The 72,089-nt window shown below is 45.4% G+C and overlaps 1 protein-coding gene and 2 pseudogenes across 1 annotated transcript; all 3 read left to right on the forward strand.

The window, feature by feature from the left end:
* The first annotated feature begins 41,847 nt into the window (after positions 1–41,847).
* LOC122899982 lies at positions 41,848–42,216 on the forward strand (annotated as a pseudogene).
* Positions 42,217–42,886: 670 nt separating this feature from the next.
* LOC122906701 lies at positions 42,887–47,293 on the forward strand (annotated as a pseudogene).
* Positions 47,294–58,971: 11,678 nt separating this feature from the next.
* LOC122911891 (HLA class I histocompatibility antigen, alpha chain G-like) lies at positions 58,972–64,983 on the forward strand. The gene is made up of 7 exons (XM_044257008.1): positions 58,972–59,109; positions 59,374–59,643; positions 59,886–60,161; positions 60,808–61,083; positions 61,201–61,305; positions 64,319–64,552; positions 64,836–64,983. The coding sequence occupies exons 1-7, from the start codon at positions 59,046–59,048 to the stop codon at positions 64,898–64,900; spliced, it is 1,290 nt and encodes a 429-aa protein (XP_044112943.1). The 5' UTR covers positions 58,972–59,045; the 3' UTR covers positions 64,901–64,983.
* The last annotated feature ends 7,106 nt before the right edge of the window (positions 64,984–72,089 follow it).

Raw genomic sequence — 72,089 nt, forward strand, 5'->3', positions numbered from 1 at the left:
CTGAATATTGAATATATAAACACACTGAGCCTGTTTCATCTGCTCACAGCTGCACCCCCTTGCCTAGAGGATATCAGGCCCCAGATAGAGATCAGCAGGTCTCTATCTCAAGTTAATTAGCCTCATCAGAAAGGACTCTGGGAGAACCTCACATTTCAGGTGTTGGTGGGCTGGAGGAATCACATCAGCCTTCCTACTGAAAACAGTCATTTTGTGTTTGTTTTTATGCTGATGGGATACACCTTGCTCATGACAAGAGTTCAGATATTTGAAGGGTGCCATGTGAAGACTTGGACTTATTCTGTTTGACTCCAGGAGTCAGAAATGGGTCATTTCCCTAGAAGCTTCAGGGAGAAAATGAGGTATCATCATAGGGTTTTTTTTTTAATTTTTTATTTAAAACTCAATTTAATTAACATATAGTATATTATTAGTTTCAGGGGTAGAATTTAGTGATTTATCAGTTGTATGTAACACCCAGTGCTCATTCCATCACGTGCCCTCCTGAATGCCCATCACCTGGTTACCCCATCCCCCCACCCACCTCCCCTCCAGCACCTGAGTTTGTCTCTGAGAGTTAAGAATCTCTAAGGAGAGGAGGAGTCAAGATGGCGGAGAAGTAGCAGGCTGAGACTACTTCAGCTAGCAGGAGATCAGCTAGAGAGCTTATCTAAAGATTGCAAACACCTGCAAATCCATCAGCAGATCGAAGAGAAGAAGAACAGCAATTCTAGAAACAGAAAAACAACCACTTTCTGAAAGGTAGGACTGGTGGAGAAGTGAATCCAAAGTGACAAGAAGACAGACCACGGGGGGAGGGGCCGACTCCCGGCAAGCAGCGGAGCAACGGAGCACAAAATCAGGACTTTTAAAAGTCTGTTCCGCTGAGGGACATCGCTCCAGAGGCTAAACCAGGGCAAAGCCCATGCGGGGTCGGCGTGACCTCAGGTCTCGCAGGGTCACAGAAGGATCGGGGATGTCTGAGTGTTGCAGAGCTTGCAGGTATTGGAACAGGAAAGCCGTCTACAGAGACAGAACCGACAGTAAGCTCACAGCTCGGTGTTGCCTTGAACAGGCCGCAGGCTCGGTGAGCTCAGAGCACGGCCGAGGTTAGGCAGACGGGAGTTACTAGGAGCTTTTCGCTGAGGGCGCACTGGGGAGTGGGACCCCGGGCTCTCGGCTCCTCCGGGCCAGAGACCAGGAGGCCGCCATTTCTATTCCCATCCTCTGGAAATCTACGGAAAGCGCTCAGGGAACAAAAGCTCCTGAAAGCAAAGCCGAGCGGATCACTCAGCCTGGCCCCTGGTAAGGGTTGTGCAATTCCGCCTGGGGCAAAGACACTTGACAATCACTACAACAGGCCCCTCCCCCAGAAGATCAACAAGAAATCCAGCCAAGACCAAGTTCACCTACCAAGGAGTGCAGTTTCAATACCAAGGAGAGCAGCAGAATTCCAGAGGAGGAGAAAACAAACCACGGAACTCATGGCTTTCTCCCTGTGATTTTTTAGTCTTGCAGTTAATTTAATTTTTTTCTTTTTCATTTTTTTTCTCTTCTTCTGCTAAAATTTTTTTTAACTTTTACCCTTTTCTTTTTTAACGTTTTTTAACTAGTTTATCTAATATATATATATATTTTTTTTTCTTTTTTATACTTTTCTTTATTCATTTTTTCTTTTTTATAATTCTTTTTTTATTTTTTTTCTTTCTTTATTTTTGAACCTCTTTTTATCCCCAAATCAGAAGAGATCCCAATCTCTTCAATCTCTTTTTTTTAATTCTTGATTGAATTTTTAATTCAATCTCTTTTTTTAATTCCTTTTTTTTTCCTTTTTTTTTCTTTCGTTCTTTTGAACCTCTTTTTATCCCCAAATCAGAAGAGATCCCAATCAGAAGAGATTGGGAGATCCCAATCAGAGGAGATCCCAATCAGGGGAGATCCCTCACTCAATCGTGAGGGGGGAGAAATCCCCCCTCATGATTTGGGATCTCTTCTGATTTGGTTAAAGCATATTTTCCTGGGATTGTTGCCACCCTTTTAGTATTTTACTTGCTCCTTCATATACTCTTAGCTGGACAAAATGACAAGGCGGAAAAATTCACAACAAGAAAAAAGAACAAGAGGCAGTACCAAAGGCTAAGGACCTAATCAATACAGACATTGGTAATATGTCAGATCTAGAGTTCAAAATGACAATTTTCAAGGTTATAGCCGGGCTCGAAAAAGGCATGGAAGATATTAGAGAAACCCTCTCCAGAGATATAAAAGCCCTTTCTGGAGAAATAAAAGAACTAAAATCTAACCAAGTTGAAATCAAAAAAGCTATTAATGAAGTTCAATCAAAAAATGGAGGCTCTCACTGCTAGGATAAATGAGGCAGAAGAAAGAATTAGCGATATAGAAGACCAAATGACAGAGAATAAAGAAGCTGAGCAAAAGAGGGACAAACAGCTACTGGACCATGAGGGGAGAATTTGAGAGATAAGTGACACCATAAGACGAAACAACATTAGAATAATTGGGATTCCAGAAGAAGAAGAAAGAGAGAGGGGAGCAGAAGGTATACTGGAGAGAATTATTGGGGAGAATTTCCCCAATATGGCAAAGGGAACGAGCATCAAAATTCAGGAGGTTCAGAGAACGCCCCTCAAAATCAATAAGAATAGGCCCACACCCCGTCACCTAATAGTAAAATTTACAAGCCTTAGTGACAAAGAGAAAATCCTGAAAGCAGCCCGGGAAAAGAAGTCTGTAACATACAATGGTAAAAGTATTAGATTGGCAGCTGACTTATCCACAGAGACCTGGCAGGCCAGAAAGAGCTGGCATGACATTTTCAGAGCACTAAACGAGAAAAACATGCAGCCAAGAATACTATATCCAGCTAGGCTATCATTGAAAATAGAAGGAGAGATTAAAAGCTTCCAGGACAAACAAAAACTGAAAGAATTTGCAAACACCAAACCAGCTCTACAGGAAATACTGAAAGGGGTCCTCTAAGCAAAGAGAGAGCCTACAAGTGGTACATCAGAAAGGAACAGAGACAATATACAGTAACAGTCACCTTATAGGCAATACAATGGCACTAAAATTATCTCTCTCAATAGTTGCCCTGAATGTTAATGGGCTAAATGCCCCAATCAAAAGACACAGGGTATCAGAATGGATAAAAAAACAAAACCCACCTATATGTTGCCTCCAAGAAACTCATTTTAAGCCTGAAGACACCTCCAGATTTAAAGTGAGGGGGTAGAAAAGAATTTGCCATGCTAATGGACATCAGAAAAAAGCAGGAGTGGCAATCCTTATATCAGATCAATTAGATTTTAAGCCAAAGACTATAATAAGAGATGAGGAAGGACACTATATCATACGCAAAGGATCTGTCCAACAAGAAGATCTAACAATTTTAAATATCTATGCCCCCAACGTGGGAGCAGCCAACTATATAAACCAATTAATAACAAAATCAAAGAAACACATCAACAATAATACAATAATAGTAGGGGACTTTAACACTCCCCTCACTGAAATGGACAGATCATCCAAGCAAAAGATCAACAGGGAAATAAAGGCCTTAAATGATACACTGGATGAGATGGACATCACAGATATATTCAGAACATTTCATCCCAAAGCAACAGAATACACATTCTTCTCTAGTGCACATGGAACATTCTCCAGAATAGATCACATCCTCGGTCCTAAATCAGGACTCAACTGGTATCAAAAGATTGGGATCATTCCCTGCATATTTTCAGACCACAATGCTCTGAAGCTAGAACTCAACCACAAGAGGAAGTTTGGAAAGAACCCAAATACATGGAGACTAAACAGCATCCTTCTAAAGAATGAATGGGTCAACCGGGAAATTAAAGAAGAATTGAAAAAAATTATGGAAACAAATGATAATGAAAACTCAACAGTTCAAAATCTGTGGGACACAACAAAGGCAGTCCTGAGAGGAAAATATATAGCTGTACAAGCTTTTCTCAAGAAACAAAAAAGGTCTCAGGTACACAACCTAACCCTACACCTAAAGGAGCTGGAGAAAGAACAAGAAAGAAACCCTAAGCCCAGCAGGAGAAGAGAAATCATAAAGATCAGAGCAGAAATCAATGAAATAGAAACCAAAAAAAACAATAGAACAAATCAACGAAACCAGGAGCTGGTTCTTTGAAAGAATTAATAAAATTGATAAACCCCTGGCCAGACTTATCAAAAAGAAAAGAGAAAGGACCCAAATAAATAAAATCATGAATGAAAGAGGAGAGATCACAACTAACACCAAAGAAATACAAACTATTATAAGAACATACTATGAGCAACTCTACGCCAACAAATTTGACAATCTGGAAGAAATGGATGCATTCCTAGAAACATATAAACTACCAAAATTGAACCAGGAAGAAATAGAAAGCCTGAACAGACCCATAACCAGTAAGGAGATCGAAACAGTCATTAAAAATCTCCAAACAAACAAAAGCCCAGGGCCAGATGGCTTCCCGGGGGAATTCTACCAAACATTTAAAGAAGAACTAATTCCTATTCTCCTGAAACTGTTCCAAAAAATAGAAATGGAAGGAAAACTCCCAAACTCATTTTATGAGGCCAGCATCACCTTGATCCCAAAACCAGACAAGGATCCCATCAAAAAAGAGAGCTATAGACCAATATCCTTGATGAACACAGATGCAAAAATTCTCACCAAAATACTAGCCAATAGGATTCAACATTACATTAAAAGGATTATACACCATGACCAAGTGGGATTTATCCCTGGGCTGCAAGGTTGGTTCAACATCCGCAAATCAGTCAATGTGATACAACACATCAATAAAAGAAAGAACAAGAACCATATGATACTCTCAATAGATGCTGAAAAAGCATTTGACAAAGTACAGCATCCCTTCCTGATCAAAACCCTTCAAAGTGTAGGGATAGAGGGCACATACCTCAATATCATCAAAGCCATCTATGAAAAACCCACTGCAAATATCATTCTCAATGGAGAAAAACTGAAAGCTTTTCCACTAAGGTCAGGAACACGGCAGGGATGTCCATTATCACCACTGCTATTCAACATAGTACTAGAAGTCCTAGCCTCAGCAATCAGACAACAAAAGGAAATTAAAGGCATCCAAATCAGCCAAGAAGAAGTCAAATTATCACTCTTCGCAGATGATATGATACTCTATGTGGAAAACCCAAAAGACTCCACTCCAAACCTGCTAGAACTTATACAGGAATTCAGTAAAGTGTCAGGATATAAGATCAATGCACAGAAATCAGTTGCATTTCTCTACACCAACAACAAGACAGAAGAAAGAGAAATTAAGGAGTCAATCCCATTTACAATTGCACCCCAAACCATAAGATACCTAGGAATAAACCTAACCAAAGAGGCTAAGAATCTATACTCAGAAAACTATAAAGTACTCATGAAAGAAATTGAGGAAGACACAAAGAAATGGAAAAATGTTCCATGCTCCTGGATTGGAAGAATAAATATTGTGAAAATGTCTATGCTACCTAAAGCAATCTACACATTTAATGCAATTCCTATCAAAGTACCATCCATCTTTTTCAAAGAAATGGAACAAATAATTTTAAAATTTATATGGAACCAGAAAAGACCTCGAATAGCCAAAGGGATATTGAAAAACAAAGCCAAAGTTGGTGGCATCACAATTCCGGACTTCAAGCTTTATTATAAAGCTGTCATCATCAAGACAGCATGGTACTGGCACAAAAACAGACACATAGACCAATGGAACAGAATAGAGAGCCCAGAAATAGACCCTCAACTCTATGGTCAACTAATCTTCGACAAAGCAGGAAAGAATGTCCAATGGAAAAAAGACAGCCTCTTCAATAAATGGTGTTGGGAAAATTGGACAGCCACGTGCAGAAAAATGAAATTGGACCATTTCCTTACACCACACACAAAAATAGATTCAAAATGGATTAAGGACCTCAATGTGAGAAAGGAATCCATCAAAATCCTTGAGGAGAACACAGGCAGCAACCTCTTCGACCTCAGCCGCAGCAACATCTTCCTAGGAACATTGCCAAAGGCAAGGGAAGCAAGGGCAAAAATGAACTTTTGGGATTTCATCAAAATCAAAAGCTTTTGCACAGCAAAGGAAACAGTTAACAAAACCAAAAGACAACTGACAGAATGGGAGAAGATATTTGCAAATGACATATCAGATAAAGGACTAGTGTCCAAAATCTATAAAGAACTTAACAAACTCAACACCCAAAGAACAAATAATCCAATCAAGAAATGGGCAGAGGACATGAACAGACGTTTCTGCAAAGAAGACATCCAGATGGCCAACAGACACATGAAAAAGTGCTCCATATCACTCGGCATCAGGGAAATACAAATTAAAACCACAATGAGATATCACCTCACACCAGTCAGAATGGCTAAAATCAACAAGTCAGGAAATGACAGATGCTGGCGAGGATGCAGAGAAAGGGGAACCCTCCTACACTGTTGGTGGGAATGCAAGCTGGTGCAACCACTCTGGAAAACAGCATGGAGGTTCCTCAAAATGTTGAAAATAGAACTGCCCTATGACCCAGCAATTGCACTACTGGGAATTTACCCTAAGGATACAAACGTAGTGATCCAAAGGGGCACGTGCACCCGAATGTTTATAGCAGCAATGTCCACAATAGCCAAACTATGGAAAGAACCTAGATGTCCATCAACAGATGAATGGATCAAGAAGATGTGGTATATATACACAATGGAATACTATGCAGCCATCAAAAAAAAAACGAAATCTTGCCATTTGTGACAACATGGATGGAACTAGAGCGTATCATGCTTAGCGAAATAAGTCAAGCAGAGAAAGACAACTATCATATGATCTCCCTGATATGAGGGAGTGGTAATGCAACATGGGGGCTTAAGTGGGTAGGAGAAGAATCCATGAAACAAGATGGGATAGGGAGGGAGACAAACCATAAGTGACTCTTAATCTCACAAAACAAACTGTGGGTTGCTGGGGGGGGGGGGGGTTGGGAGAAGGGAGGTAGGGTTATGGACATTGGGGAGGGTATGTGCTTTTGGGTAAATTGGAAGGGGAGATGAACCATGAGAGACTATGGACTCTGAAAAACAATCTGAGGGGTTTGAAGTGGCGGGGGGGGTGGGAGGTTGGGGTACCAGGTGGTGGGTATTATAGAGGGCACAGCTTGCATGGAGCACTGGGTGTGGTGAAAAAATAATGAATACTGTTTTTCTGAAAATAAATAAATGGAAAAAAAAGAAAAATGCAAAAAAAAAATTAAAAAATTAAAAAAAATTAAAAAAAAGAAATTCATCAATGTGGCAGGATACAAAAATCAATGCGCAGAAATCAGTTCCATATCTATACACTAACAATGTGTCTGAAGAGAGAGAAATTAAGGAATCTATCACATTTACACTTACACCCAAAACCATAAGATACCTAGGAATAAACCTAACCAAAGAGGTAAAGGATCTGTTCTCTAGAAACTACAGAACACTTATAGAAGAAATGGAGGAAGACACAAAGAGATAGAAAAACATTCCATGCTCATGAATTGGAAAAATAAACATTGTGAATATGTCTCTGCCCAGAGCAATCTATATTTTCAATGGAATTCCTATCAAAATGCTATCAGCATTTTTCAGAGAGATGGAAAAACAATACTAAAATTTGTATGGAATGAGAAAAGACCCTAACTTGCCAGAGGATTGTTGAAAAAGAAAACCAAAATTGGGGGGAGGGAAAAAAATTGGGGCATCACAATGCTTGACTTCAAACTATGTTACAAAGCTGTGATGACAGCATGGTACTAGCACAAAGACAGACACATAGATCAATGGAACAGAATAGAGAGCCCATATAAGGACCCTCAACTGGTATGGTCAACTAATCTTTGACAAAACAGGAAAGAATAATCAATGAAAAAATACAGTCTCTTCAATAAATGGTGCTGGGAAACATGCAGAAGAATGAGACTGAATCATTCTCTTACACCATATTCAAAGATAAAATCAAAATGGATGAAAGACCTCAGCATGAGACAGGAATCCACCAAAATCCTAGAGAACACTGGCAGTAACCTCTTTGACCCCTGCCACATCAACTTCTTGCAAGACATATGTCTAGATGCAAAGGAAACAAAAAAAAATTACTTTATCAAGATAAAAGGCTTCTGCACAGCAAAGGAAACAGTCAGCAAAACTCAAAGGCAACCTACCAAATGGGAGAAGATATTTGCAAATGACATGTCAGATAAAGGGCTAGAAATCCAAAATCTGTAAAGAACTTATCAAACTCAACACCCAAAGAACAAATAACCCAATCAAGAAATGGACAGAAGACATGAACAGACATTTCTGCAAAGAGGACATTCAAATGACCAACAGCCAAATGAAAAAGTGCTCCACATCCCTTGTCATTAGGGAAATACAAATGAAAACCACAACGAGATATAACCACACACCTGCCAAAATGGCTAAAATTAATAAGTCAGGAAATGACAGGTGTTGGCAAGGATGGAGAGAAAGGGGAACCTTCCTACACTCTTGGTGAGAATGCAAATTGGTGCAGCCACTCTGGAAAACAGTATGGAGATTCCTCAAAAAGTTGAAAATAGAGCTACCCTACCACCCAGCAAATGCATGACTGGGTATTTACCCCAAAGATACAAATATAGTGATCCAAAGGGGTATGTACACCTGAATGTTTATAGCAGCAATGTCCACAATAGCCAAACTATGGAAAGAGCATGGATGTCCATCAATGAGTGAATGGATGAAGATGTGGGGTATACACACACACACACACACACACACACACACAGGAATACTATGCAGCCATTAAAAATGAAATCTTGCCATTTGTAATGACGTGAATGGAACTAGAGGGTATTATGCTTATCCTGAACAAAATAAGTCAATCAGATAAAGACAATTATCATAAGATCTCACTGATATGTAGAATTTGAGAAACAAGACAAAGGATTTTAGGGGAAGGGAGGGAAAAATGAAACAAGATATAACCAGAAAGGGAGACAAACCATAAGAGACTCTTGATCTCAGGAAACAAACTGATGGTTGCTGGAGTGGAGGGGAGAGATGGGGGTGGCTGCATGATGGGCATTGGGGAAGGTATGTGTTATGGAGACCACTGTGAATTGTGTAAGACTGATGAATCACAGAACTGTACCCCTGAAACAAATAATATATTATATGTTAATTAAAGAAAAAAGGGGGCACCTGGGTGGGTCAGTGGGTTGGACCTCTGCCTTCAGCTGCGGTCATGATCTCAGGGTCCTGAGATTGAAGCCCTCATCAGGCTCTCTGCTCGGCGGGGAGCCTGCTTCCCCCTCTCTCTCTACCTGCCTCTCTGCCTGCTTGTGATCTCTCTCTGTCAAATAAATAAATAGAATCTTAAAAAAAAAAAGAAAGAAAGAAAGAAAGAAAGAAAGAAAGAAAGAAAGAAAGAAAGAAAGAAAAAAGTGCTGGTATCCAAGATCTATTAAGAATTTCTCTCCATGAGTTCCGTGGTTTGTTTTCTCCTCCTCTGGAATTCTGCTGCTCTCCTTGGTATTGAAACTGCACTCCTTGGTAGGTGAACTTGGTCTTGCCTGTATTTCTTGTTGATCTTCTGGGGGAGGGGCCTGTTGTAGTGATTGTCAAGTGTCTTTGCCCCAGGCGGAATTGCACCACCCTTAGCAGGGGCCGGGCTGAATGATCCGCTTGGCTTTGCTTTCAGGAGCTTTTGTTCCCTGAGCGCTTTCCGTAGAGTTCCGGAGGACGGGAACACAAATGGCGGCCTCCTGGTCTCCGGCCCGGAGGAGCCGAAGGCCCGGGGCCCCACTCCCCAGTGCGCCCTCAGCGAACAGCTCCTAGTAACTCCCGTCTGCCCAACCTCCAGCCGCGCTCCGAGCTCACCGAGCCCACGACTGGCTCAAGGCAACACCGCTGCGAGCTTACTGTCGGCTCTGTCTCTGTAGCCGGCTTTCCCATTCCAATATCCGCAAGCTCTGCAACACTCAGACACTCCCGATCCTTCTGTGACCCTGCGAGACCCGAGGCCACGCTGACCCCGCGTGGGCTTCGCCCCGGTTTAGCCACAAGTCAGGAAATGACACATGCTGGCGAGGATGCAGAGAAAGGGGAACCCTCCTACACTGTTGGTGGGAATGCAAGCTGGTGCAACCACTCTGGAAAACAGCATGGAGGTTCCTCAAAATGTTGAAAATAGAACTGCCCTATGACCCAGCAATTGCACTACTGGGTATTTACCCTAAAGATACAAACGTAGTGATCCAAAGGGGCACGTGCACCCGAATGTTTATAGCAGCAATGTCCACAATAGCCAAACTATGGAAAGAACCTAGATGTCCATCAATAGGTGAATGGATAAAGAAGATGTGGTATATATACACAATGGAATACTATGCAGCCATCAAAAGAAACGAAATCTTGCCATTTGCGACAACATGGATGGAACTAGAGCGTATCATGCTTAGCGAAATAAGTCAAGCAGAAAAAGACAACTATCATGTGATCTCCCTGATATGAGGAAGTAGTGATGCAACATGGGGGCTGAAGTGGGTAGGAGAAGAATCCATGAAACAAGATGGGATAGGGAGGGAGACAAACCATAAGTGACTCTTAATCTCACAAAACAAACTGTGGGTTGCTGGGGAGAGGGGGTTTGGGAGAAGGGGATAGGGTTATGGACATTGGGGAGGATATGTGCTTTTGGGTAAATTGGAAGGGGTGGTGAACCATGAGAGACTATGGACTCTGAAAACCAATCTGAGGGGTTTGAAGTGGCGGAGGGGTGGGAGGTTGGGGTACCAGGTGGTGGGTATTATAGAGGGCACGGCTTGCATGGAGCACTGGGTGTGGTGAAAAAATAATGAATACTGTTTTTCTGATAATAAATAAATTGGGAAAAAAAAAAAGAATTTCTCATACTCGGGGCGCCTGAGTGGCTCAGTGGGTTAAAGCCTCTGCCTTCAGCTCAGGTTATGATCCCAGGATCCTGGGATGGAGCCCCGCATTGGGCTCTCTGCTCTGCAGGGAGCCTGCTAACTCCTCTCTCTCTCTCTCTGCCTGCCTCTCTGCCTACTTGTGATCTCTGTCTGTCAAATAAATAAATAAAAGCTTTAAAAAAAAAAAAGAATTTCTCATACTCAACACCCAAAAACCAAATAATCCAGTCAAGAAATGGGCAGAAGACGTGAACAGACACTTCTCCAAAGAAGACATACAAATGGCCACAGGCACATGAAAAAATGCTCCACACCACTTGTCATCAGGTAAATACAATTCAAAACCACAATGAGATACACCTTAGTCCAGTTATAATGGCTAAAATTAACAAGACAGAAACAACAAATGATGGATAATGTGGAGAAAGGGGAACCCTCCTCCACTGCTGATGGGTTTAAAATGAGTTTCTTGGAGGCAACATATAGATGGGTTTTGTTTTTTTATCCATTCTGATACCCTGTGTCTTTTGATTGGGGCATTTAGCCCATTAACATTCAGGGTAACTATTGAGAGAGATGATTTTAGTGCCATTGTATTGCCTGTAAGGTGACTGTTACTGTATATTGTCTCTGTTCCTTTCTGATGTACCACTTGTAGGCTCTCTCTTTGCTTAGAGGACCCCTTTCAGTATTTCCTGTAGAGCTGGTTTGGTGTTTGCAAATTCTTTCAGTTTTTGTTTGTCCTGGAAGCTTTTAATCTCTCCTTCTATTTTCAATGATAGCCTAGCTGGATATAGTATTCTTGGCTGCATGTTTTTCTCGTTTAGTGCTCTGAAAATGTCATGCCAGCTCTTTCTGGCCTGCCAGGTCTCTGTGGATAAGTCAGCTGCCAATCTAATACTTTTACCATTGTATGTTACAGACTTCTTTTCCCGGGCTGCTTTCAGGATTTTCTCTTTGTCACTAAGGCTTGTAAATTTTACTATTAGGTGACGGGGTGTGGGCCTATTCTTATTGATTTTGAGGGGCATTCTCTGAACCTCCTGAATTTTGATGCTCGTTCCCTTTGCCATATTGGGGAAATTCTCCCCAATAATTCTCTCCAGTATACCTTCTGCTCCCCTCTCTCTTTCTTCTTCTTCTGGAATCCCAATTATTCTAATGTTGTTTCGTCTTATGGTGTCACTTATCTCTCAAATTCTCCCCTCATGGTCCAGTAGCTGTTTGTCCCTCTTTTGCTCAGCTTCTTTATTCTCTGTCATTTGGTCTTCTATATCGCTAATTCTTTCTTCTGCCTCATTTATCCTAGCAGTGAGAGCCTCCATTTTTGATTGAACTTCATTAATAGCTTTTTTGATTTCAACTTGGTTAGATTTTAGTTCTTTTATTTCTCCAGAAAGGGCTTTTATATCTCTGGAGAGGGTTTCTCTAATATCTTCCATGCCTTTTTCGAGCCCGGCTATAACCTTGAAAATTGTCATTTTGAACTCTAGATCTGACATATTACCAATGTCTGTATTGATTAGGTCCTTAGCCTTTGGTACTGCCTCTTGTTCTTTTTTTTGTTGTGAATTTTTCCGCCTTGTCATTTTGTCCAGCTAAGAGTATATGAAGGAGCAAGTAAAATACTAAAAGGGTGGCAACAATCCCAGGAAAATATGCTTTAACCAAATCAGAAGAGATCCCAAATCGTGAGGGGGGATTTCTCCCCCCTCACGATTGGGTGAGGGATCTCCTCTGATTGGGATCTCCTTTGATTGGGATCTCCCAATCTCTTCTGATTGGGATCTCTTCTGATTTGGGGATAAAAAGAGGTTCAAAAAGAAAGAAAGAAAAAAAAGAAAAAAAGAATTAAAAAAAAGAGATTGAATTAAAAATTCAATCAAGAATTTAAAAAAGAATTAAGAAAAAAAAGATTGAAGAGATTAGGATCTCTTCTGATTTGGGGATAAAAAAAGGTTCAAAAAGAAAGAAAGAAAAAAAAAGAATTAAAAAAAAAGAAAATGAATAAACAAAAGTATAAAAAAGAAAAATATATATATTAGATAATCTAGTTAAAAAACGTTAAAAGAGAAAAGGGTAAAAGTTATAAAAAATTTTAGCAGAAGAAGAGAAAAAAAATGAAAAAGAAAAAAATTAAATTAACTGCAAGACTGAAAAATCACAGGCAGAAAGCCATGAGTTCCATGGTTTGTTTTCTCCTCCTCTGGAATTCTGCTGCTCTCTCCTTGGTATTGAAACTGCACTCCTTGGTAGATGAACTTGGTCTTGCCTGGATTTCTTATTGATCTTCTGGGGGAGGGGCCTGGTGTAGTGATTCTCAAGTGTCTTTGCCCCAGGCGGAATTACACCGCCCTTACCAGGGGCCAGGCTGAGTGATCTGCTCGGCTTTGCTTTCAGGAGCTTTTGTTCCCTGAGCGCTTTCCGTAGAGTTCCGGAGGATGGGAATACAAATGGCGGCCTCCTGGTCTCTGGCCCGGAGGAGCCGAGAGCCCGGGGCCCCGCTCCCCTGTGCGCCCTCAGCAAACAGCTCCCAGTAACTCGCGTCTGCCCAACCTCCGGCCGCGCTCCGAGCTCACCGAGCTTGCGGCCGGTTCAAGGCAACTCCGAGCCGCGAGCTCACTGTCGGCTCTGTCTCTGCAGCCGGCTTTCCCGTTCCAATATCCGCAAGCTCTGCGACACTCGGACACCCCCGATCCTTCTGTGACCCCGCGGGACCTGAGGTCACGCCGACCCTGTGTGGGCTTCGCCCCGGTTTAGCCTCCGGAGCGATGTCCCTCAGCGGAACAGACTTTTAAAAGTCCTGATTTTGTGCTCCGTTGCTCCGCCGCTTGCCGGGAGCCGGCCCCTCCCCCCGGGGTCTATCTTCCCGTCGCTTTGGATTCACTTCTCCGCCAGTCCTACCTTTCAGAAAGTGGTTGTTTTTCTGTTTCTAGAATTGCTGTTCTTCTTCTCCTCGATCTGCCGATGGATTTGCAGGTGTTTGCAATCTTTAGATAAGCTCTCTAGCTGATCTCCTGCTAGCTGAGGTAGTCTCAGCCTGCTACTTCTCCGCCATCTTGACTCCTCCCCCCTCCACTGCTGATGGGAATGGAAACTGGTACAGCCACTCTGAAAAACAGTGGAGTTTCCTCAACACATTAAAAATGGAGCTACTCTACAACCCGGCAACTGCACTACTGGGTGTTTACTCCAAAAATACAAAGATAGTGAAAAGAAGGGGCACATGCACCCCAATGTTCATAGCAGCAATGTCTACAATAGTCTAACTGTGGAAGGTGCCGAGATGTCCTTCCATAGATGAACAGATAAAGAAGATGTGGTTCATATATACAATGGAATATTACTCAGCCATCAGAAAGGATGAATACCTACCATTTGCATTAACACGGACAGAACTGGAAGATGTTATGATAAGTGAAATAAGTAAATCAGAGAAAGACAATTATCATATAGTTTTACTTATATGTAGAACATGGGGAATAACACAGAGGATCATAGGGGAAGGGAGAGAAAACTGAATGGGAAGAAATCAAGAGAGGGAGACACACCTTGAGAGACACTTGATTCTGGGAATCAAACTGAGGGTTGTGGAAGGGAGCTAGGTGAGAGGATGGCTTAATTGGGTGATGGGCATTGCAGAGAGCATGTGATATGATGAGCACTGTGTATTGTATGCAACTAATGAACCACTGAACACTGTATCAAAAACTAATAATGTACTATATGTTGGCTTAATGGTATTTTTTTATTTTTTATTTATTTTTAAGATTTTATTTATTTATTTGACAGATGGAGATCACAAGTAGGCAGACAAGCAGGCAGAGAGAGAGAGGAGGAAGCAAGCTCCCTGCCGAGCAGAGAGCCCAATGCGGGGCTCCATCCCAGGACCCTGAGACCATGACCTGAGCTGAAGGCAGAGGCTTTAACCCACTGAGCCACAGGCGTCCCGGTATTTTTTTTTTAATAAATATAATGTCATTGGCAGCTAGATACAGAGTACAGGGTAGGAGAAATATCTTGTTTTGAGAAACAAATTTGAGAGGTGACACCATATAAATGATGTTTAGAGCCTTCAGCAGAAATGAGGTCACCAAGGGTCGAGGGCCATAGAAGAGAAAGGAACAGGACCAAATCCTGGACTCCTCTGGACTAAGCAGGCTGACCAGAGCACACACCCAGAATGCACTGCACAGTCTGGTTCTGCATCTAGAAAGCACAGAGACCAGGGAGGCCCAGCCTTCAGTGTGTACAGGAATTTCCTGGACTATGAAGATCTAGACAGTCTAGGGTAGAGCATGAGATGCTGGGTTGATAACAAGGTTGGTGCTGCTGCTGCTGGTCTTCAGATCCCACACTGAGTAGCGAGCACATGAAGCAGGATCCCCCATGGCTGTGCATCAGCCACTCCTGTAGTGGCTTATCACGTGAGTGATTCCTGGGCCCACGCCCAACATTCTAAGGTGGTGGGTCTAGGGAGAGGCCTGAGTATTTGGTAGCAGAGCCACAAACAATCCTGGGGCTCTGCAGATAAGGAAGCACTGAAGTTCTTGATGAGAGCCTTCACGGTGGGAAGTGTCTCATATACACATTTAAGTGGTTTTTGTAGGAAGAGAAATACAAGATATACTGAAAGATACATATTTTCTCTCCCATGGGGCAGAGCCAGGTGGTAAACTGAGGAAATTGCTATCAGGTCAACATAAAATCTCTGTGTTACTCAAAGTGTAGCTCTTAAATGTTTGCATCGCACAAAAGGAAATGGTAACTATGTGATATGATGGAGGTGTTAGCTAATGCTATGATGAAATCCTTTGCAGTTGAAATGTGTCAAATCAACAGATTGTACCCCTAAACTTACACAATGGTGAATGTCAATTATGTGTCAATAAAGCTGGAAAAAAACTTCTGAAATCTTTCTCTCTGGAACTCTTCCCTATATGGATTCATGACTCTTCGTGACATGCATATGCAGTTACAGAGAGACTCGGGGAAGAGAGAGAATATATGGGACCTTGTTTTATTTCCAGAAAAGCCACAATACAAGCTTGAGGCTACACAGCCAGGAGCAGAATCCACACTGGACCCTGGATGGAGGCCCACAGACAGACAGCGCCTGCTACTGGTATCGATGCCACTTACTCCCCTGAGGGAGGCCACTGGCCCCTGCAGCTGGGACTGCTATTGCTGCTGCCCCTGACAGCTGCATGACACGACTGTGCCACTGCTCAGACCCCCTATGCCCAATGCATGGATGCTGTCCCAGTGTGTCTGTCACATGTTCTGAGTCAGTCTGGCAGGTGGCCATGTGACTGTTGAAGCTTCATGTCATGTCCACCTGCAGGACTGGCAAAGTGGTCTCTCCTCTCTGTGGATGGAGGCATCTCTGCCCCCAACAAGATTGTTGACATGTGGCATTCCGGTATATAGAAGAGAGGTACTTTTCTGGGAATGAACATTGGGGTTCAGGAATGAAAAAGAATGACAAATTTCCACATTTGGAGCTGTGATGTGAAACTAGAACTTGATCTGGACACTGTAGGCACTCATCTGCTTGGATGAGGAGTGACTCATAAATAAACTCATCTTTCAACTTACTCCCTTGATGGTTTTTATGGCCCAGGTTTGTCCACTCCAGTCCCTACTCACAGATAAGTGGAGTAGCATTGTTGGGTCATGAAGTGATGGCTCAACATGTCTTCTCCCGACCTTTGTCTCCTCTTGGTATTAAAAACCCAGATCTGTGTCACTTCAGATGATCCTCATATACATGCTGACATTTTATGTTTCTTTCTATATGTACATATTTCTGGAGAGAGTACCCCTAATTTCATCAGGTTTTATGTGGCCTCTACAAAAGTCTGAAAACCCATTCCAGTGTAGACACTGACTATTTCATCTCTGGTCCATGAACAGCTAATGATCACAGTGTTTTAGCAGATCCAATGACATGATATTCATGCTCAGTTTTGCTTGGCAATGACCAGTCTCAGACAGGAGAAGGTAGAGCTTATTGGTTCACACTCACTTCCAGTTTCTGTATGTATCTTTCTGTGGGCTGAGGAACAGTTCCCAGACCAGGGCTGGCTCACAGAAGACACAGATCAGCATTGGTTTAGGTGACTTACACTCTAGCACGTACACTAGTGCCTAATAAATAATAGAAATGAAAAATACTTACTGAGGATTCCATTTCCAGTAACTCAGTAGACTAAGGTTTAAGGCTGCCTCTTCTCCTAAAACAACTAAAAATGATAGAAAAAAAAACACAAATCATCCAAAAAGTGCAGTAGAACAATCAAGGCCAAAATTTATAAATGGACCGTAAGCCAGAGAGAACAGTTATGATCCTTGGGGAATTTTTCAAATCTAGAAAATCTTGGCTCAGTTTCTCAGGCTCGTGAACTTCACAGAGAGGAGATAATGCCCAGAGCTGCTTCATGTGAGGAGCAGGAGAAACATCCCCTCCCTGAAAATCTGGGAACCTAAGATTTACATCCTCAGAACAGGGTGACACAAATCAAATCTGTTCTATCTTCAAGTGCAAGAACATTCTAAGGAAATTTGCCTTTGAGTTGGCAAAAAGTGAACAAACAACTATTTCAAAAATTTGCAGACACGGACTAAGCTATCTGTGATTTGTAGTCCAAGTTTGCTTTCCCATTGGTTATTGGGTCAAAATAACTTCATGTCATTAGTTTAGTTTATAATTGTCCTGGATTGGTGATGACCCAAAAATTGTAAGGAAAAAACAAATTTCTCTAAGAAAATCTCTATTTAGCCTAAACGTGTCAAAAAAATAACAGATAATTACACAGAAAAAAAAAAAAAAAGCAACTCGTAGCAAGAAATGTGAAATTCAATGGAGAAAATGACTGTGATTGGGTAACTTTAGGAAGAATCAGTACTAAAAAGTTCATTAAACTTCAATATTGGAATCATATGGCACACAATATAACATGACTAGGATATGCTATAAATATATAAACATGTTATTTGAATATATATTACAGATGTAACATTTAAAAATCACAAAATTGAATATGTAGAAAAATGGCAAAAGCAAAAGAACCTCTTAAGAAAATAACTACAAAATAGAATGATTAATAATTAAATAATGGAAATATTACAGTCTATTCACTAAATAATAATTTATCAGTAAAAGAGGAATGAGTGGAGGGGCACCTGGGTGGCTCAGCTGCTTGAGCACCTGTCTTCTGCTCAGGTCATGACCCCAGGACCCTGGGGTTCCATATTGAGCTCCCTCCTCAGCGGGGAGCCGCCTTCTCCCTCTCACTCTGCCACTCCCTCTGCTTCTGTGCGCGCTCTCTCTCTCTGATAAGTAAATAAAATCCTTTAAAGAGAGAGAGAGAGAGAAATGAGTGGAGGCATAAAAACAAAAAGTAAAATGGTGCCATAAATACAACAGTATCAATATTAAGATTACATGTAAGTGGTAAATAATTCAAAGTGCAGATTGTTGGGATGCCTGGGTGGCTCAGTGGGTTAAGCCTCTGCCTTCGGCTCAGATCATGATCTCAGGGTCCTGGGATCCAGCCCCACATGGGACTATCTGCTCAGCAGGGAGCCTGCTTCCCCTATCTCTCTCTGGCTGCCTCTCTGTCTACTTGTGATCTCTCTGTCAAATAAGTAAATAAAATCTTTTTAAAAAAATAAATACATAAGAATTCCTGACAATATTACAGGAGAAAATCTAAATACAGTTGTTACAGTGAGGGAAGATCTAGGACCATGAACAACATAGTTGACATTCTATATGTTGTTACATAAAAGACAATTTAATCGGGAGCCCACTGAATACTTTTTATGGGCCTCCCTTGTGAAACCAGGACTCACAGGGGCCTATCACTTTACTAATGACAACTCTGTAAAAAAGGGTCACTCCAGGGTGCCTGGGTGGCTCAATGGGTTAAGCTTCTGCCTTCGGCTCAGGTCATGATCTCAGGGTCCTGGGATGGAGCACCACATCAGGCTCTCTGCCGCTCCCCACCCTCCCCACCCCGCCCGTGTGCCTCTGCCTGCCTCTGCCTACTTGTGATCTCTGTCAAATAAATAAATAAAATCTTGGGTGCCTGGGTGGTTCAGTGGGTTGAGCTGCTGCCTTTGGCTCAGGTCTTGATCTCAGGGTCCTGGGATCGAGTCCTGCATGGGGCTCTCTGCTCAGCAGGGAGCCTGCTTCCTCCTCTCTCTTCCTGCCTCTCTGCCTACTTGTGATCTCTCTCTGTCAAATAAATAAGTGAAATCTTTTTTAAAAATAAATAAATAAAAATAAAATCTTAAAAGAAAAAAAAAAATCACTCCAAAATAGTTTAGAATCTCAACAACTGAGACCTTTTTATAATGCTTTAAGAAATAAAATATACTACAACTTCTATCATCCAGAAGCAGTTTTATAACACACAGTTTAGTTAGAACCTACAAAGGCTGTAACTCAAATCTTTTCCTATACATGGTATTATTGTACTGATGGTCATGTTTTTAATAACACCTTGTCTGACGTGGAGCTCGCCCGCGGGAATCATTGGCTGACGGGATGTCTGACATGACAGGTACATGGAGAGGACCTTGGGGACACCCCGGACGGTTCAGAGTCAAGTGTTCAGGGAGCTTCAGAGTGTGCAGGGCTGACGGTGTGTCAGCGGAGACGTCTAGAACCAGAGCGAACACGCAGGCGCAGGAACCCAGTTGCAGCCCTGCTGGGGCTTCTCCTGCCCCTGCGTGGGAACCTGAGGACTCAGGCACCAGGGCATCTTCACGTGATCACTGGAGCCCGAGCGCAGCAGAGCTGGGCTTCTCCGTCTGTTCACTAGTGAATTAGTGGCCTCGGTGGCCACCGCTCTCTCTGCTGCGCGGCTGTGCCCCTGTGGACAGAGGTCATGAACACCTCAATCCCCAGCAGCTCCCAGTGGAGGGAAGGGCTGGTGGGGGTTTCCTGCTCAGGGCCTGACTCGGGAGGATGACCAGGACTGGCCAGCACTAGTTAGGAAGGGAATCACTTCCTGAGTGTCTGGAAACGTTCATCTTCGAGGAAGGGTCTGGATGGGCTCCACCCTGGGAAAGGAAAGTGAAGGCAGATTGGTTCCCAAGGAGGGCGGACAGGGGCACCCTCCACTCCCCCAGTCCAGATCCCACAGTCCTTGCAGGAGCCCACCCCCCCCCATCAGCTCTTCCCCCCTGTGGGCCCCACCCTGATGGGAAGAGGTGAGGAGCAGGGCAGTGGCAGGAGTACAGTGTGTCTGAGCTGAGCTGCTCCCAGGGTTCAGCATGAACACAGGGCCACACCTGTCACTGCGGTGAAGCTCTGTCCAAGGCTCTGGGAAGGGAGGGGAGAGGGAGCAGCGTGTACTTCTGTGCCCAGAGGAGACTTTAAGGTGAGGCGGGAAGAGGCATGTGTGCTTTCCCTGTTAGGGCTTCTCCCATCTCTCCCAGGCTAAGGGCTCCTGCTGCAGCAGGGGGAGGGTCACAGGCAAAACCCAGGCTTGTCCTCCCAACTCCTCCCTTCCATCCCCACCCTGTGCCTGTTCAGGATGAACTCTCCTGGTATCCATGTTTGCAGGGAGAAGTGCAGACAGAACTGGCCTGGAATCCAGCACATACCACCACGTAGCAGCAGAGCAGAGGGGAGGCAACAATTGCTACTGATCAGTGGGCTTGAGAAAGGAGTAGAAACCTGTGTATTCATCGTCTCCCACCCCAGCACACCTGCACTTCAAGTTCCCCTGCAGCCCTCCAGAGCACCAGCACGTTAATGTTCTAGCACATGGAGCTGGGGTGGGGTGAGGGCTCAGGGGCAGGGGGACCTTTGGGCACTGTTTGTTTTTATTTTTTTTTTTTTTGGTTTTTGCTTTTTTGTTTTTAAGATTTTACTTATTTGACAGGGAGAGAGAGAGAGAGCACAAGCAGTGCAAGCAGGAGATGGAGAAGCAGACTCCCCACCGATCAAGCCCAATGTGGGGCTCCATCCCAGGACTTCAGGATCATGACCTGAGCCAAAGGCAGACACTTAAATGACTGAGCCCCTCGGGTGGCCCTGTGCACTGTTCCCTCGATGGTCCCAGTTAGAGCCAGAGCCAGCCTTCCAGCCCCGTTCACACCAGAATGCAGCAGAGAAAGTGCTACTATCCTGGTAGGTAGACAGATTGCATGGAAGGATTTGGTATCTTTTCCCATTTCAAAAGTTATTTCCTCTGTTGCTACACAGTGTAGCAATCAGAAATGGGAAATGATAGAAAGAAAGAGTTGACTTGGAATCTTAGAAGGCAAAAAGACATAAAAACAAAATAAGAAACAAATAAGAATTCACATGTGTGGAGTTTCTTTTTTTATTTATTTTATTTTTTTCATTATGTTATGTTAGTCACCATACAATACATTATTAGTTTTTGGTGTAGTGTTCCATGATTCATTGTTTGTGTATGTTGGGCTGGCAGAAAGGGCTACTTAAGATGGAGAAAGTTCCCGCCACAAAACCTGAGCTCGGACAGGAGAACAAAGGCCCAAGCAGGAATCTAAGACCCCCGCCCTGGGATCCAGTGGACCAATGGGACCCCGATGAGTGGGCGAGATATCCGAATAAGGGAAACTTGCCAAAAGACCCCTGAGCTCCCCACGAGACCCCTTAAAAGCCCCCTCCTCCCTGCCTTGGGTGCAACTTCTGCCACTGCTTTCCAGAGTCCAGAAACCTCGCCCGAGGGTGCCCACCTTTTCCCGGTGCAACTTTCCTGGCTCCCCTTCTCCTGAGCCCTGAAACTTCACCAGAGAGTGTTTTTAATAAATCTTGCCTTGCACCCACTTTGCCTGGTGTTGTGTTTATCTCGCCAGAAAAACTTTACAGTGTATAACACCGAGTCCTCCACAAAATAAGTGCCCTCCTTAATACCTTAATACCCATCACCAGGGTAACCCATCCCCCCGTCGTCCCACCCTCCAAAACACCCTCAGTTTGATTTCTGGAGTCCACAGTCTTTCATGGTTCCTCTCCCCTTTTGATTTCTCCCCTTCAGTTTTTTCTTCTTTCCCCTAATGTCCTCCATGCTATTCCTCACGTTCCACAAGTAAGTGAAACCATATGATAATTCACTTTCTCTGCTTGATTTATTTCACTCCGCATAATCTCCTCTGGTCCCATCCATGTTGATGCAAAAGTTGGGTATTCATCTTTTCTGATGACTAAGTAATATTCCATTGTATATATATGGACCACATCTTCTTTATCCATTTGTCTATTGAGAGGCGTCGTGGCTCTTTCCACAGTTTGGCTGTTGTGGACATTGCTACTAGGAACATTGGGGTGCATATGGCCCTTCTTTCCACTACATCTGTTTCTTTGGGGTAATTACAGCCAGTAGTGCAATTGCTGGGTCATAGGGTACCTCTGTTTTTAATTTTTTGAGGAACCTCCACACTGTTTTCCAAAGTGACTGCACACCCCCCAAAAGTGTAAGAGGTTTCCCCTTTCTCCACAGCTTCTCCAACATTTATTGTTTCTTACCATCAGCGTTTTTCAAAGTGCTGGAACAAACAATCTTAAAATGTGTACGACAGGGTTTAAATCATGTTTAACTCTGTGATGAGTCAAATGCTTGTGATGAGTTAAACCACCTTTCTTTTCACAACATAACTATCCCATGTGAGGAATGCAACCAGAAGTGCCCAATGACAGAACTCGTGGAGCCCAAGCCTGTGACCCCCACCCCACGGCCCCATCTTCTGTGGCAACTGCAAGGAGGAAGGGGGGTTGGAGGATACATGGTGAGTCGCTCTTGACACCACAGTTCCCTGTGCAGCACCAACCCCACAGAGTGGAATCCTCTCAGTGATGGAGGACTCACCACCTGCGAAGGAAGTCTTAAGTGTTAAGTCTAATTTGCAAAAAAAAAGAAAAAAAAACAAAAACAAACAAACATTACAGATTCTTCACTCTAGGAAACAAACTGAGGGTTGCTGGAGGGGAGGTGGGTAGGGGGATGGGGTAATCGGGGGATGGGCATTCAGGGGAGCATGTGACGGAATGAGCACTGGGTGTTACAAATGATAAATCACTAAATTCTACCCCTGAAACTAATAATACACTATATGTTAATTAAGTTGATTTTTAAATACAAATTTTTTTTAAAAAAACCTTATGATGATGCCCCATTCTCTCCCTGAAATTTCTAGGGTAATGATCCATTTCTGACCCCTGGAGTCAAACAGAGTAAGTCCAAGTCTTCACACAGCGCCCTTCAAATATCTGAACTCTTGTCCTGAGCAAGGTGTATCCCATCAGCATAAAAACAAACACAAAATGACTGTTTGCAGTAGGAAGGCTGATGTGATTCCTCCAGCCCACTATCTAGCCTGAAATGTGAGGTTCTCCTGGAGTCCTTTCTGATGAGGCTAATTAATTTACAGACCTGATGATCTCTTTCTGGGTCCTAATATCCCCCAGGCAGGGGGATACAGCTGGAAGCAGGTGAAAGAGGCTCAGTGTGTTTGTATATTCAATATGCAGCCTGAGGAGACAGGCAGCTGGAACTTAGAACAAGGACCCCATCCTGGGAGCAGATCAGGACCTCCTCCCTGAGTGGGGACATGTGACCTGAGCCCCCAGATGGACAGGAGCTGACAGAGGAGGGATGGTGGATCGAGGTCAGCAGCTGGGGAGAAGTCCTGGCTACTGGACAGCAGGGCCTGTTCTCAGGACGGACCGAGCACAGGAAAGTGGTCAGCAGTGGCAGCATGGAGCTAAAGCGGGCAGCTCTGGACCTGGACCACTTGAATTCCAGAATGTTCCCCACCGCCTGCTGAGCTGCAGGACCCGAACACATTCGTTACCATGGACACCTCAGCCTCCTCCCTGTCCTGTGGCTGATGCTGTAAGGATCAGCTGTGATGTGCTCGGAATCATGCCTGGCGTGTGGCTGCGGCCAGACCACTGCCTGCTCTCATAGCTGGAGGGAGACCAGGTGGGCAGGAGGGGAGCAGAGGCCAGAGGCCAGCCAGAAAAGCCCTCTTGGCCTGGCGTGGGAAACAGAGAGTTAGTGGGGAGTCTATGTGGAGGAGGCTGTGTGGAGAAGAGATGGGGCAGGAGGAGAGTATTTGCGGGGACATGTCAGGAGGCCACGGCTGGGGCTCTGCACTTGTGACCTATGTCCACCCTCTCCCTTCTGAATAACCCCTCTGCTGTCTCTAGTTCTTTTCACACTCCTCACCACATCGTCCTCCCATCACAGGTCCACATGAGGTGAGAAGAATTACTGAGCACACCTTGGGCAGCAGTGATGGCGCCTGGGCCAGCTAAATGGAACCTTCTAGAAGATGTGACCTGCTGTGTCTGCCTGGAGCACAGGAAGGACCCTGGGAGCATCTTCTGTGGCCACAGCATCTCCAGGCCTACATGACCAAGGACTGTGTCATTCCCAGAGCCACCGAGGGACCCATGGGCTGTCCATCATGAATGAAGCCATTTTACAACAGGACATCAGGCCCAATGGGACTCTGGCCAGGGTGGTGTCCAGTCTCCTACCATGGGAGCCCAGGAGGGAGAGTCCAGCACTGGACATAGACAACTTCAGAAGGGGCAAAATAGCCCCGTCACGAGGTTTTTCTTTGAACAAGGGTAAGGTGCTCTGGGCATGCTCTGAGAGCAGGTATAAACCAGATGGGATCCTGGGCTCCTTATCCCCACGAGGAATGCAAGACCTGCTTGTTCACAGGCTGGAACCTATCAGTGGACCTTGAGCCCAGGCTTTTGCAGGGACAGCTGGTGGATGTGTGAGTGGAGTCTGCAAAGAAACACTTGTTCCCTGGGGAGAAACAGTTCTCTGAAAACCCAGCTTCACATTGTCTCCTAGTTTCCACTCAGGATCGCTCTGGGGCACGTTTCAGTGCACTTCTGTGAGAAGCACAAGGAAAGGGCCTTTCACTATTGTTGGGAGGACCCGCATTCCTGTGTGTGGTCTGTAGTATCTCATAGAGCAAAATGCCACTGGGTGCTGCAGAGGGAGGAAGACGCCAGGTCTTAGGAGGCGGGAGCCCTATGCTGTCTTGTCTAAATTTGGACAAATCTGTGGTGGTTTGCATCTTATTGACTTTAGAACTTATAAAGGAAATTTTCAACTTTTAATAGTCATGGGCCCAGCTTCGGGGGTCCGAAGGAAGTTATCCTTTAACGTTTACCAAGGTCAGAATAACTTAACCAAACTTCAAAGCAGGGGCTCTATTTCTGCCTGAGCCTGCATTGTGCCTCTGATGCATTAGCAAATAACCTAAAAGAAACATATCAAACTACAGATAAGAGTAAAATCTCTATAACTTTGGTTCCCATGCCTCTGAAGTCCACATCTTGCACATAGTGAAAGCATAGTTGAAATTTATAACTTTCTGGAATGTCTTCCATCCTGAAGGTTTGTAACTCCTTAGGTACACAGATCTATAACCCTGCCCCAAGTGTTCCTTCCCTCCTCGGCACTCTTCTTTGTTAGAATTGTGTGTCCTGGGCAGCTGCCTACACATGGGCTCCAGGGAAATGCTCTACTTCTGTTTTAGAAATTCAGTAGATTTGTTCATTTTGGGTGGACAGAACCATTATAGAAAAGTAATCTGCTGTATTCTACACATAACAATGGAACAAAAAGCTTCCCTTTCAATCCTGGGTTCTACTGTTAAAAATCACTTGTGAATGCATAGGACTTCACTTCTAGAATTCTCAAGCACCAGAAGGCATTACAATATGTCTGTCTTCCTGTCAAATGAGAAACCTTTGGTGTTGCTCTAAGATTTCACATACCCTTCACATCTTGAGATTTCTGAGTTTGAAGGAAGCCTCACTGGACATGAAATTGTAAAGAAAAAAGCTATAGATAAATAGGGCTTTTATTTGAGGTGGGCTGTACTGTTTGGACAAATGAAAACCTGTGCTATTTCTAGAGAAGCAAAATTTTTATATGTTCAATAAGTATGTTTTGGCTGAAAGTGACAGAAATCTCAGAATGGAGGTTTGGTGTCTTAGTGAACAAATAAAACTAGCAAGGATAAGGGGTGCCTGGGTGGCTCAGTGGGTTAAAACCTCTCTGCCTTGGGATCAGGTCATGATCTCAGGGTCCTGGGATCTAGCCCCACATCGGGCTCTCTGCTCAGCAGAGATCCTGCTTCCCCCTCTCTCTCTCTGCCTGCCTCTCTGCCTACTTGTGATCTCTATCAAATAAATAAATAAAATATTAAAAAAAAAAAACTAGCAAGGATGTTACTGTCCTTGGTGTGACTGGAACCAGGGTCTGGAGTGCAGCTAGAAGCTCCCCATCTCTTATTTCTTCTTTTCTCTGTACTGGATCATTTTCTCAGACCAATCACTTGTACAGACTATTCTTAGCCCTTTCAAGGTTTGTCCCTCTCAGTCTGCCAACAAAGAATGACAGAGTTCCTCTCTGCTTCTCAAGAGGAATTTCCAGAACAGAATTTTGAATCAGTCACCTGAATCCTGGCTTTTCTTTGTGTCATATATACTATTTGGGCAAATAAAAACACTATGTTGTTTCTAGAAAAAGTGCAACCTTCATACATTCACCAGATATTTTTTGGCTGAAAATAACAAAATGTAACTCAAGCTCTTTGTCTTAGCAGACAGCTAAGGAAAAGCAGGGAAGGAGTGAGGCTCTGGCCTTGGGGCCTCCCTGCTGGAAGAGGAGCAGTAACCTGTCCGGGAAGGGCTGTCCTGGGCCTGCGCTCTCACCATGGAATGGGAGGTGACTGAGTCTGGGTTTCTGTGTGAAGGAGCCGTGTGGCTTTTGCACTAAGCTACGCCCTTCAACTTCCATGCTACCAGGGCTAAAAGGGTCACTGTGTTATGCCTGAGTTTTCGTTTCTGAGAGACCACCAAGGAGCCAAGCACCGATGCAATTACACAAGGGTTTATTTGACAAGCTTAAGCTTGGCCCAAGTATACCCGACACAGCGGAGTAGGGACCTGAACCCCGAACCAGACTACAGTCAGAGTTTTTAAAGGCAGAGCAGGGGTGTCAGTAAGTGATTGGGCCATGACTACTAGCCCTATGTTCCTATTTTTTTCCTTTTTCTTTCTAACATGATCTATTACAACATCAAACCATGTTGTTCCTGTTTTTTCCTTTTTCTTTCTGACATGATCTGTTTTAACGCCAAGCCATGTTATTCCTGACATGTGTTATTACAACAATAAGCCATCCTATTCCTGATTAATCATTGTGTTTGCTTCGGTCAGTCTTCCTGGAACTGTCCTATTCATTGTGTTTGCTCTGGTCAGTTTTCCCGGTGCCAGGGGTCATTTACCAGTTTTGGAGACCTAAGATGGCTGCCAGGGCCAAGATGGCTGTACTTATGTCAAGGCTAGACTTGGGGTGGGTACAGCCTGTTTTTCTTGGCCTCCACAACTGGACCTTCTGGCTACTTTGTTCTGGTTTCTCTACTTGTCAGCACGGAGAGAGGCCTTTTATCTAAGGCCCCTCACAGACAACAACACTGCTGGTCTCTCAGGCTGGTGCATCCTCTCACTCTGAGAAAAGTCTCGGGGTCATGGGACCACTGTCCTGTCCTTCCCTCAGGTAGAAATGGACACAGCCCCAACAGCTGGGTCCTTAGCCCTTGAAAAGGGACTTCCTGAAATCACGGATATGCTCCCCAGAAGCAGGTGGGAGCTCAGAAGGGTATTTGATGTAGACGCTTGTTCTCCCTTCTATCTGATGAGAGTACGGAGTTTATAATGAAGTGTGAGATGCTGGGTCATTGCCCTTTAGGGGAAGGAAAACAGCATGTTCTGTACTGGGGATCAAACTCACAGATACGTCATTTATGATCAATAAATCAGTGGGGAAATTATAAGAAACTTATGGAACAACTTTTCTACTCACATCACTTATGATCCTCTTTTACTCATGATAAACTGAGCCTAGAGAAATTCTAAAATCCCTTCAAGGCTGCACAATTCAGAGGCAGAAACAGGATTCAACCCCAGTGTTCCTTCACTTGAAAGGTGCTCTTTGCAGCCGCACACTCGACAACTGTTCACAGTGACCCCATACACACCACACACATCAGTCAACTCCGCAAGCCTCGGAGGAAGGAGGGGCCTGAAGGAGTTCAGCTCCTGGCAGAGAAGCTCAAGGCAACATTTTCTGAACCATCTCCCTCTTCTCACTGAACTCTGGCTCCACGGTGATCAGTCCTTCATTTCATCTTCCAGGGCCCATGTCAGTTGACTTGGAGCAACACCTGGGAAATCTGGGAACCATCAGAGCACCAGGAAGAAGCTTCCAGAACAGCCAAAGTGAAACCCGTTGTGGCACTAAGGAGAGTGAGTTTGCACCTGGTATCATGAATGAGGAGGTGCTTTTTCCTTCCCACTCTGTGTAGAGAGACTGGGCAGCTCTTGGCCTCCTCCTCTTCCTGCTTCGTGGAATTTTCTTGACACTTGCACTGTCCACAGTCCTGGGACAGAGGAGCTTCCCTGAGGTCCTAAGGATTTCTGAGAATCAGGGTCCAGTGAGAGAGACTCATAGCTCTTGCACCAAAAGGCATCTTCTTTACTTCTATGGATTTTGATTCACTGCTTTTCTGAAAACTTTCTGAGAGATTAGAGAATTGGAAGTCTGTCATATCACTGAGAATCTGTCTGCACATAACACCTTCTCCAAGATTTTCCAACCACAAGATCAGGGGCTCCAACCTGACAGACTAACAAAAAACACCTGGGACAATCAGATCCAGGGACATTTCTAAGTCTAATAACATGGCCAAGGTCAAATTAGAAGGAGAATCAATAAAAGAAGAACTGCACAGAGAGAATGTAGAGGTTTGGGGGAAATCATAGTTTCTGAACTACAGTGGTCCCTTTCTTCTGCAGGAAATAGGTTCCAAGACTCCCAGGGGCTGCTTGGAATGGTGGAGAGGACAGGACACTAAATGTACTATGAGGTCTTCTCTACATACACACCTATGATCAAGTTTAATTTATAGATAAGGTACTGTAATAAATCCATGCAATAAATAGTAATAAAATAGAACAAATAAAACAATAAATAGGACAATAAAATATTTGCATTGCCTCTCTCAAATACTCTGACTGCGCTGCACTCATCCTTCTTCTTGTGCAGATGTGAGATGATAAAAGGCCTACAGGAGGAGAGGAGGGAGGAGAGTGAGGTTGGCCTTGGGAGGTAGCTTTAGACTACTATTGACCTTTGGACCTTAGGTCAGAAGGAGAATCACATGCTTCCAGAGCCCAGCTGACCGTGGGAAACAGAAAACTCGAACAGCCACACCAGAGACAGGGAAGGACAGCTAGAGTGACTCTCCATGTGGCCACGTGAGAGTGACAAGAATGTGCTGGGCTGCTTCTGAGACCAGGTCCTTCCTGTGCTTTTGGAGTGTTGCTCCAGGTGCTTGGAGATCAGAGCCAAAGGAACATATTCCTGAAGTGTGCTTTTGAAGTTCTAGCATATAAACAAATTAAGTGAAAATCTTGCTTAAAATGCAGCTCCCCGGGACGCCTGGGTGGCTCAGTGGGTTAAGCCGCTGCCTTTGGCTCAGGTCATGGTCTCACAGACCTGGGATCGAGCCCCACATAGGACCCTCTGCTCGGCAGGGGGCCTGCTTCCCTTCATCTCTCTCTCTCTGCCTGCCTCTCTGCCTACTTGTGATCTCTGTCTGTCAAATAAATAAATAAATAATTTTTTTAAAAAAATGCAGCTTCTGATCCTGTGAGTGTTTTGCTGTTCCTGAAGTCCATTCTCCAGGGCATGAGCATGGAAAATAATGATGAAATGTTAGTCTCATTTTCCCAACCTTCTCTATAACGGGTTTCACCAGGTGACGTGCCCTTCAGAATGCAGTATCCAAGCCAAATGGCCTGACAGTGGAGCAGTTCCATTCATGAAAGCTCAGGAATCTCTGTGCTTCAGTCCCATTTGCTCTGTGTGTCCTCTGGGTATCAGTGTCACCATAGCTATGGGCTGTGAACAGGTTCCCACCCACGGTGCAGGGCTATGAGGCTTCCTTGCACTTCCCCCGCGTCACCGGGAGTCTAGTCCCATCCTGACTGCGACCTAATGAGCAGCCTCGGCTGGAGCCGCCCAGCTCCCCTGTCCTCACGCGTGGGAGCCTCGGGAATTTATTGCCATGATGATCTCACTTGGAGCTGCTGAATCGTGTTACACTTGGTTCCTCCGCAACAGAAACTCTCACAGACGCCGGAGCCCGGACACTGGGTGCTGGCAGCACACGCACCGTGCACGAGGCAGGTGCTCTGGAGCGGGGGCAGGGGTGCAGTCGGGAGGACTTCAAGGTCACAGTTTAGGAGAAACAGATCAGCAGGACTGCTGAACGTTTTCTAGGAAAGGCGCAGAGACAGTAGGAAAGGAAAAGAGGCCTCGAGAGCCCTACAGTTCTCCTGGGGAGAAGCAGCTGAAGATTTAGTCACTGCAAATACAGTTCCATGTCCCGGAAAGATGCGTCAGCGCCTGCGCAGAGAGGCTAAGAAATACGCCGACCAGGTGCTCTATACACCACGTGCGCTTTCATTATGGAGACACAGGGTGGACCGTGACCTGATGGAACAGCGGTGCCAGGCAAACTGTCATGTGAGGAGGCTGAGCAGCTCTATTAACATCAGGAGGAAAAGAGATTTGAGAATAGGATGCATTGTTGGAGATGAAGAGATCCCCTTCATGATCAGTCTAACAGAATGAGCATGTCACAAGTACAGATGGGAAGGAGACCAGCGGTGGCCCAAGGCTGGGGACGGGGGAGAGGACCCAATGCAAAGGGTCAGCAGGACCAGGGACCCGTTCTGCATACTCGTCGTCTGACTAATTCCGTGAGTCTTAACAATGATTGACGTTCATTGAACTGTACAATTAGAGTTGGGAAAATTTTCTCATATGAAAACCATAGCAATAAGACAAAAGTAGGGAGGAAAATGGCAAAATAAAGATAAATATAAACTAGGTAAATATAAATGAGCAGAAAATTTTTAAGTAAATATAATATAGATAAATATAAACTAGGAGAATTCATTGTGAGCTCTCCTGAACTAATTTTAAAGGAAGTCCTGCAGACAAAGGGAAGTGACACTGGATGGTCTCATGTACAGAATAATGAACAGCAGAAATGGTACCCTGCTGTTTTTGTACATTTTCTTCTTAATTTCTTTAAAAGACATATGACTTCAAAACACTAAGTAGCTCATGATATTCTCTGACTTACACTGTGTTTTGGTGACATGCATGCCCATAACAGCACAGGGAGGCTAAATGGAACTCTGTTGTTACACGTTTCCTCTCTTTACTGGATGGAGTTCAGTGTTTCCTTAAGTAGACTATGAAAAGTTAAAGATACAGGTTTCTTTTTCTTCTTCTTTTCTTCTTCTTCCGAGAGAGAGAGAGAGAGAGGGAGCATGTGCACATGATTTGAGGGGAAATGCAGAGGGAGACAGAGATTCTTAGGCAGGCTCCTTGTTCAGCATGGAAACCAAAGAAGGGCTCGATATCAGGACTCAGAGACCATGACCTGAGCCAAAAATCAAGATTTGGACACTTAAACCAACTGAGCCACCCAGGCACCCCCAGAGATGCAAGTTTCAATTCCTACAACATCAGTAAAAAATAATGGAAATAAATACAGCTAAAAAGCCACTAGAAGAATCAAATCAGGAAAAAAAAATTGGCTTGAAACCTAGAAGATATGAAAGAAAGCAAAAGAATGGAAAAGAGAAGGAACAGTTCAAAAACAAATAGCAAAATGACAGAACCAAATCCCACCATATCAGGAATCATAAAAAATATAAACCAAGATTCCAAACAAAAGGTGAAGATTGCCAGACTGCATAAATATCAAGATAGACCATATGCTATGCAGAGTAGAAACACTTGCAATATAAAACCAAAAGTAGGTTAAAGAGTTAAATAATATCCCATGGGAATAAAAAGCATAAGAAATCAGGAATGTTGCATTTTTATGAAGCAAAATAGGCTCTCACATCAGGAGCATCACTAGAGACAAAGAGGACTTTCTGTGAGAACAACAGATCAGCATCACAGTAAGACAAAATTAATGAATGAGAAAAACCTAATTACGGAGTCATGGCATAAATGACACATAAAGGGGCAGAACTGTAAAGAAATAGACAAATTAACTATTACACTTAGAGATCAACACTCCTCTCTCATTAATAGAACAAATAAGGGGGCGCCTGGGTGGCTCAGGGGGTTAAGCCGCTGCCTTCGGCTCAGGTCATGATCTCAGGGTCCTGGGATCGAGTCCCGCATCAGGCTCTCTGCTCAGCAGGGAGCCTGCTTCCCTCTCTCTCTCTCTGCCTGCCTCTCCATCTACTTATGGTTTCTCTCTGTCAAATAAATACATAAAATATTTTTTTAAAAAATAGAACAAATAAGGATTAGAGGACCTCAACCATACCATGAGCCAAAACAGATCACAGATTGACCCTAAAATAAGTCTCACAAATGTAAAAACAGTAAGGTTATAGACTATATTCTGTGACTGCAAATAGAAACCCATAACATGAAGATCTCTGGAAAATACCAAATATTTGGAAATTAGTAACACACTTCAAAAGCACGTATCATCATGGCTAAGAGAAGCTATCATGAAGGACGTCAGAATTCTCTTCACCTGAGTGACCATGTACAGAAATGAGAATGTGGGATCTGCAGATGCAACGAGAGCAGAGTTTGTCATTTTCCAGTTTGCAGGGCCAGGAAGCCAGGCCTGAAGGATTCAGACAGCAGGTCCCTGGTTTTCAGGGGCACCAAGGGGTAGAAGAGACAACACACCAGGGTCCTGGGTCCTCCAGGCTGGGGGGAAGAGGGCCACCCTCCAGGTTCCAAAAGGTGGGGTCTGACCCTGCACAGGAGCCTCCCCCCTTGGCCATCTTGGGGATGGTGTTCAGACGCCTGGGTCCTGCAGGCCTAGGGAGAGAGGAGGGGACACATCTGGGTCCTGGGGAAAATGTGAGGCAGGAGCCTGGGCCCTGAGTCCTGGCTGATCTCCTTGTGCCACGGCTGTGTCCAGCCTCCATCCTATGTGCTGCCCCCAAGCTTCAGGATCGCATCTCCCTGGCTCCAGCTGCTGGACCCCTCCCGGTCTGAGGCCCAGGGGCTGCTCTTCCTGGAGCAGGGCGTCCAGTGTCCTCACAAGCAGAGGCTGTGAAACAAGGGTGGATGGCAGGCAATGGTGAAACCATAGCCCAGGGAGTGGGAATCTGGAAACTCCAGAATCAGAAACCAGGGCTGGCCCTTCATGGTACACAGGCCTGGCTCCACCTCCTCTGAGTTCCTTGATGCCCCCAGAGCCCCAGCCGGAAGCCCCTGTGCCTCTTCCAGACAGAACCCATCCTTCCCCCACAAAGGTCCCCTAAGATGACCCCTTCCCCTGACCCTCTCATCCCTGGTTCTACCACCTTCCCTCTTGTTGGCCCCCACCCTCTAATGTGACTACGTCCTCCCTCTGCTCACTCCTCCAGGAGCATCCCAAGGTCCCAGACCATCACGCAGGGGAGCTGATCTCCCTCCTTCTCCCTCCCTTCCACCTGACCTTAGAAACTGAGACTCCAGACTTGGTTCCCTGGAGGAAGACCTGTTAGCCCTGAAACAACAGCAGGAACAAGTTACAGGGACTCCAAGGTCAAGTTCCCAGCAGGAGACTGAGGGCACTCAGTATGTGTGTGGCGTCCACTGGGGACCTGGGAACCAGCTGTTATGGCCTAAAGACTGGTTCCTCCCTGAGGCCAGAGTCCATGGTCATTCAATGGGGAGAAAGCACCCGTGTCAGTGTGTATTTGGAGAAACAATTCAGACTGGACACCTAACAATAGATGGGAGCTTCTCCTGTGTGCACAGCCCTGTGCCCCTGCTGGGAGTCCAAGGAGACTATGGGGAGGTCCCTAGGGAGAAGCCCAAAGACCCCTCAGGTCCCCTGCCCTCAGCCTGTGGCCACACGGGAGCGCTGCTACGCGCGGGTCCTGCACCGCCAGGGGGCGCACTGGGCTGAGCTGAGTCAGGTCCAGATGGCTGACCTGCCTGCTGGGCGTCCTGTGGGTACGGAGGAGGGAGCTTTCTGAGCAGCCCTGGGGGCAGGTGCAGCGATGGAGCTGGGATCAGAGGAGGGTAGCACTCTGGAGCCCTGTCCCGCGTCTGAGTTGCCATCTGTCCTCCGCACAAACCCCTCTCTCCAGCCCCTGGGTCACAAGTCCAGGAAAACTGAAAAGTAGATCCGTGTTCTTCCTGGAACTATTTTCTCTCTGAGGGCTTGTTTACAAAAGAAACTCTTTTTATCTTAAAACAGTGGGAGAGTACAGAGAAGTGACAAGATTAGTGCAGAGTCCCTGAGCACCGCACACTCAGTTGCCCTGTCGTTAACCCCAATCTCACCGTCATGCATTTGTCACAGCTAATGACACAATATTCACACATTTCTACTGATCTCCACGCCAGATTTGCTGTCACGGTTTTGTTTTCTCTCCCAAGATCCCATCCAAGTTGCCTCATTGAGTCCCATCATGGCTCCTTCGGGCTCCTCTGGCTGTGACCATGTCTCAGACTGTCCTTGTTTTTCATGACCCTGAAATGTCATGAAAATGTCATGGAGGAGATGGTTGGGTACTTTATAGACTGTCTATCATTGTGAATCAGGCTGACGGATGCTGTGGGGTTTAGGAACACACACCCGGGCAGGCCGTTCACCACACAACATAGCAAAAACATACAGTGATTGCTCGCTCATCACGAATCAAGTTCACCTTCAGAACCCCTGGCTAAGGCCGTCTAACTCAGATACTCCCGGTGAAGTTCCTTCTTTGGCTTTGTCCCCTTCCATAAAGTAGTCTTTGGAAGGAAGTCCGGATGTGTAGCCCACAGGTGAGGACTGTTCCACTGGGACAATTTGCATGCAGGTTGTTGTGCAGACATGAATTCTCAAATGACTTGGGTAAGTAACTTACAGGGGGATCCGCAGCTTGGATACCTAGTCTGTGCCTGACTTTATAAGAACCTGCTGACAGTCTCCCAGAGCGGCTGTGCTGTTTTGTCTTCCCACCGTTAGTGACTGAGGCTTTCTGTGGCTCCCTGTCCTGATCAGCAGGTGACATTATCAGTGTTTGGATTCCCATCATCTAACAGGTGTGTGAAGGCAGATCACTGTTGATGTCACTTACATTTCCCTGATGACACCTGCTGCTGAACATCTTTTCATGTGCTTATTACCCATGAGTACATCTTCTTGGTGAGGTGTCTGCTCAGAGTTTTGCTCATTTTTTTAATGAGTTGTTTTCTCATTGTTCCTATTTAAGGATTTTATGAATATTCTAAAAGAACTTTTTTTTCTTTTATCAGTTATGTGATTTGCAAATATTTTCTGCCAGTCTGTGGCCACAGCTTGTTTTCTGATAACAGTAGACATTGGGGCACAGGTGTATTTTCCAAGATATGGTAAATGGCTGACTATGACAGATTTTGGGTCGAGAACTTGGGTGACTAGGGGATGAGGGGTTACCATGTGACTATTTTTGTACATTTTTTAGTATCTATTGAATTATTTTATATGTGCATGAATAAGGTTTTCAAAAATAAATTATTTTAATATCACTACACCTGACAGATCAACCTCAGACCCTGAATGAAGACTCAGGTTCTGATCTTCCACTTTATGACCAATCATCTTTTCACCAAACTATTTTGCCTTTATATTTCAATTTCTGAAGCAGGCGGTGTAGATTGTATGGAGGAATTCTCACACTAAAATACCTTCAAACGCCATGTAACATAGAAAACCCATGTCTTAAAACCATTAAAATTGACAAGATAGTAATAAATGAAACTATGAGCACACCCTAAAAAGAAGGGAAAGACTCTGCTTGGCCCCCAGAGAGCAGGGTCCTGAGACATGGAGCAAAGGCTCTGCAACCCCTGTCCAGAGCACAGACAGGCAGGCCCAGCCTTTCCAGCTCTGTGCCCTGAGCTGCTGACTTTCCTACCTTCTCCTTCCCTTTTAAAGTATAAATAAACCCTTAACATTCTGATTCTGATGTTTATGTATGACCTACATTATATATGATGTCATGTCTCTTCACTGAAGAAAAATTATAAATGGTAAAAGTTATAAAAGTATAAAGATGTAATTCTCACCCCTGAGGTGTTTTGTTGCACTTGCTTCTAGTCTGTTATCTATCCTCCTTTTGCTGGAAGTCTCTCTAAGGTGATGAGCACAGAGCTGAGGAGCCCCAGCCCCACCCTCTCCAGATGCCATTTTCCCAGTCAGCTTCCTGTCACCCTCCTAAGAGGGTTGCCTCTCACTTCCTCCTCCCTGCTCAGCCTCCTTCATACCCTCCCAGTTCCCCCTCTGAGGTGACGAGCTCATTTGCTCCTCACTCATAAAAGAAGGATTTGGGAGAACTGCACACCCTCATCATTGTCCTCCCACATCTGCACCTGTGTCCTCAACTTCTAAGCAATGACGAGGGAGGGACCCCTCCTGCCTCAGGCTGCCCCTCCACGAGGGGACACATGACCCCTCACTCCCCTGCATCATGCACTTCCCCCTCCCTCCTGGCTCTGCTGTTCCTCCCACAAACATGCAGGGATGACTCGCATTCAATAACATGAAACAAAACTAAATAAATCAAAACAAAATCATCCCATAAAAACCCAACGGTTGATACCATGATTCCTCCAGCTCCTGCCCCATCTCTATGGCCTCCGTGCAGAACTCGTCCTGACGCATCATCTCACCCCCCATGTCGTCTTTGTAGCAAATGGATAGAGGGACAGCGTCCAAAAAAGTCAAATATGTCTGCAGTACTTGATATTAAGACGGATATCCTCAGGGGCACATGGCCGGCTCAGTCAGAGCAGCACGTGACTCTCAATCTCAGGTTTATAAATTCCAATCCCTTGTTGCATGTAGAGATTACTTAAAATTAAAATCTTTAAAAAAAAAAAAAAGACAGACATCCCCAAGCTTCCATCCCCATCCCCCCACTTCCTGAATCTCAGAGACCACCTGCTTTAGTTCTTCTGGCTGATTCTCTGATTATTGCTTCTGTGCCTCTAAGTAGCCTGCTTCTCAGACCCCTTCTCTGGTCTTCAGGTTTATGCATCATCTTGAGTGAATTGGCTCCTCTTTCACACTCTCCCATCTGCCCCATATAATTATTTGATAATTTCGATGAGCTCAGTGTGCAATCTTTGCATGATTATGACCATGAAATGCTAATAGCAACTGAGCATTTAGTAGACTATGATTATGATTGCTTCCCTGAATTTACTTTTTATTTTCACTAGAGTGTATAAATATCTTATCCCCTCATTTCCTTAGTTTCTGTTGTGCTCTTTTAAATCCTTCCCCCACCCCCTTACCCCATGAAGGGCAAACCTTCAGGAACAGACCCGAGCCCATCCACTCCTCTCCTGTCTTCCATCTTCATGTCTGTGCAGCTGCCTGGCCCGCAGCCCTCAGTCCTGCCCCACGGGATGTCTGAACCCCTGGGGCAGGGCTGACACCTGGACCCCCTGAAGCTCCTCCTGGGGGCCCTTGGCCTCTCTCCTGCTAGATCCGTGTGGCCAGGATTCCATGTGCTCCCCCTGTTTGGTTTTCTCCACCATTTGTCCCACTTCACTTACCAGTGCCCTGTGGAAGGTGGGGGGTGGAAAGTAGAACAGAAACTCTCATATCTGAGGAGACTTTGGGCCACCCTTGTCCTGAGTCACATGGTGATGTGACAGAGACTCTGTACTGGACAGAGTTGTCTTCAGGATTTGAAGGCCTTGCATCATATTTTCTAGCCCCCAGGCCTGTGTTGTTGCCTCTTGGAGTTTTCAGGGTATCTGCCCTTCCACCCTCTTTCTGGGGCACCTGGGTGGCTCAGTTAGTTAGGCAGTCTTTGGTTCAGGTCATGATCTCAGGGTCCTGGGATTGAGCCCTGTGTAGGACTCCCTGCTCAGTGGGGAGCCTGCTTCTCCTGCTCCCTCTGCCACTCCCCCGGCTTGTGCTCTCTTTCTCTCAAATAAATTAATTAAATCTTAAAAAGAAAAGAAATGAAAAGGTCTTCTCTCCTGCTGCCATCACCCTCCTTTCTCCCTATTATACAACTTTGGGGAAGGACAACTATAATTATCCAATGTATCCCTTCAACTATTCATTTCTATGGTCATATTGTTATTTCCCCACAGCTCTTTCCTGTTCTATGATTGTACAGCACTGTGTGGAGTTGTGTTTTTGTTTCACTTCCATATGCCTGTTGCATCCTGTAGATGTGACTGTGACTGATCCCAGTGGTAGGGGCCCTGCTAGGTCTCCTGATCCCTGCTTTTGTGATATCATGACTTTTTCCACACAGCACTCATCTCAGGAGTGACTTACTTTTCCCTCTGTCATTTCTGCTCCATGCTCATCTCCCACATGACCCTGCCAGTGCCCTGTCACCAGGGTGTCACCCTTGCTCTGTGCTATAGCTCCAGAGGCCAGCTGATCCTGAGTCCCTGGAGGCCTCAAGATGTCCACTGGATGATGGACTTTAGTGTGATTTGAGCAGCTGAGTCGCATTGCTCCTTAATGTCCTCCTAGGCTCTGAGCTCAGCAGCCTCCCATCACAGAACATTCTGGAACATTGCAACAGATCACTTGCATGGAGTGCCCAGTCATACCCACCTCCTGATGGACAGGGAACAATGATACATTAGACAACAAGCCTTCTGAGAACAAACCTTCTCCCATACCCTGTTTGCACAAAGGGATCCTCTATGGGGTGCCTCCTGGGTTTGCTTTCATGAAGAACTGTGGCCCTCTCTTTAAATCACTTGGTGATTATCCCAGAGACATGTTACTCTTCTACTATTTGCACTTACCACCATCATACTGTTTATAGCGCTTACATAATTTCCATTCTTTTCTCTATAAACCATAGGTCAAGAAACATCTTTGAAAATACAGTTTTGAGAATATATTTTATTATCTCTTCATGAAAATCCTCAAAGAAAATATCTGTGTCACAGTATAGGCACATTTCATTTGTAAAGACAATTCAAAGCCCCCTTTCAAAATTGTATCCCAGTGTTCACTCCCATCAACCTTTATGACAGTGTTTTCCCAACCTTCTGATGGACACTCTCATTCCATATGTTCCTGTTTGCAAAGTTCATAGATCCTAAGTTTTATTCCCATTACTTATTCTATATTCTCACATCTGCTTTTGCTTATTACAAATACAATTTGTTTTTGTAAATTTGTTTACAAACTTGTTTGTACAAATTTGTTTGACATTTCATTTCCTCCTCTCCAAAATGTTTTCTAATATTTTTAATTCTTTTTTACTTTTTTTATTATTTGAGTGCATTTGACATACAATGTTACCCCCCCTAGGGTGTACAACATAGTGAGTCCCCATATAATCCAACAATTCCACACTTGGGTATTTCCCAAAGAAAATGGAAACACCAATTCTATTATATTTTGAATGGGGTGCCGTTATTTTAATATACAAAGTTTAAAACTGAGGGTTTTGAAGGGGAGGGAGATAGGAGGTTGGGTGAGCTTGGTGGTAGGTATTATGGAGGGCACGTATTGCATGGAGCACTGGGTGTGGTGCATAAGCAGTGAATCTCGGAACACTGAAAAAATTAAATTAAATTTTAAAAAAAGAAAAAATATACAAAGTTTAACAGGAAAGAAACAGCACCCCCCCCCAACATCGGGAGCTGGTCCAAAACTGAGAGCTGGACTCTGTGGTCAGAAGCTGGTGAATGTCCACCACTTGGCCATATTCTTCTCCTGTGGGATATGAATCAGTCACCTCACAGAACATCAGCATCAGACAAGGACGCTCTGAAACCATGACATCACCCTGTGTCATTACAGACGAAACAAGGCACTGTACAACCCACAGAATAACACACATTTCCCTGTGTCAGCCAATGTGAGCAATCGCTGCTTCTCCACCATGACTGCTCTCTCCTCGCTCTGGTCTGGCTGCTGAAGAGCAGACTCACTGAGATGGTCAACCATGGGATTGCCCACACGTCCTGACAACACACAGTCGGGAGTGGGCCCCACTTCCAGGAATCCTCTCCAAAACTCCCATCCAAAGCCCTTGTCCCATAGGGCTTTGCCCCATGGCTCCCGAAGGGGTGCGTTCTCTCTCACTGCAACAGGTAATAGATCCAACTTGAATGCTCACAGGTGCTCCTGGTGGTCTTGGCAGAAGAACATTGAAGCATGTTACCTTTCTATCTGTGAAAATTATTTTTGTGTCTTTTAGTTTGATCGTAATATGTATTTGTATCTTGTGAGTGTGTGGTTGAAATGACAAATTTTTGTGTTTTTCTTTATGGGTTTTCATCATTGGGCCGTGCTTAGAGAACTCTTCATCCCACAGTTGTAAACATTTCATGTATACTTTCACCTTTGTAAAAATGAAGAACAGAGGGTTTCAAGGGTGAAGGGAAACAGAGAATTTTTCTCTGTTTTTGAATTTGAAAATCTGTATTTGAATTGGGGCAAAAGTATGGGGAGGAGCAAGAGGTAGAAGAGTCTAAGAGAGGAAACTAAGATGTCCATCTTCTGCTTTATGATGTTTGCAAGTAAGCCTACAAGGTACATGTTATAGCCAATATACCCTCTCACCTGGGCTCAGTAAAGATTTATGAGCTTCCTTATGTTTACCAGGTGAACACAACCAACACCAAGACACCCAAAGCAATAGAGACAACAGTGAGCTCCAGAGATGGACATCTTGGACACGTAAGACCTAGATGTGATACATCATGTTTTGGTTCCTGTCTGTACACTTCAGCTGTCTCAGTGCATGGTAATTACACTTTCATGCTGTATTTTAAGCATGTGTTTCAGATCCACATAGACAAATCTATAACTTCCATTTAAAGGTAAATTTAATACACATGTAACTATGAGTCACACAGTGACTAGAGTGTTCTAGATATGTACTGTCTGAATAGTAGTAATCCACTTATAGCTACTTAAATTCCATTCATTTAAAACAATTAAAAATGCAACTGCTCAGCACATTTCAAGTGCCACCTGCATCTCAAGAGCCACATGCATCTCGTGGCACCATACTGGACAGTGCAGATACAGAGCAATTCCTTCCGCACAGACTGTTGCATTGGAAGGTGCTGTGCTTCATGCTTTGTGGGTCTTGAGTCAGATGCATGAGACACAGGTAAAGTGAAAAGACAAATATTATTTCTCTTACAGACGACATCAGATTTCTGTCTAGGATGTGAATACACATGAAGCTGGTGGATCACAAAATCAAAGTCGGTTATGCCTGGGTCTGGTGTCTTTAGGTACAAACTGTCCCCAGTTACAAAAGGGAAATCCCTGTCCCTCCACTTCCCTTCCCAGACTGGGGGCCCTCTCTGCCATCACATTTCCAGGAGGTGAGGTCTCCTCTAGATGCACTCAGGGGCTCAAGTCAGAGGTGGGTTTTCAGAGGCAAGAAGTGCAGCTCAGGGAAAAGGATTCTGCTGAGTGAGGAGGAGGCCAGGGCAGGACTAGCAGGAGACTCTCTCAGGGTTATTCAGAGCAGCTTTTCTCAAAGTGTGGTCTGAGGAGCACTGACATCACTGAGGCCCTTTCACAGAATCCATGAGGTTAAACTATTTTCACAACATCACTTAGATACTATTTGCCTTTTCACCACGTTGACATTAGCACTGAGGTAAAACTTAGCAAGAATGGAGAATATAGGTGCAAATAGTAATAATTGATATTCTTCACCACTACTTACATTCACAAAAAAACAAAAACACTCTTTTGGCCATCTTTCTGATCCACCTTAACAGTCACATGAATATCTTTGCAGATGCTCTCAAGATCATTAGCAGTGCCTAGAAGAGAGGCAAAGGTGTGTTTTATTAGGCCATACTCCACAGTCAACATCCCATTTCTAACTATGATAACGAAGCAGGAATTTGAAATCACTGCTGATCACCAAGCTGAGAACATTGTTGTGAATCTCACAGGCAGGTTAAACCTGTGTGGAGTTATCAACCCCAGATTTAGTGTACAACTCAAAGATCTAGAAAAATGGCAGAATAACCTGCTCCCATCCTACCAGTTTGGTTTCATGTCCTGATGACCTCAGCTGGCTTCATGAACTGTGAAGAAGCAAGATGAAAACACTCAGGAGGGAAAATCCTGAGATCCCTTTTCTAGGGACGTAATACCTACGTGCAAATAAAATGCCTCAAAAACAAAAACACAACCAAACAAAACTAGTATCACACTAAAATATCCTGGTTAAAGCATTAAAAATTATTATCTTCATTAATTATTCTCAAATCCCCATTTTAAAACTTGTCATACATGGGATATACAGCACTTTCGTTACATGCATAAGCCCCAAAGAAAATAATTTGTATGAACTTAACTGGTCTCCTTTTTCTTCTTTTTGAAGAATGCCATTTTTACCTGAAAGAATGAATGACACAGATTCTTGGATTATTTACACTAGGTTATTTGACCGACAGTTTCTGAAAAATAAACACGAACGCATCCTGTCATGAAAACTCACATATGACAGCTGACAGTACTTGTTGCCTTGATAAAAGGTAAACTCTCAAGAGAAATTCAGAATTTTGGAAAACTTGTGATCCACCAATAAATTTTACAGCTTCTTAGTACTGAGGAACTTTTCTGTTGGGATCTGTGGTAATATTAAAACAAATATGACTTTTTGATAATTCACTTCCAGTCTAATCAACAGTGGAAAACCTATGCAACTTAGTGAACAAACACACTTCTTTTAAAAATAAAGCATTAGAACAAGATCCATTCAGTGTGTGAGATGAGCCTGTAGATTTTAATGCAACAGAGGACAGAGTCGATGATGCTGTTTCAGGTGCCACTTTGCCAGTAACCTTAGAAAAAGAATACCTTGTGTCGTTTTAATATAGTATCTAAGATGCATATACATAATTATCTGAAGAGGTCATGAAGCATACTCTTCTCCCATTAATATGCAAGGTTGTAAATTTTTTTCATAGACTTCAACCAAAACCACAAATTACATGCAGAAGCAAATCTGAACATCCACTGGTCCTCTAAGGAGACAGACAAGAAATGTGAAATGCAGTATTGCCCTTCTCACTATGCTGTTTATTTGCATAGTTATTTTTCATAAAACAATATTTCTATTTTCATGCCATGGATTATTAGTATGATGCTAAATGAATTAATGAGTTTTTAAACCTGTTTTATTCCTACTACGGTAAATACTGATAGAGATAACCCACAGACACAAAATGATCCTTGGGATCTTCAGTCGTCTGTGAGACTGTGCAGATACCCTGTGAACAGAATGTTTGAGAATCACTGACTCAGGTCCTGGACCACTGCTCTGGGGGCAGTGTGACAAAGAGCGCTTTCTGCAGTAGGTGAGGGGTCGCGGCAAAGTCCGAGGTCCCTGGGTCAGCTTCTCAGGCCCCAGGGCCTTGTCTGGAGTGGCGGTGCCTCCTTCCCCTGCCCTCCCCGCCGCCTTCATCTGGGCCCCGCGCCGGGAGGAGGGTCGGGCGGGTCTCAGCCCCTCCGCGCCCGCAGGCTCCCACTCCCTGAGGTATTTCTACACCAGCGTGTCCCGGCCCGGCCGCGGGAAGCCCCGCTTCATAGACTTGGGCTACGTGGACGACACGCAGTTCGTGCGGTTCGACAGCGACTCTGCCAGTCTGAGGCTGGAGCCGCGGGCGCGGTGGGTGGAGCAAGAGGGGCCGGAATATTGGGACCGGCAGGCCCGGAACCTCAAGGACGCCGCACAGACTTACCGACTGAGCCTGAACAACCTGCCGGGCTACTACAACCAGAGCGAGGCCGGTGAGCGACAGGGTCCGGGTCCAGGTCACAACTCTGATCCTCACAGGGTAGCCTGAGTGTCCGGGTCTGAGCGTCACCCCGAGTATGAGGGACCCTTCCCGCATGACCACCCCTGTCCCCCCATCTTTAAGCCCGAAGAACCCGCGGGAACTTCTAGGCAGTTTTACTTTCTGTGTGGACTTAACCCCCTGCCTGTAGGGTGGGACCAGGGTCTCACACCATCCAGATCATACATGGCTGTGATGTGGGGCGCGACGGGCATCTTCTCTGCAGGTACAGTCAGGACGCCTACAACGGCGCGGATTACCTCGCCCTGAATGAGGACCTGCGCTCCTGGACCGCGGAGGACAGGGCGGCACAGGTCACCCGCCGCAAGTGGGAGGCGGCCTGTGAGGCAGATCATGAAAGGAACTACCTGGAGGTCACGTGCGTGGAGTGGCTCCCCAGGTACATGGAGATAGGGAAGGAGACGCTGCTGCGTGCAAGTACCAAGGCCAACAGGGCCTCCCTGATCTCCCCTCCCTGGGACTGGCTTCCCACCAGGAAGGGAAAATGGGCTCAGTGGCAGAACACCGCTCCTCAACGGGTGGGGAGATCGGTGGGATCTCCTGTGGGAGATCCAAGGGTGGGGAGACCGAGCCCTCCGCCTGGGTGTTCAGGTTCCTACTAAAGAGTGACTCACCCAAAGGCCAATTTTCTCTAAAGGACAATTGAGGAATCCAATCTCACCCAGGAGGCAGGTGGAGACCATTCCTGAAATAATCCATCAGCGGTTCCCTTTGACCCTGACAGCCACCTTGGAAACCCTGACTTTCCCTCTCAAGGCCTTTTTCTCCAGTAAGAACATCTTTGAGTTCTGACTCGAGGTTTTCTGACTCATTCACTCTCCATTGCAGTCAGGATCATTAGTGTGCTCTCTCACTTAGACCTACAGATTCCTCCTACCCTGGGCTCTGTCCCTGCTTCTAGGACCTCTGAATTAGGAGATCACCAAGGCTAGGTTGGTCAAGCCACGCTGGAAGACAGTATGAAGAGTCCTCAAAAAGTTGAAAATAGGGGTACCTGGGTGGATCAGTGGGTTAAAGCCTCTGCCTTCTGCTCAGGTCATGGTGTCAGGGTCCTGGGATCCAGCCCCCCATCGGGCTCTCTGCTCGGCGGGGAGCCTGCTTCCCTTTCTCTCTGCCTGCCTTTCTGCCTGCTTGTGATCTCTGTCTGTCAAATGAATAAATAAATTCTTTAAAGAAAAAAAGTTGAAAATAGAGCTACCCTATGACCCAGCAATCCCACTACTGGGTATTTACCCTAAAGATACAAATGTAGTGATCCGAAGGGGCACCCGTGCACCCAAATGTTTATAGCAACAATGTCCACAATAGCCAAACTATGGAAAGAACCTAGATGTCCATCAACAGATGGATGGATAAAGAAAATATGGTGTATATACAATGGAATATTATGCAGCCATCGAAAAAGAAATCTTGCCGTTTGCTAGGACATGGATGGAACTAGAGGGTATTAGGCTAAGCGAAATGAGCCAATCAGAGAAAGACAATTATCATATGATCTCTCTGATATGAAGAATTTGAGAGGCAGGGCTGGGGGTTGTGGGGGGTAGGAAGGGAAAAATGAAACAAGATGGGATAAGGAGGGAGACAAACCATGAGAGACTCTCGATCTCACAAAACAAACTGAGGGTTGCTGGGGGGTAGTGGGGTAGGGATAGGGTGGCTGGGTTATGGACAATGGGGAGGGTATGTGCTATGGTGAGTGCTGTGAAAAAGTGTAAGACTGATGATTCACAGACCTGTTCCCCTGGGGCAAATAATACATTATATGTTAATTTAAAAATAAATAAAACTAAAAAGAAAACAAACAAATAAATAAATAAATAAAAAGCTAGGTTGGTGACTGGGCTTTGAAGCTTTACACGTCTTCCATCCAGAGAAACTGCTGGGTCCACCTCAGGATGGTCACATAAATGCCATTTCAATAGGCCATAAAGGTAAAGCAAAGTGTGGATTTTCTGATTTTTCTTCCCCAGAACCCCCCAACACACACGTGACCTGCCATCCCATCTCTGACCATTACGTCACCTTGAGGTGCTGGGCTCTAGGCTTCTACCCTGCAGAGATTACCCTGACCTGGCAGCGTGAGGGGGAGGATCTGACCCAGGACACAGAACTTGTGGAGACCAGGCCTGCAGGAGATGGAAACTTCCAGAAGTGGGCAGCTATGGTGGTGCCTTCTGGAGCAGAGCAGAGATACACATGCCATGTGCAGCATGAGGGGCTACCCGAACCCATCATCTTGAGATGGGGTAAGGAGGGTTTGCGGTAGAGCCTCTTCTCAGGGAAAGAAGAAGGCCTTCTGGAGAATTTCAGCAGGGTCAGGACTCAAACCAGAGGTCTCGGGCTCTCACCGTCCCTTCCCTTTCCAGAGCCACCTCCTCCCGCTCACATGGATCATTGCTGGTCTGACTCTCCTCATGGTCACTGTGATGTTTGCAGCTGTGATCTGGAGGAAGAAGCTCTCAGGTAAGGAATGGAGTGGGGGGATCTGAGGTTTCTTGTCCCATTGGGGGTTTCCTAGGTAGCAGACTGTCCTGCCTTGTAACTGGGAAGTACCATCCTCACACATGTACTTGGGCATTGTGGAACTTATCACTAACACTCACTCTGTAGCAAACACTTGTGAAAATGAAAGACACATTTTCTTCTTGTTAATTCTGGTGATGGGGACCTGATGCCCAGAGGGCACAGGACAGAGAGGAAGGATCCTGCTGAGGACAGACCTCCTGCAAGTCAGGTGGCCCAGTGACCCCACAACTCATTCTTCATGTTTCCCGATCCTGTTCTGGGTCTTCAGTCACAATTCTCAAAGTTCGTTTTGAATCAGGACTAAGAGCTTCCATTAGGATCTCATGGCCCAGTCCTGTCATAGCTTCTAACATGATATTTTCTTCCTATAGGAAGAGAAGGACCAGGCTAGTCTCAAGCATGATGTAAGTATGGAGGGGTGATCCCTGAGACCCTAGTATAGACAGGACCCCATGGGGAGCTCACCCACCCATAGCTCCTCCTTTAGTCACCTCTCCTGTGGGCTCTGACCACATCCTGTTTGTTCTCCCCTACGTGATGACAATGCCAAGGGCTCTGATGTGTCTCTCATGGCTCCTAAAGGTGAGACCTTGGAGACCCAGCAGTGCATAGGAGTCAGGGCACTAGGGACACTTTGAGCATGTGGAAAGCTGTTGATCACTTATGTGATTGACCTAAATTTGTACTTTTTTTTTTTTGAGACTGTGAGGCCATCTGCCTTGTCAGGGATGAGCAATGCAAGATGTGTTCACACTCCCACTTAGTGACATCAGCAACCCCTGACTTCTCTTTGTGCAGAGATGTCAGATGTGTCTGTGTTCCTGTGAGCAAAACATGAGGAGGTGGGGAGACTGGCCCACCCTGCCCACCAGACCCCTCCCCATACTGATCCGCATTCTCTTCTTTGATGTGCTTTCCTGTTCCAGCAGAGGCAGGGCTGGACCATCTCCATCCCTGTCTTTATTTCATGTTGGTCTGAGTACAAATGACTTCCTTCCCTATTGAAAATGAGAATCCAGATATGAGTTATGTTTCCTAACTCTTGCCATGTGGGGTTGATGAGGTAATAAAAGAGGAGATTCCTAAACTTGAGACAGCAAATAAATGGAAACACTGAGAACCTTCCAGAATCCATGTGTTTGCTATGCTGAGTCTGTTGCAGGTGGGACAGGAGTAGGCTGTGAGGAGCCAAGTGGCGACAGGGTCTGTTCCCAGTCTGTGCTCAGTGCATCATGGATGTTAAGTGCTCCCCCCTGAGCTGGATGATCTCTCTGCTCCGTGTCCTTGCCCTTTGTGTGGAAGCTTATCTACCAGGACCTGTGATCACAGGGACTTAGATGTTACCTGTCACCAGGAACTTGTGCAGCAAAAATTCCTGTGGATTGGGTCAGCCTCACCTCAGGCCTGGGTCACACCACAGCCCCCATTTTGTTTTTTGTTTTTTGTTTTTTAATTGTTTCTCTAGATCATCAGACCTGTTCTTGCTCTTGTGTATAAGTTTTTGTCCATTCTCCCAGGGATGACCCTGTCAGTTACAGCAGCAGGTGGCCTTTAGGCTATTGTTCCCACAGGCCCAGGTCATCCCCTGAGCCCAGGAGTCTCTGTGGTATGAAGATATGAACTTTCAGATTCATCCATCTCTTCCCCTCACTCTGGACCTGTTTTCTGGAATATTCTTTAGGTTCTGGAGGTAGGGAGAGGAGGAATCTGAGAGGTTCTCATTCTTATTAAACTTCAGTTAGTTTCTGCCTTCCCTGCTGCTTGGCCCTTAGTTCTAGTGATCCTAGTGCTGGCTTAGATTCAAGGTCATGAATTTATAAAGCAGAGTCTAGGTAGATTTCTGTGTGGTTGGAGAGAAAGATCCATAAAGCCTGAGTATAGTGTTTCTGGAGAGAGAACTCTGTGCTGTGCTGGGCAGGAGAGATGGTGTGGGGGGAGGCGCTGAGCAGAGAGAGGGAGGGGAGGGCATCGCTGTGAGGGGAGAGAGACAGCAGGGATGGGGAGGTGGGTGCACGTGGGGCAGGAGCTGCCACAGAACAGCTGTGCCTGAGACTCATCTAAAAGAGGGAGTCCTCTAGATGCTCATTCATTCAACCAATAATTGTCATGTGCCACATACAGGACACACTGTGTTTACATCTGGGACACCTCAGTGAGACTAAGAAAAGGGAAAATGTGCTGGTCTTGTGGAGAATATTTCTAGTGGTAAGGGGTAGACCCCACTTGACCCTGGAGCAAGGTGGGAATTGGGATAATGAACCCCTCGTGCAGTCAGAAATCCAAGTATGGCTTTTGTCTCCCTCCAAACAGAAGAACTAATAGCCTACTGTTGCTGGAAGCCTCACTGATAGCATGAAGAGTCACTTAACACATGTTTATGTTACACGTAGAAAACAGTATTCTAACAATGAATGAAGCTGCAAAAATTTTGTTTTGTTTTGTTTTGTTTTTGTTTGTTTTGTTTTTTATTAATCATTATTTATTTATTTATTTTCAGAAAAACAGTATTCATTATTTTTTCACCATACCCAGTGCTCCATGCAAGCCGTGCCCTCTATAATACCCACCACCTGGTACCCCAACCTCCCACCCCCCCGCCACTTCAAACCCCTCAGATTGTTTTTCAGAGTCCATAGTCTCTCATGGTTCACCTCCCCTTCCAATTTACCCAAATTCCCTACTCCTCTCTAACACCCCTTGTCCTCCATGCTATTTGTTATGCTCCACAAATAAGTGAAACCATATGATAATTGACTCTCTCTGCTTGACTTATTTCACTAAGCATAATCTCTTCCAGTCCCGTCCATATTGCTACAAAAGTTGGGTATTCATCCTTTCTGATGGAGGCATAATACTCCATAGTGTATATGGACCACATCTTCCTTATCCATTCATCCGTTGAAGGGCATCTTGGTTCTTTTCATAGTTTGGCGACCGTGGCCATTGCTGCTATAAACATTGGGGTACAGATGGCCCTTCTTTTCACGACATCTGTGTCTTCGGGGTAAATACCCAGGAGTGCAATTGCAGGGTCATAGGGAAGCTCTATTTTTAATTTCTTGAGGAATCTCCACACTGTTCTCCAAAGAGGCTGCACCAACTTGCATTCCCACCAACAGTGTAAGAGGGTTCCCCTTTCTCCACATCCTCTCCAACACATGTTGTTTCCCGTTTTGTTGATTTTGGCCATTCTAACTGGTGTAAGGTGATATCTCAATGTGGTTTTAATTTGAATCTCCCTGAGGGCTAATGATGATGAGCATTTTTTCATGTGTCTGATAGCCATTTGTATGTCTTGATTGGAGAAGTGTCTGTCCATATCTTCTGCCCATTTTTTGATGTGTTTGTCTGTTTCATGTGGGTTGAGTTTGAGGAGTTCATTATAGATCCTGGATATCAACCTTTTGTCTGTACTGTCATTTGCAAATATCTTCTCCCATTCCGTGGGTTGCCTCTTTGTTTTGTTGACTGTTTCCTTTGCTGTGCTGAAGCTGCAAAAATTACTCAAAAATCACAAAGAAGAGAAAATGCATGGACAGTAATTACTGTAAAAAAGTTCACACACAGGTGAACATGCAACATACAAGCCAGTGTCATGGAAGGTGACCCAGAGAGCACCTGTGCTGGGACGGGGATGATGGCTCCTTTACTCCAGGGATCAGGGGAGCCTCACTAAGAGGTTGACCTCTGAGAGATTTGAAGGACATGAAAGAATTGTGTAAGAGGAGGTCTGAGGGGAGTTCTTTGCAGGCAGGGAGCCTCCAGTGCACACACACTAGGGCAGGAGTGTGTCTGTGTTCAAGGAAGAGTGAGGAGGCCACTGTGGCTGGAACAGAAAACAGGTGAGATGAGGTCAGAGGTCAGTCTCATCATGGAGGTCTGAAGATATTAGAGGGTTTTGAGTTTTCTCTGAGTGAGGTGTGGAGTTACAAGAATGAACAGATCAATGGGACTGACATTCTTTAGCAGCACCTGTTTTTCTGCTGTGCAGAATTGAGAGGTGCTGTGTGAGCTACCAGTAGGGAAACTGTAGGAAACCAGTACAGTGTCCTAGGAGAGAAGATACTGGGAATCGACTGCGTGCTGGAGATATTAACAGACAGACTTTGCAGCATTTCCTAATGGCTTCATTCTGGGTGGTGAGGAGGAATCAAAGAGGGGAGCCAGGATTTCAGACTGCAAGTAGAAATGTGGAGTGCCTTTCTTGGAAGCTTTAGGGAAGCAGCATCACAGTCATCCACTTCAGAAATGGTGAATCTAATATGTCTATTAGAAATGCAAGCTAAGGGATGCCTGGGTGGCTCAGTGAGTTAAAGCCTCTGCCTTCAGCTCAGGTCATGATCCCAGGGTCCTGGGATCGAGCCCCCCATCAGGTTCTCTGCTTAGCGGGGAGCCTGCTCCCCCCTCCCTCTCTGCCTGCCTCTCTGCCTACTTGTGATCTCTGTCTGTCAAATAAATAAATAAGTAAAAATATTAAAAAAAAGAAAGAAAGAAAAGAAAGAAATGCAAGCTAAGTTGACAGTTGGATACAGAGTGCAGAGTTGGAGCCATATCTAAGTTGGAGAAATAGATTTGGGAGGTGACAGCATATAAATGATGTTTAGAGCCTACAGCAGAGATAAGGTCACCAGGGGGCGCGAAGGCCATAGAAGAGAAAGGAACACATTTGGAGCCATGATCTGAAACTAGAACTTGATCTGGACACTGCAGGCACTCAAGTCGGCTTGGATGAGGAGTGACTCATGAATGGCATCTTTCAACTTATTCCCTTGATGGTTGTTATGGCCCAGGTTTGTCCACTCCAGTCCCTACTCACAGATAGGTACAGTAGCATTGTTGGTTCATGAAGTGATTGCTCAACATGTCTTCTTCATTCTTTGTCTCTTCCTGGGATTAAAACCCAGATCTGTATCACTTCAGATGATCTACATATATCCCCTGACATTTTATGTTTCTTTATACATGCACTTCTTTCTGGGGAGAGTATCCATAATTTTGTTAGGTTTTATATGGCCTTCATAAAAGTCTGAAAAACCCTTTCCAGTGTAGACACTGTCCTACTTCATCTCTGGTCTATAAACAACTATAATCACAATGTTTTAGGAGATCCTTCGCCCTCTGCCCCTCCCCCACCATTGGTGCTCTGTCTCTTGTTGTCTCTCTTCTAAATAAATTTTTTAAAGTCTTTTAAATAATCTTTGAAAAGAAAAAAATCACAAAATTATAAATGTAGAAAAAAATGGCAAAAGCAAAAAATCTTTTACTAAACTAGATACAAAGTAGTGACTAATAATTAAATAATGAAAATATTATAGTTTATTCACTGAATAAGGAGTTATCAGTGAAAGAGGAATGAGTGGAGGCATGAAAAACAAAAAGCAAAAAGTAAAATGCCATCATAAATCCAACAGTACATTACAGTACACTGACATTACATCTAAGTGGCTTAAAGCAGTCAATCAAAGCGCAGATTGTTTGAGTTAGACTGCATGCAAAATGAGAACCAAGTATTCTGTCTACAGTAGACATACTTGATCCCAGTTACAAATAGATTAAAATTAAAGGGATGGAAGAGTTCTCTCAGGCAAACAACCATAAGAAAGCTGGAGAGAGAACTCTGTGTGCTGTGCCAAAAAAAGCCAAAGGGGACTTTTTTTTTTTTTAAAGATTTTATTTGTTTATTTGACAGAGAGAAATCACAAGTAGATGGAGAGGCAGGCAGAGAGAGAGAGAGAGGGAAGCAGGCTCCCTGCTGAGCAGAGAGCCCGATGCGGGACTCGATCCCAGGACCCTGAGATCATGACCTGAGCCAAAGGCAGCGGCTTAACCCACTGAGCCACCCAGGCGCCCCCAAAGGGGACTTTAAAAATGTGAGGAAGATAAACAGGATCATTTTATAATGATAAAATGGTCAAATCATTAGAGAGAGAGATGAAACAATTCTAAACATATATTCACATAATAACTCAACACCCAAATCCATGTAAGTAAAACTGACAAATCGAGAGAGAAACAGACAATATGACAATAGTTTAACTGACTCAAGGAGAAGTAGACCATCTAATACACCTAAAATGAGGTAGAAGATACAGTTAACTGTCAAAAACTATTCCACAAAAAAAGCCCAGTTTCCAATGGCTTCACTTGTGAATGATACCAAGTGCTGAATTAATAACAATTCTTTATAAACCTTTCCAAAAAGGAGAGGAGGGAATCCAACTCATTCTGTGAGGCTAGTATTATGCAGATACAAAGATATTGCAAGACAAGAAAACTACAGACAGGGGTGCCCTGGGGTCGGACTCCCTGCTCCCCTGGAAGCCTGCTTTTCCCTCTCCCACTCCCCCTGCTTGTTTTCCCTTTCCCAGTGTATCTATCTCTCTGTGTCAAATAAATAAAATCTTAAAAAAAAAAAAAAAAGAGAGAGAGAGTCCAAAGGCAGCTAGACTAGACCAGCATACTGAACTCAACTGTTCTCTCCTCTTAAAAAAAAAAAAAAAAAAAAAAAAAAAAAAGAGAGAAAACTACAGACCAATGTCTCTTATGAATATAGACACACACACAATTCAACAAAATGTACCACATCAAAGCCAACAATATATAAAAAGAGTTGTATACCATGACTAAGTGAAATTCAATCCAGGAATGAAAGACTGGTTTCATATCTGTATCAATCTATGTAATACACCATATTAATATAATAAAAAAAAACAAAAGCCACACAGTTGTCTCAACAGATGGACAAGAAGCATTTGACAAAAATTGGACACCCTCTTGTAATAAAAATTCAACAAATTATTAACAGAAGGAAATTTCTTTAAACTGATTAAAAGAATTTATGGGGGTACCTGGGTGGCTCAGTGAGTGAAGCCTCTGCCTTCGGGTCAGGTCACAATCTCAGGGTCCTGTGATCAAGCCCTAATCGAGCTCTCTGCCAGCGGGGAGTCTGCTTCCTCCTCTCTGCCTGCGTCTCTGCCTACTTGTGATTTCTCTCTGTGTCAAATAAATAAAATATTTAAAAAAATAAAAAATAAAATAATTTATGAAAACCCTTAAGCTAACAATTTCTTAATGGAAAAATACTAGCTGTTTCTTGCTAAGATCAGGAACACCAAAAGGATGTCCAATCTCACCACTTCTATTAAACTTTGTGCTGGACATTCTAAAGCAAAAAAATGAGATAAAGTGCATCCTGACTGGGAAGAAAAAAAGTAAAATTATTTCTGTTTGCAGATGACATGATCTTGTACATAGGAAGTCCTAGAGAATCAACTAAAAAGCTTCCAGAACTAATAGTTTCAGCAAGGGGGCAGGATATGAGATCAAGACACAAAAATCAGTTACATTTCCATAAAATTTTTTAAAAAGATTTTACCTATTTATTTATTTATTTGAGAGAGAGCACAAGTTGGGGAGAGGAGGAGAGGGTGATAGAGAAGCAGACTCTACACTGAGCAGGGAGCCAGACATGGGACTCAATCCCAGGACCTCAGGATCATGACCTGAGGCAAAGGCAGATACCCAACAAACTGAGCCACCCAGGCACCTCTCCATACACTTTCAATAAACAGTCCAATAATGACAGTAAGAAAACAGCTTCATTATTCCAGAGAGAAGTTAAGGTAGTAAAAGAGTAGGGGACCCTAAATTTGGTCCCTGGAATTCAGCTGGATCATTACCAACTCATTTTGAACACCTATGAAATCAATCAGAGATCTGAGAAAAGAATTGCTGCAATTCAGCAAATAGAAAAGCAACCACTTTTTGCAGGGTAGGAGGTGCGGAGACATGAATCGGGACCATATATCAATTTTAGTATATGTGCTGCCGAAGCGAGCACGGGGACCATATATCAAAGGACATGGCAGAGGGGAGAAAGCTTCCTTAAGGAGCCTACTGCAAAGTATTATAAGCAGCAGAACACAGAAGCAGAACTTCCAGAAGTCTGCTGCAATGAAAGACGTCCCTGGCTTAAAGGTACTCATGTGGCAAGGCATGGCAGAATCCTAGGTGAGACGATGTGGTCTCAGGATCCCTGGGGTCACAAGAAGAACAGGGTGCCTGAGTGTGGCAGAGTTCCCAGGCATCGGAACAGGGAAGCTGATTGAAAACAGCGAGCTTAGGTGCCAACTTTTTGTCCAGTGTTGCCATAAACTGTGAATCACTATGTCGTTCCTACACTGCTCTCAAAAGCTTAGCAAAAGGATGAAACAAGGCAAGACCCCTCTCCCTCCCCCAGGAGGAACAGTGCAAGTCCATGCTTCAGGAGTATGTAAAATTTGAAGATTTGAAAGTCAGTCACAGGCTAAGATAAAAAAGCTCGGTCATGGGGCTCTTGGGTGGCTCAGATGGTTAAGCAGCAAATCTGTCCACAGAGAACTGGCAAACCAGAAAGTATAGGCAGGGTATATACAATGTGCTAAATGGGACAAGTATGCAGCCAAGAATACTTTATCTAGCAAGGCTGTCATCCAGAACAGGAAAGATCAAGACTGTCCAGGAAAAAAACAGATAACAACAACAACAAACTTGTTTTTGAATTTGTGAGCAATAAACCAGCCCTGCAAGAAATATTAAAGGGGATCCTTTGAGTGGAGAGAGCCCAAAAGTAAACAAGGACCAGAAAGGAATACAGACAATATACAGAAAAACCAAATTTCCAGGTAATACAATGGCACTAGCTTCATATCTCTCAATAATTACTGTGAATGGAAAAGGACTAACTGCTCCAATCAAAAGACATAGGGTATCAGAATGGATTTTTGTGTGTGTGTTATGTTAGTCACCATAAAATGCATCATTAGTTTCTGATGCAGTGTTCCAAGATTCATTGTTCATGTACCACATCCAGCACTCCATGCAATATGTGCCCTCCTTAATATCCACCACCAGGCTCACCCTCAACCCACACCCCTCCTCTCTAAAACCCTCAGTTTGTTCCTCAGAGTCCACAGTCTCCCGTGGTTTGTCTCCCCCTCTAATTTGCACCAATCCACTTTTCCTTCCCTTCTCCTAATGCCTTCCATGTTATTCCCTATGTTCCACAAGTAAGTGAAACCATATGATAATTGATTTTTCTCTGCTTGACTTATTTCACTCAGCATAAAAGACTCATCCCCTACCAGAGGACTCAAAGACACCTCCAGATTCAAAGCAAGGTGGTAGAGAACAACTTACCATGCTAATGGACATCAAAACAAAACTGGAAAAACAGTTCTTATATCAGACAAACTATATTTTATTTTTTTAAGATTTTATTTATTTGGGGTGCCTGGGTGGCTCAGTGGGTTAAGCCACTGCCTTCGGCTCAGGTCATGATCTCAGGGTCCTGGGATCGAGTCCCGCATCGGGCTCTCTGCTCAGCAGGGAGCCTGCTTCCCTCTCTCACTCTCTCTCTGCCTGCCTCTCTGCCTACTTGTGATCTCTCTCTGTCAAATAAATAAATAAAATCTTTTAAAAAAAAAGATTTTATTTATTTGATAGAGAGAGAGAGCAAGAGAGGGAGTATAAACAGGGGGAGTGGGAGAGGGAGAAGCAGGCTCCCTATTGAACAAGGAGCCTGATGCAGTGTTCAATCCCAGAACTCTGGAATCATGACCAAGCCAAAGGCAGACGCTTAATAACTGAGCCACCCAGGCACCCCAAGCATCCCCAGATTTGATATACAACTCAAAGACCTAGAAAAATGGCAGAATAATCTGCTCTCATCCCTCCAATTTGGCTTCAATGTACTGTCAATCTCAGCTGGCATCATGGACCATGAAAAAGCAAGATGAAAACACACAAGAACAAAAATACCCTGGCTGAAGTATTAAAAATTATTATTTTGGGGGCACCTAGGTGGTTCAGTGGGTTAAGCCTCTGCCTTCAGCTCAGGTCATGATCCCAGGGTCCTGGGATGGAGCCCTGCATTGGGCTCCCTGCTCAGCGGGGAGCCTGCTTTCACCTCTCTCTCTCTGCCTGCCTGTCTACTTTAGATCTCTCTCTGTCTGTCAAGTAAATAAATAAAATCTTTTAAAAAATATATAAATAAAATAAAAATTATTATTTTTACTAAATTATTCTCAAATCACCATATGTAACATCTTATTTGTAACATGGGATGTATAGCACTTCTGCTACATCCCTAAGCCCCAAGGGAAATAATTGGTGTGAACATAACTGGCCTCTTTTTTTTATGGAATGCCATTTTTGCTTGAAGGAATGAATGACAGAGAAACTTGGATTATTTAGACTAGGATATTTCACAGGCAATTTCTTGAAAATGAACACAAACCTATCACTTCACGAAAATCAGCTCACATATGATAGCTGATAGTACTTTCTGCCTTGATAAAATGTAAGCTCCCAACAGAAAATCAGAATTTTGGAAAACTTATGATCCACTTTTTTTAGTATATGTGCTGCCGAAGCGAGCACGGAAAACTTATGATCCACTAATAAGCTTGACAGCTTCTCAGTACCCACAAACTTTCTCCTTGGGATTGGTGGTAATATTGAACAAACATGAATTTTTGATAATTCAATTCACTCTCATCAATACTGGAACACATATATAACTTAGTGAAACAACATATTTCTTTTTTTTTAATATTTATCTTTTATGGTGGGTTTCTTTTTTTTTAAGATTTTATTTATTTATTTGACAGAGAGAGATTACAAGTGGGCAGAGAGGCAGGCAGAGAGAGAGAGGAGGAAGCAGGCTCTCTGCTCAGCAGAGATGTGGAACTCGATCCCAGGACCCTGGGATCATGAACTGAGCCGAAGGCAGCGGCTTAACCCACTGAGCCACCCAGGCGCCCTGGTGGGTTTCTTTTTTTAAGATTTTATTTATTTTGCAGAGAGAGATCACAAGTAGACAGAGAGGCAAGCAGAGAGAGAGAGAGGAGGAAGCAGGCTCCCTGCCGAACAGAGAGCCCGATGCAGGACTCGATCCCAGAACCCTATGATCATGACCTGAGTGGAAGGCAGAGGCTTAACTCACTGAGCCACCCAGGCGCCCCCATATTTCTTAAAAAAATAAAAAAATAAAAAACAGGGGCTCCTCGGTGGCTCAGTCATTAGGCATCTGAGGCATCTGCCTTAGGCTCAGATCAAGATCCTGGGGTTCTGGGATCTTGTTCCACATCAGTCTTAGAACCAGGCCCCCATCAGGCTCCCTGCTCTATGAGAAGCCTGCTTCTCCCTCTCCCAATCCCCTTGCTTGTGTTCCCTATCTCGCTGTCTCTCTCTCTGTCTCTCTTTGTCAAATAAATAAATAAAATCTTTTAAAAAATAAAATTTAAATTTTAAATTTAAAAAAAAATTTTTAATTATGCATTAGTACAAGATCCGTCTGGTGTGCAAGTTGGGCCTGTGGATTTTAATGTAACAGACAAGCACATAGTCAATGATACTGTTTCAGGTTCCACTTCACAAGTAACCTTAGAGAATGAATACCTTGTGAAGTTTGAATATAGTATCAAAGATGAATAGCAATAATTCTCTGAAAAGGTTATAAAACATAATATTCTCAATATCTGTGCAAGGCTGTATGTAAATTTGTTCATATACTTCAACCAAAACAACTCCATAAATGCAGAAGCAAATCTGAACATCCAATGGTATTCTAAGGAGATAGACAAGAAAGATAGAGACTTTCAAAAATGGAATATGTAAGAAAATCCACTCTTCTAGCTATCCTATTTATTTGGGAACTGGTTATTTTTCATAAAAACAGTATTTCTGTTTTCATGTCAGCTGCTTTTAATACAATTCTAAATGAATTAATAAATTTATTAATAATAAATGTTTAACCCTGTTTTATTCCTACTATGGTAAATATCACACACAAACACAAAATCCACATACACAAAAATATTCTTAGGATCCTCAGTAATTTGTGTTTTTTGTTGTTGTTGTTTCTTTTTTTAATTTTATTTATTTACTTGACAGAGAAAGATCACAAGCAGGCAGAGAGGCAGGCAGACAGAGAGAGAAGGAAGCAGGCTCCCGACTGAGCAGGGGGCTCGATGCGGGGCTGGATGCGGGGCTGGATGCGGGGCTCGATGCGGGGCTCGATGCGGGGCTCGATGCGGGGCTCGATGCGGGGACCATGACCTGAGCCGAAGGCAGCGGCTTAACCCACTGAGCCACCCAGGCGCCCCATGGGATCCTCAGTAATTTGTAAGACCATATAGATACCCTGTGAACAAAATGTTTTAGAATTACTTATTCACACAGCTCCTGCGCCATAACTCAGGGAGACAGAGTCACGAGGAGCGCGCCGTGCAGTATGTGAAGGGTAGGGTCAAAGGCCCAGGTCCCCGAACCTGTCTCTCAGGGTCTCAGATCCCAGGGCGGTGTCTGGGGCGAGGAAGCAGAGTGCCAGGGAGTCCCCATCTCCTCGGGTTTCCCTTGCTCTCACAGCCTGCATCGTGTCCTCCAACCTGGATACTCGTGACGCGAACCCAGTGCACACTCCCATTGGGCATCGGATTTCTAGAGAAGCCAATCAGCGGCACCGCGGATCCAGCTTCTGAAGTCTTTACCAGACCTTTGGGACTCAGTTCTCCTCCTCAGACCCTAAGGGTCTGGAGCATGGGCCCCCGAACTCTCGCATTGTTGCTGTCAGGGGCCCTGGCAGTGGCCGAGACCTGGGCGGGTGAGTGCGGAGGCGGGAGGAAAGGGCCTCTGCGGGGCGGGAGCGGGGGGACCGCCGGGCGGGGACGCGGGACCCCCGGGGAAGGCGCCTCTCCGCCGCCCCCACCCCCGCCCCGGCCTGTGCTCCTCGGTCCCTCCCCGCCTCCGCCCTGCTCTCCCAGACTTGGTGCTTCCCCTCCCCCGGCCCTCCCCACCCTCCTCCTGGGCCCCAGGCCCAGCGCCGGGAGGAGTGTCGGGCGGGGTCTCAGCCCCTCCGCGCCCGCAGGCTCCCACTACCTGAGGTATTTCTCCACCGCGGCGTCCCGGCCCGGCCGCGGGGAGCCCCGGTACTGGGAAGTCGGCTACGTGGACAACACGCAGTTCGCGCGGTTCGACAGCGACTCTGCCAGTCGGAGGATGGAGCCGCGGGCGCCGTGGGTGGAGCAGGAGGGACCGGAGTATTGGGACCGGGAGACGCGGAGGGTCAAGCACAACGCGCAGGCTTTCCAAGTGAGCCTGAACACCCTGCGGGGCTACTACAACCAGAGCGAGGCCGGTGAGCGACAAGGCCTGGGTCCAGGTCACGACCCCCATCCCCACCGATGGGAGGGTGTCGCCCCCGAGTGTCCGGGTATGAGCGCCACCGTGAGGCTGCGGGACCCACTTGTGCCCAGACCCGGAAAGAGCGCGCGGGAACCTCTATGGGGTTTACTTTGTGTTTTGACTTAGTCGCTCGCCGGTAGGGGCGGGGAGGGTTTTGGGGGCTGACCGCTGCTGCCGGGCTGGGGGCCGGGCCAGGGTCTCACACCTACCAGTGGACTTCTGCCTGCGACGTGGGGGCCGGCGGGCGTCTCCTCCGCGGGTACCAGCAGAGGGCGTACGACGGCGCGGATTACATCGCCCTGAACGAGGACCTGCGTTCCTGGACCGCGGCTGACACCGCGGCGCAGATCACCCGCCGCAAGTGGGAGGCGGCCGGTGAGGCAGAGCGCTACAGGAACTACCTGGAGGTCACGTGCGTGGAGTGGCTCCGGAGGCACCTGGAGAACGGGAAGGAGACGCTGCTGCGCTCAAGTACCAGGGCCAACAGGGCCTCCCTGATCTCCCCTCCCCTGGGGCTGGCTTCCCACCAGGAAGGGAAAATGGACTCAGTGGCAGAACACCGCCTTCCCACGGGTGGGGAGATCTGTGGGATCTCCCATGGGAGATCCGCGGGTGGGGAGACCGAGACCTCCGCCTGGGTGTTCAGGTTCCTACTGGAGAGTGACTCACCCAGAGGGCCGCTTTTCTCTAAAGGGCAATTGAGGAATCCAGTCTCCCAGGAGGCAGGTGGAGACCATTCCTGAAATAATCCATTAGCGGTTCCCTTCGACCTTGGCAGCCACCTTGGCAACGGTGACTTTCCCTCTCAAGGCCTTGTTCTCTATCTGAGAACATCTTTGGAGGTCTGACTCCAGGTTTTGTGACTCATTCACCTTCCCACCCAGTCAGCACACATTAGTGTGCTCTCTCAGACCTACAGCCTCCTACCCTGGACTCTCTCCCCGATTCTAGAACTTTCCAGGATTAGGAGATCCTTTAGACTACATTGGTTTCTGGGTTTTGTGCTTCTTCCATTCAAATGAGTGGCCCTGTCCACCTCAGGATGGTCACATGAATGCCCTTTCAGTGGCCCTTAATGGTAAACCAAAGGGTGGAATTTCTGATTCTTTTTCTTCAGAACCCCCCAACACACACGTGACCCACCACCCCATCTCTGACCATGATGTCATCCTGAGGTGCTGGGCCCTGGGCTTCTACCCTGTGGAGATCACCCTGACCTGGCAGCGTGAGGGAGAGGACCTGACCCAGGTCACAGAGCTTGTGGAGACCAGGCCTGCAGGAGATGGGACCTTCCAGAAGTGGGCTGCCGTGGTGGTGCCTTCTGGAGAGGAGCAGAGATACACATGCCATGTGCAGCATGAGGGACTGTCTGAGCCCATTACCTTGAGATGGGGTAAGGAGGGTTTTGGGGTCGAGCCTCTTCTCAGGGAAAGCAGAAGGCCTTCTGGAGAAATTTTAACAGGGTCAAGATTCAAACCAGAGGTCTGAACCCCTCACCCTCCCTTTCTAGAGCCTCCTCTTCCCATCGTCCTCATCACATGGATCATTGCTGGTCTGGCTCTCCTTGTGGTCACTGTGGTGATTGGAGCTGTGATCTGGAGGAAGAAGTGCTCAGGTAGGGAATAGAGTGGAAGGATCTGAGGTTTCTTGTCCCTAAAAGGGGTTTTCTAGGTCGCAGACCATCCTGCCTTATAACTGGAAAGTACCATCCTTGCACATGTACTTGCCCACTCTGGAGCTGATCACTAACATGCAGGGTGTAGCAAACATTTGTGACAATGAAGGACACATTTTCATCTTGTTAAGCCTGGTGATGGGGACCTGATTCCCAGCAGTCAGAGGACAGAGAGGAAGGATCCTGCTGAGAACAGATCTCCAGCATGTCAGGTGACCCAGTGACCCCACACCTTGTTCTTCATGTTTCCTGATCCTACCTGGGTCTTCAGGCACAATTCTGGAAACTTCATTTTCAACCAAGACTAGGAATTTCCACTATGATCTCCTGGCCTCTAACATGATATTTTCTTCCCCTGGGATGAAAAGGACCGGGTGAAAGGTGATATCGCATTGTGGGTTTTTGTTTTTGTTTTTTAAGATTTTTATTTATTTATTTGACAGAGAGAGATCACAAGTAGGCAGAGAGGCAGGCAGAGAGAGAGAGGAGGAAGCAGGCTCCCTGCTGAGCAGAGAGCCTGATGCGGGACTCGATCCCAGGACCCCGAGATCATGACCTGAGCCGAAGGCAGCGGCTTAACCCACTGAGCCACCCAGGCGCCCTCTCATTGTGGTTTTGATTTGTATTTCCCTGATGATGAGTGATGTTGAGCATCTTTTCCTGTGTCTGTTGGACACTTAGATGTCTTCTTGGAAACATGTCTGTTCATGTCTTCTGTTCATTTTTTAATTGGAATATTTGTTTTTTCTTTGTTTAATTGTGTAAGTTCTTTGTCATTTTAGATAGTGACCCTTTATCAGATATGTTATCTGCAAATATTTTCTCCCATTCTGTCGGCTCCTCCTTCACTGTACTGAAGCTTTTTATTTTGATCCAAATAGTTTATTTTTATTTTTGTTTTTGTTTTCCTTGCCTCAGGAGTCATACCTAGATAAATGTTTTTGTGCTTGATGTCCAAGAAATTATTGCCCGAGCTCTATTCTAGGATTTATATGGTTTCCTCACATTTAACTCTTTAATGTGTTTTGAATTCACTTTTGTGTATGGTTTAAGGAGATGGTCCAGTCTCATTCTTTTACATGTTGCTGTCCAGTTTTCTCAACATCATTTTTGAAAAATTTTTGAAAAAAAAACATTCTTTTTTCCATTGCATATTCTTTCCTGTTTTCTCAAAGACAGATTGATCATATAACTGTGAGTTTACTTCTGGATTTTCTACTCTGTCTCATTGATCTATACATGTAATTTTGTACCAGTAACATGCTGTTGATTACTGCAGCTTTGTGAGGTTTTTTGTGGGTTTTTTTTAAGATTTTATTTATTTATTTGACAGAGAGACACACAGCAAGAGAGGGAGCACAAGCAGGGGAAGTGGGAGAGGGAAAAGGAGAAGGAAGCTTCCCTCCGAGCAGGAAGCCTGATGCGGGACTTGATCCCAGGATCCTGGGATCATGACCTGAGCCAAAGACAGAAGCTTAACGACTGAGTCATGAAGGCACCCCTTGTACAACTTTGTAGTATAACTTGAAGTCTGGAACATGATACCTCCAGATTTGCTTTCCTTTTTTAAGGTTGTTTGGCTATTCAGGCTCTTTTGTGGTTCCATACAAATTTTAGGATTATTTGTTCTAGTTCTGTGAGAAGTGCTGTTGGTATTTTGATAGGTATTACATCAAGTATGTAGATTTTGGGTAGTATAGACATCTTAACAATATTGTTCTTCCAATCCATGAGCGTGGATTGTCTTCCCATTTGTTTGTGCCATCTTCAATTTCTTTCATCAGTGTTTTCTAGTTTTCAGTGTATAGATTTTTTAATTCTTTGGTTATGTTTATTCCTAGGTACTTGCCATGTCCTCTCCCCCAAAGACCAGAAAATTGCTCCAGGTCCAACTGCCCAGATCCTTGGCCCTCATCCCTCCTTTGGTTCCTTGACCCCAGTGGGCCTCACTCCTGACACCTAGTTCCCAAACTGGCTGTTTCCACCACATGGTCAGCTCCAGCCTTTCCCTACAGCCAGCATTCTCCCAGCCTGCCTGACCTGTGCTGGATGTCTCCCCTAAACCTCTCTGGGGGTCTGACATGTCTCCCTTCCCAATATCACCCCCACCATGCAGGTCCTTCTCCAAGGAGTTCACCACGGTGTTTTGATTCTATTTTCTCTTTCATTCCCCTCCTTTCTCATATAAACTACCCTTTGGGCTCCCTGCTCTGCCTCTCTAAAAACCCTGCCTACTGCCTCTCCCCAGGGGACCCTGACAGGTCTAGCCCATCCCCACCTGGGCACTCACCCTGCCACTATTCCACTTGGACCTAACCCTTGCCCTCCTCCATGGGCACTGGCCCACATTAAGCTCCCTTGTGCCCACAATCCACCCCCTCCCACAACAGAGTCCTCTGCCTCAGAGTCTCTCCCTCCCTTCGCCCTATCTCCTCCCTGATGAGCCTTCACCACAGGCAGCAGCCTCTGGCTCTCCACTCCACCATAAGCCCCCCTGGGCTCCATGGCAGCTCTGGCCATGGATTAATCAACCTTTGGCTCTCCACTGCCCCTCCCTCCCAGCTGGCAAGAAGACCACTCCTTCACCATGGCTTTCTTGTCCCTCCCTTGGTCCCTCCAGGCCAGCCTTTCCCCTTGACCTCCTACTTTCACCTACCCACAGAGACCTGTGACTCCCTCTCCTGGCTCCTATCTTGCATGTCTACCCATTTCCAGCTCCCTCTGCCATTCCTTCTCCCCTCTCCTTCCTGCCCCCTTTCCTCTCTTCCTGCATTCGAAAGCCTCCTTCCTGTGCCTTGTACAGATGCATTTTCTGCATGCCCAATACTTCAAGCCACTCAGGACAGCTGAGCTTTTCTGAGAAACATAAGACATACAGTTACTTCCTGAAGACAGTTTCATCCATGTTCTCCTCCCTGCCCAGGATCCCATGGTCTTTGTTATAACCTCACAGGGGTGTCCCAGGATGAATCTGTGCATCGGAGAATTTTTGCTGAAAGACACTTGGATGGTCAGGCCTTCCTGCACCATGACAACAAGAAAGATGTGACAGAGTCACAGAGATTAGGGGCCGAAGCAATCCGGGGACCTGAGACATGGGCAACAGAGACCAAGGGCTTGAGAGACACCGGGGAGGAACTCAGAATGAGTCTGGAAGACCTCCTGGCCCTGAAGGCACCAAGAAGAGGTGAGAGTGGGGTCAGAGCAAAAAGGATGGGAAACCTTTCCCAGGGAAGTTCAGGGCAGAGAACAGACCTATCTCTTACCCTGGATTGGCTGAGGGTGGGGGTGAGGACTGAGGGTCTGCGGACTTCAGCCTACAGGGACCTTTACTGAGCCAACACAGGGAAGATATGGAGAAGAGCAGACAGGGCCTCCTCTGGCTGGAGTTTGTCACTGGGGCAGGGAGGGCAGAGGGACACAGGTTGGGAAATTCACTGCTGGATGTGGCCGGCTTGCATTTCCTGCAGGAGATCTGGGACTGGGAGATCCAAGAAGACAACTGCACCAGGGTCTTCAGGCATTTCCACTGTGATGGGGGGCCCTTCCTCTCCTATGACTTGAATACCCATGGATGGACAGTTCCCTGCTCTTCCACACTGACCTTGATTATGGAAATCAAGAAACCTGGGATGTAGATGGCTCTCAAAGCCAGGATTCCTTAGCCATGTGCAGGGAGAGCTTTGTGGAAGCATCAGAAACATCTGGAGTCCTGGATGGGCTTCTTGGGCAAAAAAAGGTTCAGCCCTGGGGCAGAGGCCTTCCTCTCCCCTAGACCCATTGAACCTCCTCCTGCAAAACCCTGACCAGGGAAACCCTCCCTGTCCTATGGAATGCACATATGTTCTCTTGGCCCATTGTATTGTGATCAGCCTAAACTCTTAAAGCCTCTGGATAAAGAATAGAGATACCAGTCATGTGGGGCCAGAAGTGAATTCTCTCAGGAGCACCTGGGTGACCCAGCTGGTTGATGTTGAATTCTTGATTTTTAACTCGGGTCATGATCTCAGCACAGAGTCTGCTTGGGATTCTCTCTGTCCCCCTCCCAATGACCCTCCCTGCTCATGCACTCTATAAATAAATTAAATAGATGATAGATAGATAGATAGATAGATAAAATCTTAAAAAAAAAAAAATCTGAACCCTGTCAGTGTTAATAGTCCAGGGAGACAGTGGACTCTGCTACAGAAAACTGAACCAGGAAGGTGGGTGTCAGGCAGGAGAGGAAGCCTAGCCTCCATGTCACAAAGAGTTCCATTATATTCCCCTCAGCCCGAGAACCCACCCCATCATGCCCCCTCCTCAGCATCAACATGTTGATCCAAGAAAGTGAGGCCTGGATCCCAGGGTCTTCCACCAGTCCAAAGGAACTGGACCCCAGGGTGCAGAACAAACTTGGAGAAGGTCTGGGGTCAATGAAGGCCTCAGCAAGAGATGAAAAGGTGGGAGAAGCAGCCCTCTTCTCTCTGTTTCCCTTAGAGGGGGGGAGGGCTCAGCCATATGCCTCACTGGCTCTGTGCTTTCTCCCCAGTGCCCCAAACAGAGAACATGTTCTGCAGCCAGCCCTTGGAGGGCTTGGTCAGCCTAATATGCTGGGCTTTCCATTTCTCTCCCGGGAATATCTCCCTGACCTGATTTCAGGATCAGGAACCCCTGAGCCAGGATGCCTAGCAGGTTAGGGTAGTCCTGCCTAGTGGAAATGGGACCTACTGGACATGGAGGACCATAAGGGTCCCCCAGGGAAAGGAGCAGAGTTTCACTTGCTGCATGGAAGCCACAGGGAACAACACTGCACACCCTGTGCACTCCGGTGGGCCTCGGGTGATCATGGAGGGGTCTCTGACTCTGGTCGGGTCAGGAGCCAGGGTGAAGAGAAGAGAGCAGACCTGTGGTCCTGGGGAGCCCCAGTTGATATATGGCCCTTTTCCTGGAAAGGCCCTAGTGCAGTATGGACAGACAGTTGCCTGGCTGCTGCTGCTGCTGCTGCTGCTGCTTTTATCACCATTATTGTGTGTGTTCTTTCTCCAAGAACAAGAAATCAATAGCAGTTATGGGAGCCCAAGTGAGAAATCTGGGGAGTGGGTGGGATGGGAGGGGCTCTCATGGATGTGGGGCCCCTCATGTCTCCCTCTGCATAGACTGTAGGGAAAGACAACTTCTGTAACAGGAGCTGGAAGTCAGATTTCTGAGAGGGGTTGGGAGCCATGTCTGCATCCCCACCCTTAGCCCTGCTCACAGCCAGGGACACCAGGGCCCTTGAGTGGTGAGTATGGCCTCTCCTTGCTCTGAGTGAGGGTTGGACAGTGGGGCTGGGACTCCCTGCTCTGAGCTTGTCCTTCCCTGTCTCTATTCTCAGGCTAAGCAGGGCTCTTCCAGGGGTGTTTGCATGTGGTAGGTGGTGGAGAGGTGGTGGCAAGGGCAGCTTCGGGATGTAGAAGGTGGACAGACAGCCTCAGGCTGGGGTCTCAAGAATTTCCTACACCTCATTTACAAGAAGGTTGCAACAAGCACTACCTGAATTGCCTGGGGGAGTCCCTACGAGGAAAGAGGCAGGAAGCCCTGGCAGCCTCAGCCAAGCAGCATTTGGGGGGGACCTGTGATTCCAGGTGTAAGTGGGCCAAGAAGGAGCAGGGAAAGCCAAATGCAGCTTGGGAGCCTGAGCCAGGGGTGAGGATGGAGGACAAGGCCAGGCCTCTGAGAGCATGTAGCACTCTGAGTCAGGTTAAGTACAGACTCCACTGGAACCCACTTTTTCTACACTGGGCCTGTTGGTCTCCTGAGCTTCCTGATGTCCCTTCTGGTTAGGAGCTGCTGGCTCAGGACCAGGGGAGGGATGAAGCTGAGCTGTAGGTGGGGTTTGTGCCTGTGGTTGAGCGTGGCCAACAAGCAGACAACAGCCTGGTGGTACACAGGTGCTTATGCAGGTGGGGATCCAGACAGCTAGGGAGAGAAGATGCTATGTGACCACTACCTGGCCTGGAGGAAGAGGTAACAGATACCTGTCTTTCAGGCATGCCCTGTGCTCTGTAGGTGGATGGGTCAGGGCTTGAGAGGAGGGAAAGCATTGAGTTTATGTTCCAGGGTGTTGTCCTTGGCCATGGGGCACTTTATTGTCCCTGTCTGGTAGTTGGTGGAAGCAGGCCCAGGTGACAATGCTGAGGGATCATGGTGGGGTGTGGGGGCAGGGGGGGGACCTGCAAAGGCTGAGGAAAGGGGTGTGAGAGAGAAAACAGTGAGGGTGTTATGCTCCTTCAGAGAAAGGCAAGGCTGAATTTGGACAACTGAAGGAGAAGTCACACAAAGCACACAAAGCAATATTTGGCACCAGATAGGCTTCTATTGGTTTCTCTTTTCTCGCTGAGCTTGTTAGCCTTCAAGACCTGGGTTAACACCAGATGGCACCAACAGGCCATAATGGCAGCAAACAGCATTTGACAACCTCAGGGCATCCCCACTGAGAGGCAACATATTCTGGAATATTCTAGACCATTCAGATCTCAAAAATGACTCTAGCCCCAACCCATATCACACAGAGCAGAAGAGCTGCTGTTGGGCCTAGCTGACTCACACATTGAGAGAGAATAAAACGTGGTGGTACCATTTGGAGATTTTTTTTGTTATTTGGCAATAGGTAACAGCAATGTCTAATGTACTACTATTATTACATTCTATTTATTGTCTGTCTTTCCTGTCAGATGGGAAGCATTAAGACAATATGTATTTTGTCTGTTTCATTAAATGATTACCAGGCCTAACACAAACACTGGCCCAGAGGCATTCATGGAGTATACTTAAAGGAAGGGAGGGAGGGAGGGAGGGAGTAAGGATGAATTGTTGTAGGCAGAATTCCTTAAAGTTGGCTTTGGGGCTGTAAAGAGGAAAGTTTGTGGGCATTTGGCATGAGGAGTTTTTTATGATTTGTGTATGCATGTGTGCACGCACCTGCATGAGTTCCTTTGTGAGTTTAGTATGTACATATTGGTCTTGGCTGCCTGAACAAGGAACCAGGAATATGAAGAGTAACTCCTGCACTCATATTTCAAATACATGGGCAGTATAGACAGGTAGCACTGCTGATAATTGAAATTATCAAGTCTGAGGAGAGAATGAAAAAAAAAAAAAAAAAACTGAAGAAAAGGGAAGAGACCCTAAGGGAGCACTAAGACACCATAAAGGGAATCAACATATGCATTTTGGGAGTCCCAGAGGGCAAAAATGGGAACCCTTAGAAATCTGCTCTAATGAGCGAAATCTCTGTCTGAAAGGGACTCAGGGGATGAAAAGGGCATAATTCTAGGTGGCTGTGTGGTCTCAAGTTCCCAGGAGTCACAGAACTAACAGGGGTGCCTAAGCCATTAGAGTGCCCAAACAGTGAAGCAGTGAAATGTTTATGGTCAGTGAGCCAGGAGGGAACTCTCAGCTTGGGTCGCCATAAATCGGGAGCCAGGCTTGATCGGGTGACCACTCCACCTGCACACCCAGAAAAGGACTGAAACACTTGGACCATCTGCCATTCCCCAAGAGGGCAACAGCTCACAGGGTGGCAACCCCATAAAGGACAGCAGGCCAAACCCAGCTGTCCCTGCGGAGCATCGGAGCAGGTAAGCCCTCAAGCCCCCAATCGCTCTCAGCCTCAGGGCACTACAAAAGGCAGTAACATGAGACCCTCAGACTCCCCTGGGGAGGACTGCTGTGGGCATGCACCACAGGAGTCTGCAGATTTTGGCCCACACAAAGGTGAAGACTATTTGTCCCGGAAAGTTTACTGAAGAGATGGGACGGTGATCTTTCTGTTCTAGGGCTGGAGACTTGGACCCAGCCACTTTCATTCTGATCCTCTAAAGAGGCATGGAGAACCTTCAGGGAACAAAAGCCACACATAGGACCAGCTTACACTGAGGCCCAGGGCCCTGGCAAGGAGTGGTGCAACACCACCCAGGTAAAGACACCTGAAAAGCAGCACAGCAGGCCCCTTCCCTAGACCAACTGGAAGAACAGGTGCATAGATGGTTTACAGTCTACAGGACTGTAAAACTGCAGCACTAGGGGGAAATAATATACATAACTCAAGGTTTTTTCTTACAATTCCTTTATCTTTCAGTCTAAAATTTTCCATTTCTTTTTTTTTTCCTTTTTTCCCACTTGAACTAGTTTCTTATTTTAACTACTCTTTGTTTTTAAGTCACGTTTAGCTTTTATTTTTTACATTTACACTTTATAGATAAAAGCTTCATTTTTGGTCTTTTTTTACTCAATTCAATTTTATTTTTGTATATATAGGTTTTGTTTTCTTTGTAATTTTGGGACTTAGTGTCTTCCAACATACAGACCAAAACTCACTCAGGAACAAGTGGATCACCTTGCTTTGTCCACCTTATGAGATTATATTCTCTTCTCCCACTCTTTTTTGTTTTGGTTTGGTTTGGTTTGCTTTTCTATTCTTGTTTCTGATCTCTTTGGGTTTGTCTAGTGTACACTGTGCTTGGGTTGTGGTTGATATTTTTGCTTCTGCTCACTCACTCACCCATTCTTCTCTGGGCAAAATGACTAGGAGGAACTCACAATGAAAGAAAAAAGAAAGAGTAATGTTTTCTGCCACAGATCTAATTGAGATGGGTATAAGTAAAATGTCAGAGATGGAATTCAGGGTAGCAATTATAAAGTTAATAGCTGGGCTTGAAGAAAGAATAAAAGACAGTAGAAGATCTCGTAGGGCAGAAATGAGAACTAATGAGGCCAACTTAAAAATGCTGTAACTAAGTGGCGCCTGGGTGGCTCAGTGGGTTAAGCCTCTGCCTTCGGCTCAGGTCATGATCTCAGGGTCCTGGGATCGAGCCCCGCATCGGGCTGTCTGCTCAGCGGGGAGCCTGCTTCCCCCTCTCTCTCTGCCTACCTCTCTGCCTACTTGTGATCTCTCTCTCTCTGTCAAATAAATAAATAAAATCTTTTAATAAATAAATAAATAAATTGGATGCTCTAAGGTTGCCAAGGTGGCTCATTGGTTAAATGTCTGCCTTCAGCACAGGTCATGATCTCAGGGTCCTGGGATCAAGCCCTGCATCAGGCTCCCTGCTCAGTGGAGAGCCTGCTTCTCCCTCTTCCTCTGCTCCTGCTCATTCTCTCTCAAATAAATAAATATTTTTTTTAAAAATTGGAAGCTCTAACAGCTATGGTGAACGAGACCATAGAAGAGAGAGTAAATGATCTAAAAGAGAGGCTGATGGAAAGGAAGAAAGTTGAGGAAAAAAGAGAAAAACATCTAATAGCCCATGAAGGGTTTCATGGCATCGAGAAACTGATGCCATGAAACATGCCAATGTCAGAGTTACTGGGGTACTAGAAAATGAAAAGAGAAAGAGAGGGCCAGAAGGTATATTTGAGCAAATCATAAATGAGAACTTCTCTAATCTGGGAAAGGAAACAAGCATTTATGTCCAAGAAGCAGAGAGGACCCCTCTCAAAATCAATAAAAATATATCAACATCCCAACATATAATAGTGAAGCTTGCAAAAAAAAAAAAAAATAGTGAAGCTTGCAAATTTCAGAGACAAAGAGAAAATCCTGAGAGCAGCTCAACAGGAGTCTCCTTACCTAGAGATGCAAGAACATACACTAACATCAGACCTATCCACAGAAACCTGGCAGCCCAGAAAGGGCTGGCAAAATATATTCAGGGTACTAAATGAGAAGAACATTTAGCCAAGAGTTCTTTACCAAGCAAGGCTGTCATTGAGAATGGAAGGAGAGATAAAGAGGTTCCAGGAGATACAGAAACTGAAAGAATATGTGACCTCCAAGCCAGCCCTGCAAAAATATTAACGGGATCCTTGTAAGTGAAGAGAAAGCTCACGAGTAACATAGACTGAAAAGAAACAGAAACAATCTATAGGAACAGAGACTTTTCAGATAATATGACATTAAATTCATATATTTCAATAGTTACTCTGAATGTAAATGGACTAAATGCTCCAATCAAAGGACAAGGGTTATCAGATTGTTTTAAAAAACAAGATCCAGGGACGCCTGGGTGGCTCAGTGGGTTAAAGCCTCTGCCTTTGGCTCAGGTCATGATCCCAGGATCCTGGGATCGAGCCCCACATCAGGCTCTCTGCTCAGCGGGGAGCCTGCTTCCCCTCCTCTCTCTCTGCCTGCTTCTCTGCTTGCTTGTACTCTCTCTCTCTGTCAAATAAATAAATAAAATCTTAAAAAAATAAAATAAAAATAAAAAACAAGATCCATCCATATGCTGTCTACAAGAGACTCATTTAGACCTAAAGACACCTCCAAACTGAAACTGAGGGGTGGAGAACAGTTTACCACATTAATGGAACTCGAAAGAAAGCCAGGGTAGCAATCCTTGTATCAGACAAATTGCATTTTAAACCAAAGACTGTAGTAAAAGAGGAAGAGCAGCATTATATCACATTTAAAGGGTCTATCCAACAAGAATATCTAAAAATTGTAAATATTTATGCCCCCAACATGGGAGCAGCCAGTTATATAAACCAATTAATAACCAAAGGAAACACATTGATAAGAATACAATAATAGTAGGGGACTTCAACACACCCACTTAGAGCAAAGGACAGATCATCTAAGCAGAAGATGAACAAAGAAATACGGGCTTTGAATGACACAATGGACCAGATGGACCTCACGGATATATACAGAGCATTCCATCCTAAAACAACAAAATACTGGTTCTTCTCAAGTGCACATGGAA

The sequence above is a fragment of the Neovison vison genome, chromosome 1 (genome assembly GCF_020171115.1).
Source record: "Neovison vison isolate M4711 chromosome 1, ASM_NN_V1, whole genome shotgun sequence".
NCBI lineage: Eukaryota > Metazoa > Chordata > Mammalia > Carnivora > Mustelidae > Neogale > Neogale vison.

Excerpts from the sequence above, each read along its gene's own strand:
- LOC122911891 (XM_044257008.1), top strand. The coding sequence starts at position 59,046 with ATGGGCCCCCGAACTCTCGCATTGTTGCTGTCAGGGGCCCTGGCAGTG. Across the intron at positions 59,644-59,885 it reads CTACAACCAGAGCGAGGCCG|GGTCTCACACCTACCAGTGG; the intron begins GTGAGCGACAAG and ends GGGCCGGGCCAG. Across the intron at positions 61,306-64,318 it reads CTGGAGGAAGAAGTGCTCAG|GGGTGTCCCAGGATGAATCT; the intron begins GTAGGGAATAGA and ends ATAACCTCACAG.